The sequence below is a fragment of the Oncorhynchus masou genome, chromosome 25 (assembly GCF_036934945.1).
Source record: "Oncorhynchus masou masou isolate Uvic2021 chromosome 25, UVic_Omas_1.1, whole genome shotgun sequence".
Lineage (NCBI taxonomy): Eukaryota > Metazoa > Chordata > Actinopteri > Salmoniformes > Salmonidae > Oncorhynchus > Oncorhynchus masou.
The window spans coordinates 38,007,484-38,079,572 of NC_088236.1; the positions used below are offsets into that span (position 1 = coordinate 38,007,484).

The 72,089-nt window shown below is 41.6% G+C and overlaps 1 protein-coding gene and 1 pseudogene across 1 annotated transcript in view; one reads left to right on the forward strand and one right to left on the reverse strand.

Moving 5' to 3' along the window:
* LOC135513565 (probable G-protein coupled receptor 21) overlaps nucleotides 1-1,922 on the forward strand; it is a 3,610-nt gene extending 1,688 nt beyond the window's left edge. The window contains exon 1 of the mRNA XM_064936454.1: nucleotides 1-1,922. This exon is cut by the window's left edge and continues 1,688 nt beyond it. Coding sequence (XP_064792526.1) covers nucleotides 1-350 — 350 coding nt within the window. The 3' untranslated portion in view covers nucleotides 351-1,922.
* Nucleotides 1,923-27,171: 25,249 nt separating this feature from the next.
* Nucleotides 27,172-59,020, reverse strand: LOC135513633 (spermatid perinuclear RNA-binding protein-like; annotated as a pseudogene).
* Nucleotides 59,021-72,089: the final 13,069 nt, after the last annotated feature.

Here is a 72,089-nt window from a genome sequence, read left to right on the forward strand (position 1 = left end):
AGAGGGGCGAGCGTGGCGAAGGGTGCCCGGATAAACGCTATGCCATGGTGCTGTTCCGAATCACCAGTGTGTTCTACGTGCTCTGGATGCCCTACATCCTTTACTTCCTGCTGGAGAGCGCCGGACTCTACCGCCACCTGGTGGCCTCATTCCTCACCACATGGCTAGCCATCAGCAACAGCTTCTGCAACTGCCTCATCTATAGTCTCTCCAACAGCGTGTTCCGGAAGGGCCTGGGCCGCCTGTTCAGGCAACTCTGCTCCCCCTGTCAGGGACTGGGATGCTGCATGGAGGGGAAGAAGGGTCCCGCTCTACCCAGGCCGCACCCAGCCCCAGCCTGCCATGTGTAACAATCTCCTACAGACACTGTCTAGTTGGTTAGCTACCCACTGGGCACAGATGTCAGTTCAACATCTATTCCATATTGGTTCAAAGTCATTTCATTTAAATGACGTGGACACAATGTTGATTCAAACTGTTGTGCCCAGTGGGTACAGTAAGCTTTGGCCTTGGCTCCAGCCCCTGGTGAGTGCAGTGTATTACTACTGCATTGCATGTGACAGGTTGTATTTCTACAGTAGTAGTACATAGAGCTCCCTATGGCCAGGTCAGAGGGGTGGTTTGCAGGCAGGAGCTGGAGGGGTCTTCTTCTGGAGTGTTCTCCCAAGCGGGGCTGCTGATTTCTGGCTGGGTGGATCACCACCACGTGTGAAGGAGAAGGTTTGTGGTTGTATATATGGATATCAGAATGGAGCTGAGGAGAAAAAAAGGCACACATTTCTCTGTGGGTTTTGAAGAGGATCAACTCCAATCTTACAGCTTTGGTGCCGAGTTTAGGTGCCTGTGAACCTAATATCTTCCCAATGCAAAAAAAGGACAATATCAGCACATCACGACTTGTACTGTGTAAACCACTGTAGTGCAAAAAGTTATTTCAACATTGATTCAAGACTGTTTAATCGTCTTTGTTCTTACGGGGTAGACATTAGTGATGCAAAAAAGTATTTTAGAAACATAAAAACACTTGAAATATACTGTTTTTCTTCTCTTATATTGCGACAAATAGTTTACATTTTGTAGCCGTCAGATAATGTGATGATGATATTGTGCGCTACAGTAGACTGTAGCATACAGAGAGGATGAGTGGTGTGAAAAGGACTGGGAACAGTTGGTTTCCTAGAAAAAAATACTTGAGGTTTATTCCGTAGCTTGTTTGTATTTTATGCAAGGGATTCTTCTCTTTTGAAGTTGGGTGTTAGAAGTGAGAGCCAAGAATGTCTATGAAGTGTTCGAGTTTCATAGAGGAATGTTGATGTATGAATTAGCCGATTTTTGCAAGATGGCATTCTGGTTTATCATGGACCACCAATTCATTCTGAATTCTCAGCAAGGAGACAAATTGATTTATTTGAGTATTTTATTCTCTGTCCATGTTTCCTGAGGTCGAACATCAGTTGTTAGTTTACCCTCAATGGCTGATGCATTTAGACTGGTCTTGAGGCTACAAAATGCACAATTTACTCATCATAATCTGACAGCAATAACATAAGTAAGATTTTCTTATAGATTGGAATTGCAGCATGTTAAGCATACTACCGAACAAGATGCACAACACAAAGAGAGACACAATCATTACTGTGTGTGTGGTCTTACTGTTGAGCTGTTCTCTCACTCTGTGCCCTTTGGCTCCTGTTAGCTGTAAAGATGAGCTGAGTGGCAGAGCAGCACATGTACAGTAGGCTACCAGAGAGCCAGATTGTCTTTCTAGAAGTCAGAGGGGTCATTAAGACAATATGATTTGAAGGGTTTTATACAAAGTAGGTTTATATGGATCTACCGTGGGTCTCGAAAGCTTTTATGGGAAATATACTTGTGAATTGCTAATAGGTTTTTATGTGAACTAGGTTTATGTGCAAATATATGCAAATATATGTAGGATAGGAGACAAAGACCTTGGACAGTGTACACTTCACTGAAACATCAATACAATAACATTTTCAGAGGTGATTGTGCTGTATGTGCAGTAGTCTTCTTATATGACTATACGTACACAGTCACAGACAATCAGTCCCTCACACACACAGTAGAGCAATTAAGGAGAATACGAGATGGGTCTGCACTGCAGCACTCTGCATTCTTATTCCCAAGGACAGCATCACGGCATCTTTGTACTATAGTGTGTACACAGGTCTTGTATACAACATTTGTATGTTTTTTTGTTGTTTGAAAGATCTGTTCAAGAATATTGGTTAACTGTGGTGACTGTTGATATCCCAGGATAATATAGATTGTTTATTTTTTTATTTTCTTTACAATATTATTTTTCAGAAATTGTCTATGCATGATGGTATTTCAGCCAGTGAGAGGTGGGTGAGATGATCAATACTCATTTTTAGGAGGGTGCCACTGAAAGCAGTTATTTTTTCGGCTATACACAATTTCTCGATTACATTATAACCACTGATGATGGTGTGTAAATAGCATATTATATTTCCTTTAGGTCATATTCTAGTTTTCAGAAATTCCATCTTTCTGGGAAAGACCTTAGTAGTTCAAGAGAACAGATATATTTTTGTATGGGTCTCTATGTCAGAAACTTTTTAAAGAGTGTGAATTTATTCAGATTTAGGGATATTTTGAGAGGTTTTTCTTCACACTGTTTTTCCTCCGAGGGGCTGCTTGTAAAGGGCTTGTTTCCCTCACCAGTCTCCACATGCTGCTGTCTGTCTGTGCAATATAAGTTTCTGTCCCCTCCCAACTCTTCTCAAGACAATGAAAACATACCAGCAGTGCTATTACAAAAGGGCTTTCGTCGTTATCTGACACAAGCCCGTTGGTCAACTGAATTATGTACATGTGGTATTTGATATCTACCGGTATCTGATTGAAGAGTAGTTGTCCTTTATTTGGCCCACATGACTGTTCTAGAATGTGAGAGGGAAGTGTGTGTTCTGTTGCACTCACATGACTATAAACCAGAGCCTTGGTTTTATTTGGAGATAACATGAAAGCCCTTCAATGGGAGAGTGCAGTACTCAATGTACTTTATCTTTGATGTAGACAGTTTGATGTAGCACGGGGGGGGGGGGCGTCTGGTCACCGTGTAATCTGCCATGCGAGAAGACGTTACCAGCATGTTGCAAGTCTCTTTGCATTGCTGAAGATACTGTATGTATGAAATTGCAATGGTTAATGTTGAGGATGACCTTGTATATTGATTTCCAAATGACTCCTCCTAAATTGTGCATTATGGTATACTATATGTCCTCCTCTCAAATTGTGTTGAGCACATTCCTTAATGCACCACAATCAGCACATGATATAGTTCAAGATCCCACTCACGTGGGCTCCTTTAGGCATTGATGTTGTAAAACAAAACATGTTGTGTCAAAGAGCATGTTTTTTCCTGTGGGAAAATGGTTGCTGTTGTCAGAATCGGACCAGAATCAAAAGCTACAGCGGTGATCTCAGGGGACGTGGTGTTTCACAGAGACCAGACCCGCAGTGCCAAATCTGGACCAGTATTTGGGAGGAGGGGTCGGGTGGGGGTTGAGGATTGGGGGGGTTGTAACGTATTTAGATTGGAACAGCGAGACTCTCCCTTGGCGTCGCTCCCCCTCAGTCCAACATTGACCAACACCACCATCTCAACTGTCTTTCGCATTCTGACAAGTGATTCATGATGATTCATTCTGAGGAGTACAGAGGCAAGATAACTTCATGAAACATACAACGTTTCCTGGGGTTGTGTTTTTAATGAACATGTAACTGAACCACTAGTTCATTATACATTCATTGAAAAGAGACTTTCGCTTAGCTGCCACCATTAGAACCACCACAACTGATGTTAAATTGTACATTTTAACTAAAATATAAGGTGGGGAAAATACTGGTTTCCGAACATGAAAAGTAATCTCAGCTCTTCAACAAATATTCTGTACCTCACGTGATGATAAGTACTGTATGTATTTGCTGACAATTGCTGGTGACCACTCTGATTCTGATTGTATCCTGCAACCAATGATTAAATGTGAAGTTACCTACTGTACTGGAGTGTATACAATTCTTTTTTATAGCATTAGTCAAACGCTTTTCTTAAATCTACACCCTACAACCCTCAAATTCAAATCTTAACCTCAAAACCAGTTCCACTGCTTTTTCCCCATGCTTCCTCTCTAATCAGTGACTGATTTATACATGGGAAACCAGGTGGGTGCAATTAATTATCACATAGAACAGAAAACCAGCAGTAGTCCGGACCACCAGGGTAGGAGTTGAATAGCCCTGCCCTATAACGTCACTGGATCAAGTTTGACCAAATTCTCCTCCATGGTCTTAGTCTCACTGTCACACAGGCACAACATCAGATGGATAATATATACTCCCTGAAGAGTATTTACTCCAAACAACTCTTTGTTCATTTCTGAGTAGGGGAGCATTTCAGTTTGAGTGATGCTTTAAAGCTGCAATTTGTAACTTTTTGAGCAACCTGACCAAATGCACATATAAATGTGTGTTATAGATCTGTCATTCTTATTGAAAGCAAGTCTAAGATGCGGTACATCTGTTCTATGTTCGTAATTTCTATGGTTCCCGTTCTTAAGTTGAGTTTTTTAGTCTTTTACATTTGGTTTTGTACACCAACTTCAAACAGCTGAAAATGCAATATTTAGGGTTATGGAAAATATATTTCACAGCGGTTTAGATGATTCTCTACACTACACTTGGTTGTGCTGTCACATACACTGAAATTAAGCAAACTATTAGAATTCTAGCAACCAGGAAATGGCAGATCGATTTCTGCGTAGTGCATATTCAACCTTAGTGTGGGAATTATCTTGGCTTGGGTTCTACTGGGGTTGTGTGGCGGTGTAGTACAGGAAGTGAGATAGAGTCACTAAGTATAGCTATCCCTGGAACCAGAGTGATGTGAAGGAGGGGGAAATGCTTTTTTCATGCCGTTAGTTATTCTTGGCTATTACCCGGAAATTAAACTGGTGCCAGAGCTGGAGCAATCTATATTGATCCTGACCTGACATGGCAGGGCCTCTTCCCTCTCTTTATCAGGCTCACCTGACCACACACACATACACGCACGCACACACACAGCTACCTGGAGTATTTCTCTCTTCCACGCACGCAGTGTGTTGATATAGAGGTACAGTGGCACACTAATCATTGTGAGGTAACTATGTTGGAGTGTCTGTCAGCCCCTGATAACCCAGGCTAGAAATAGAGGGAACATAAACATTGATGATTATCCAACCTGATCCATGCCTGAGCCACGACCCATTGAAGGGACGGGCTGTGGTCGGTGGGAACCTCCAATATGGAAAATGTGAATTCCTTCAGCTTCCTTCTGTAGTACAGGCAGTTCTTTGTTTATTACCCTTTCTTCCTGGCATTCTTTTCTTGCTTTCTTTCTTGTTGATTTTACCCTTTATCTAATCTAAAAGGGAACTGAGGTTCTGGCAGCTGAGAGAGAGGAGAGAGAGAACGAGAGACTATTTGTACATCATTACAACACTGTATATAGACAATGACATTTGAAAAGTCTTTATTATTTTTGGAACTTCTGTGACTAATATTTACTGTTCACTTTTTATTGTTTATTTCAATTTTGTTTATCCATTTCACTTGCTTCGGCAATGTCAACATATGTTTCCCATGCTAATAAAGCCCCTTGAATTGAAGAGAGAGAGAGAGAGAGAGAGAGAGAGAGAGAGAGCGAGAGAGAGAGAATCTAAGGTAAGTCTGTCATTTATGCACACCAACAGGGATTTCAACCTCAATAGCCAACAGGGATTTTGTCTCTGATGTGAACCTGCTGCAGTCAGGCAGTACAGTGCATTCTTCTGGAGGCTGCATGACTACATGCGAACTACAGTTACAATAGCCCTCCTACCGCAGGCTGACCCATATACACCGTTTCTTATTCATGTGGAATGACAGGGCAAACTCACATGACATTCTGAAGACGCTTGATATGGCAAACAAGCATGTTAGGTGCAACGTAGGGGGTTGATTATTGAGTGAAGGTGTCCTTTTGAGATTAAATGAAAAGGAATAAGAAAGTAGAATCGCATTATTACCACCCGCTGTAGACGTCTGACTGCAGACATTTTTCACGCTCATTCAATATGTAAAAACGGTGCGCACAAATTCTCAAATTACGTTCAAAGGTGCTAAGTACTCTCGGCCAGCAAACACTGTCGGTGTGTGTCTCAGCCCAGTCTGTCAGGGAACCCTGCCAACCAAGACGGTTTTACCTCCCAAATGCAAACAGTCACAGAAAAAAAAAAATTCAAGTGAAGGAATCCCTCCTTAAGCCGAAAAGTAAATATGACGTGAAGTCTGAGTGTAAGATAAGAAATGAGCTGAGAGGTGTTGAACTTCAGACTTAACACTCTGGATCCTCTCTCCTCTCGCTTTGATCAACCCAGAGTTGCTGCACAAGATGGAGACAGCGCCAACTATTATTCAAAGAGGCATTGCTGGTCAGAACATCACAAATGAATAATTGAAAGAGCAGCGTATTCTATGTGACACTATTGTAGATGGTAGAATGCGTGGGTGTGGGAGCCAGAAGACAGGCCCTGTAATATACTGTAGTCTTTGCATCAGCTCATCTCCCTCCCACATCACATGTCATGATGGATTCATGCTGTGGGAGCCTATAGAAATGTGAAATGGCATCATGCTATGGAATGCCATTACGCAAGATATTATCCTTTACTGTAGACCAGACTATAACATTTGGCAGGCAATGGTGCTTGGTGCTGTAACTCAATGGAGTAGAGTGGGATGAGAACAGGGATTTATCATAGTAAACCTGTAGACATCCAGGAAGAGGAACTCACTCTCAGTGAACAGTAACCTGTGTACACGGGTACAAAACATGAAGGACACCTGCTATTTCCACAACATATACTAACCTGGTGACTCCAGTTCAATGCTGTGATCCCTTATTGATGTCACTTGTTAAATCCACATCAAATCAGTGTAGATGAAGGGGAGGAGACAGGTTAAATCATGATTTAAGGTTAAATTAGGATTTTTAAGCCTTGAGACAATTGACACATTGATTGTGCATGTGTCCCATTCAGTGGGTGAATGGGCAAGACAAAAGATTTAAGTGCCTTTAAACGGGGCATGGTAGTTGGTGACAGATAGAAGGGTTTGTATCAAGAACTGCAACACTGCTGGGTTTTTCACGCTCAACAGTTTCCCATGTGTATCAAGAATGATCCACCACCCAAAGAATGTCCAGTCAACTTGACACAACTGTGGGAAGCATTGGAGATATCATGGGCCAGTGTTCCTGTGGAACGCTTTTGACACCTTGAAGAGTCTATGCCCTGACGAACTGAGGCTGTTCTGAGGGCAAAAGGGGGGGTGAAACTCAATATTTGGGAGGTGTTCCTAATGTTTGGTATACTCAGTGTATAGTAGGGAAGTGTTGATTTCCAATGTGGATTGGAACATATTTCATGCATGTGTGCCCGCATATAAATACATAGTCAACGCATTCGGAAAGTATTCAGACGCCTGACCTTTTGCCACATTTTGTTATGTTACAGCCTGTTTCTAAAATGTAATTAAGTTACTTTTTCCTCTTGTCAATCTACACACAATACCCCAAAGCAAAAAAAAAAAAAAAAAAAAAAATCGAAATACCTTATTTACATAAGTAGTATTCAGACCCTTTGCTATAAGACTCGAAATTGAGTTCAAGTGCATCCTGTTTCCAATGATCATCCTTGAGATTTTTCTACAACTTGATTGGAGTCCAACTGTTCTTGCTTTATCATGATGGGGTATTGTGTGTAGATTGATGAGGGAAAACATATTTAATACATTTTATAATAAGGCTAATGCTTATTTTCCACCATAATTTGCAAATAAATTCATTAAAAATCCTACAATGTGATTTGCTGGATTTTGTTTTCTCATTTTGTCTGTCATAAGTTGAAGTGAACCTATGATGAAAATTACAGGCTTCTCTCATCTTTTTAAGTGGGAGAACTTGCACAATTGGTGGCTGACTAAATACTTTTTTGCCCCACTGTACATGCAGTTTCTCTTCTCTTCTGTCATTACTTGTTGCCCTAGAATAGTGTTTCCAACTCCAATCCTTGAATACTCCCAACAATACACATTTAAATGCATGCCCTGGACAAGCACACCTGATTCAACTCATCAACTAATCAATCCTTCGATGAGTTGAATCAGGTGTGTTTGTCCGGGGCTACAACAAAATGTGTGCTGCTCTAGCTCCGGATGAACAGTTCTTGTAATGACATTGTTTCCAGAGGCAGTTTGGAACTCAGTAGTGAGTGTTGTTGCAAACAAGGAGAGAAGTTTTTCTCGCTAGCCGCTTCAGCACTCGGGCGGTCCTGTTCTGTGAGCTTGTGTGGCGTAAGGTTGTTGCTACTACACTTTTCCACTTCACAATAACAGCATTTACAGTTGACCCGTAGCATCTCTATCAGGGCAGAAATTTGACAAACTGACTTGTTGGAAAAGTGTTTTTTATGCACCAATGGTAACAAGATATTCTGTTACCTAATTTAAATAAGTACCGCCTTGTAACCAACATCGTGGAAGGAGTTTGCAGAGGGGAGTGCTTTATATAGCTAGACAGCTATTCTACTGGTGCCAACATTTTACTGTAAGGTGTCGGCAAATATCATTCAAAGCTTACACTATTCATCTATGGCAAAGATACTTATATGTTTCCCTTTTCATCTGCGTTTGGTGTTAGCTAGTTACTGGCTAGCTAGGTCTTCGGCCAGCATGGAACAAAAGGGGGGAAGGTTCATTCAAAACTCCAAAGCACTTGTCAAGTCAACACATCCATTAGTGGTGCTGTGAACCACATCATAAGAGACATGCCAAATGGTAGATGCATATAGAAATGTTTTTTTTATCACAAACCAGGTCTCCATCCAACCTTTTTTATGCGAGTAAAGTGCATGTCGGATAAAACATGTCATAACAGGTCCAATGGAAAGAGAACACCCTTAGGTGATCAGAGCAAAAATCCTCATTAAATGTTCCGTTGTACGTGTGCGTTATTGCTTATATATGCGCACATGCCAAGGGAAAGAACCAAGTATCCTGGTAGGTTGCAACCAGTTCAGAATGAGTCGGACGTCATCAGATCATTTCCAGGTCAATGAGATCATTTCCAGGTCAGTAAGAATTTATGTCCACCTCAAGACATATGTTAAGGGGACCTGTAGTAGTTTTACTACACATCAATGTGTCTTACGCCATTGTAGAGGTGATAGGACTGAAGGAGTCTATTTCATAGCTATGTTATCCACGGAGGAGCTAACCTCACGACGGAAGTACTCTCTAAGCACTGAAACAGTCATTGTGATTATAGTTCATGACTTCTAATAACTTTCCTCCTGAATGGAGGGTTCTATGTTCTTGTTCTATGGAGGGTTGCGTTTAGTGGACATATTCCCCACAAAGTGGAGTGGGCGTTCACAACGACGTGATGTGCCATTTCTGTTCAAGGTGTAGGCAGATGGACTTTTCGGATTTTAAGTGGGCTTGGCTTCAACAGAGCTTTTTTTTAAACCTTTTTCTTTGCAACCTTTGTATCAGAGTCTATAGACAAGGCCTGTGGGCTTGTTTCTTGATCGAGCGGGCCCTGTATAGGGTTTTAAGTGAGAGCAGGAGAAAAATTGATTTTTGATTTTTAATGTCCTTGCTAAGGGTGTTAATTCCTGTGGACCTGGTGTCCAGCAATTCCCTGCCTAGTCTTTGTGAATTATCTTTGACCCTTTTCTCAAATTATTATCGCTTTAGTTCTTCACGTAGTGGAACTTCTAGAGAACATTGGTCTACGGTTTGATCGTCCTTTAACCCTTTGTTACCCTTGTGGTCTGACACTGTGTGGGTTGGGTGCAGGAACGTAGCGAACAGGTCGATTGTAGCGGTAGCCGTTTCGATGGCGAAGTACTTCACAGTTATTTCGACAGCGGTGGTCATTGGATTCGTGGTTTCATGGTAGAAATCGTTGTTGTGCGTCATCTCGCAACGCTCCAATACCTGATAATGCACTTGGTCAAACTTCAAAACCGAGTTGTCAGGGCGCTTAGCGTTGCAAACTTTTGATGCCTCAAAAGCTGTGCTTGCAAGCTCTCTGAGTTGTAAGATAGGCAAGCCAACGCAGGTAATGAAGGTGGGATACATGTTCAACAGTAACATTTGTTTGAATGGTAACAGCTCTTCCATGCCTGTTTCAGTGAGTAGACCAAAGTAAGTTGAACGAAGCCTATGATAGTAAGCTTGTGGGTGTTCATTCTGAGCTTGTTTGACATTGAGTTATCGGAGTCGCAGAACCACTAAATTCTCATTTCAAATCTGTGGCAAGTTTAGCATAGTCGTTTAGCACATGTTGCTGTTGTAGATGAATGAACCACGTCACGTGTCTATTCGACGTTCGCTTCAACAGGTAAACCCTGTCAGAACCCGTAGCGTTCGGGTAGCCATCCAATGCGTCCTCTATGTGAGCTAGGGATGTCTCAGGATCGTTTGGCTGACCTGGTATGGGGTCAAAGGTGGGGACATTTTTGATGAGTTTGTCAAGGAATTCCGCACCAAGTAGGCGGAGAGGATTGGCTTCATCCTGTGGGGGAATTGGGGCCGAAAGGCCAAGAGCAGAAGCCAAGCTTTGGCTTTGTTGGCGCGGAGTTCCTCAGTCCTCAATGCCGAATGGCCAAGAGGAGAAAACTGAGAGACACATGAGGGAGGCAGTCTGAAACCTTCTATCATCTTCACTCCTTTGAGTACTGGCTCCGGTTGCTTGGTTGGGTAGTCGCTCTGCAGCATGTGACCTTTCTGGAATTCCACCAGATTGTACCTACCGGTGGTATTCTGCTGCATTGTAGAGTCCACTTCTGATTTTGGACATGTGAGTATCACACTTGCTCCTTTCGGTCTCATACTTATGTCATGGTTTGCAGATAGTGGTCTTGAGTACGGGAGCAAGAGATTCAATGATGAGATTTCCTCCCTTTGCTTAGAAATTAATATCACTTGAGTTCTCTCATCATTCATTTGGTAAGCAACTTCAATGAGTTCTGCTGATTTGTCATCCAACTTAGTCATTGTGTTCATTACCTGATCGTCTTTGGTCTGCAGCACTAGGAGTAGAACATTGCTACTTTGAGTAACGTTCAACAAAACTGATTGCATGTTATCAAATTGCACGCTCCTGTTTGTAGATTACTTGACAGGTTTATCTAGTTTGGAGTGGACGACTTCGTATTTAGTTTTGGCTAAATTGAATTGTTCCTGTAGTAAACAATTTTGCTGAAGAGCTTGTGCTCGTTCATCGTCATAAGTATGTGCAATTACTGTTAATTGTTCAGATTCCAAACGCAGTTCCTCGGCTAAAAAAATGTTTTCATTTCCTGCTTTTGTCAATAGTTGCTCGATTCTCTCCACCTATTCCTTCATGTCAGCCATGTCTTTCATGTGCTTCTGCAAAGCACTGCAGTACTGGACCGATGCCAATCTTTGATGGCGATACATAAGGGCTAAAGTGGAGAGAACTGTTACAAAGCATGCGTTCAATGTTTGATTTTGGAGAGCGTTGTTCACAATTTCTGCTGTTTTTCCGTTAATGGCATAATTAGGATTGGTATAGCTGCTGAGGTCAGAGATCAGTCCTTTTATGGGTGAGAGTTCACTAATTAGCTGGGGAGTGGGGACCACTCATTATTTGAAAAATGTTCCTATTTTCCTAATGAACCATCAGTACTGTATCAGTAATGTAAGAGTTGGACGTGAATGAATTTGCAAAAACAAATTGAATTGATTAATCAATGATAATGATTAATCATACCTGTATAGGATATTTGGGAATTAAACTTTAACTATCCTGAAAGCGTAGCTGTATCAAGGTTAATGTGGAAAAGTTTAAATTGTCTCATTTGTAGAAACCAATCAATTTGGATATTATTTAAAATATCCATTTGAAAAAGGTAAGTCTGGCAATTTTAACACTTAGTTAATTTGTATGAGACAACGATATCCAATCCGTTGAGATTGGCTGGATATCATAAGTAACCACTTGATATAAACGTGATACACGTTGGGGTGTCACAAATAAAACATAAATAAATCCTGGAAATTCTTCACCCCCAGGGGTCACTGATCACAGGAAGCTAAAATCAAATGGAAGTACAAAGGGTGGGACTTACGTCACCTAATAGGAAGAATTTCAACATTACACAGGAAAAACACTAAATGGTTGCTCTCCCTTTGTTAGCTGTAGCATCTCGTGCAAGCTAATCCTACTTTGTATACTTTCAAGCATAGCATAGGATCCCTTTAAACAAAGGAATGGTTTTGTTAATAACGTCTTAGATTCAAACCTTTTTCTGAGTTATTTTCGCAATGTTTTAACCAGAATGAGCGGTGAACAAAGAAATACACAGTCTACTCAAGCTAATGAAACCGCGAGGGACAGAGAATTATCGCTTTGTCAAGCTAATATCTCCTCAAATTTCAATCGGCTGGCTCTGTGTCCTCGCTCGAGAAGAGAAATTAATAATAACCGTGTCTACCCGGTTGTGAAATTCGGGAGACAGAAATAGCACATTTGGCCCAACGCGTCTATTTCTCACATTTCTATAATTAGCTGAATTGTTATCCAAGTACTATAAATTGAATCACTAACTTTACCAACTCATAAGACAACCTGATGTCATCAGATACGCGACACCTAAACAAGTTCTATGGGCAAACACACACAACCAATAATTCCTGTCTACAACTCCCCTGTTGTATAGCATTATCTGGGTGCATAATGCAATCTGCTTTTCAATTTTATATAGGCTGAATCCAAATAAATGTCTCATTCTATCTTCGATGCCTCACACATGGCACCATAGGTCGTGTCATTGACTATCATTCAATGTGAAGACTGTATCTTATCAAATCAATTCTCTGTGTAATTTAATTACACAATTAAACTAATCATATAACTTTAATTAACTAGGAAGTTGGGGCACCACGGGAATATGTTGTTTATAGAGTTTCAATTCCTGAATATAACTCTTCAGATATTTTCATATCTTATCGAGTACATTCTTGTGTTAATGTATTATTATTACCAGTTTCATTACTGCAAACCCTTGGATATCTGCACAAACCCTAGCCTAAATCATGAATCAGCGATATACAAATTGGATACATATTTTTTTTTTACGAACAAACTTAATCAATCACATAATTACATAATCACACACACAATTAGTTCATACATGAGGTATTACATGATTCAAAGAAAAAGTCCCTAGTGGACAAACCAATATGACGACTTGGTAGACAAAGGAAAAGGGGTAGGGACCGCTCAAGAGTGGGAAACTCATAGCTGATAACTACACTCATAGAAATTGCTAATACTTTACATGAACAACCGCTCATTCGAAAATAAATTGCAATTGACATATTTACGATTGTATATCTTGTTGTCTCTCTCTGTGGTCGCCGGTCAATCATGTTGTCGCATAGAATAGATGTTTCGGCGGTTGTCCGTGTTCTTCGTCCTAGGCTATGTACATTTCCAGCTGCAGACTGAAAAGGCTTCTTCTAAGATGTGCTCCTTCTGTGACAAAGTTTTAGAGCTTAACCATTTCTAGCTGTGTAACCAACGCAACACGCTGTATGGTCTCCGTGGCCTTTAGAGTTGTAGTTCTTAACCATGTAGCGTCAGCTGCGTGTTTTCTAGTCTAATGTGCATTTTGTAGGAAGTGGGTTTTATACTCAGTGGAAGAAGGGGGCGTTCCATGACGCCAACCAAGTCTATGCTCACGTGGGCGTCGCCATTGACTAGATAAAACTTTACATCTTAACAAGTATCTTATTTAGAAGGCCAACATCACATTACATCTTCTCACAACTAGTTTCATATTTACTCATTCATTTTATCCAGCATCTAGATGTAAATCTGATAATTGAAAAGTGTACACAAACAGAGATACAGTAATGTGGGTCTCCTGTCATTCATGAGGTCACCAAATGAAACAACTTTGACAGGATTGCTCTTTAAATACCCACGGACCATTCCCACATTCTCAAAAATAGAAATATTGTGTAATTATTCAAACTTTTGATTGTCCAAGTGTCTCTCTGTGTTCCACATGTTTACATTCCACATTCGTACATTCCAATCTCGAACACTTAGAGGCAGCGTATTTTACGACAGTCATAGAACGGCCAACTTCCCGCTCTCCCCCTCTACGAGAGAGAGCACGCTGTAGAGTGGATCCGCTGTAGCCTGATCCTTCAGATCATCACAGGAGAGTTATGACACCATACAGCCACACAATATTTTATGACTGAAACCCCACCCACCCCGCAGATATAACAGCGGGGTCTGTGGGTTATGAGTCAACCCACGCATCACTATGACCCACAATGTGGTCTAATCTAAACCTGGCAAATAACCTTTTCTGAGCCCAACACCAGTAAAGGTTAAAACAAGCCTGAATACCTGACATACTACCTCCACACATAATGAGATTCTACAGATCAATAGTTCCATATCTCTTAAATCAAATTAAATCACATTTTATTTGTCACATAGTCTAAACCTGTTGTTTACAAAGTAACAGTGATATGCATAGTTAAAGAAAAAATTACAACACAAGGAATAAATACACAATGAGTAACAACAACTTGGATATACAAGGGTAAGAAAAAGTGAACCCTTTGGAATTATCTGTGCTTCTGCATAAATTGGTCATATAATTTGATCTGATCTTCATCTAATTCACAACAATAGACAAACACAGTCTGCTTAAACTAATAACGCACAAAAATTACATGAGTTCATATCTTTATTGAACACAACGTGTAAACGTGTGCAGGGTGGAAAAAGAATGTGAACCCTTGGATTTAATAACTGGTCGACCCTCCTTTGGCAGCAATAACCTCAATCAAATGTGTTCTGTAGTTGCGGATCAGACCTGCATAATGTTCAGGAGGAATTTTGGACCATTCCTCTTTACAAAACTGTTTCAGTTCAGCAATATTCTTGGGATGTCTGGTGTGAACTGCTCTCTTGAGGTAATGCCACAGCATCTCATTTGGGTTGAGGTCAGGACTCTGACTGGGCCACTCCAGAAGGTGTATTTTCTTCTGTTGAAGCCATTCTGTTGTTGATTTACTTCTGTGTTTTGGGTCGTTGTTCTGTTGCATCAACCAACTTCTGTTGAGCTTCAATTGGTGGACAGATAGCCTAACATTCTCCTGCAAAATGTCCTGATAAACTGAGGAATTAATTTTTCCGTTGATGATAACAAGCTGTCCAGGCCAGGGGCAGCCCCAAACCATGATGCTCCCTTCACGATACTTTACAGTTGGGATGAGGTTTTGATGTCGGTGTGCTGGGCCTTTTTGTCTCCACACATAGTGCTGTGTGTTTCTTCCAAACAACTCAACTTTAGTCTGTCCACATATTCATTTTCCAGTAGCGCTGTGGAACATCCAGATGCTCTTTTGCGAACTTCAGATGTGCAGCAATGTTTTTTTGGGATAGCAGTGTCTTCTTCCATGGTGTCCTCCCATGAACACCATTCTTGTTTAGTGTTTCACGTAACGTAGACTCGTCAACAGAGATGTTAGCAAGTTCCAGAGATTTCTGTAAGTCTTTAGCTGACACTCTAGGATTATTCTTAACCTCACTGAGCATTCTGCTCTGTGCTCTTGCAGTCATCTTTGCAGGACAGCGACTCCTAGGGAGACTAGCAACAGTGCTGAACTTTCTGCATTTATAGACAAATTGTCTTACTGTGGACTGATGAACATCAAGGCTTTTAGAGATACTTTTGTAACCATTTCCAGCTTTATGCAAGTCAAAAATTCTTAATCATGGGTATTCTTAGATCTCTTTTGTTCGAGGGATGTTTCACAGTGGGAAATGTTTCTTGTGAATGGCAAACTCAAATTTTATGAGGCAGGGCAGCTCTAACCAACATATCTAATCTCGTCTCATTGATTGAAATCCAGGTTAGCTGAATCCTGACTCCAATTAGCTTTTGGAGTCATTAGCCTAGGGGTTCACATACTTTTTCCAACCTACACTGTGAATGTGTAAATTATGTATTCAATATAGACAAGAACCTTTCAATAATTTGTGTTATTAGTTTAAGCAGACTGTGTTTTTCTGTTGTTGTGACTTAGATGAAGATCAGATGTAATTTTATGACCAATTTATGTAAAAAATCAGATAATTCCAAAGGGTTAACCTACTTTTTCTTGCCACTGTATACACAGGGTACCAGTACCAAATCAATGTGTAGGGGTACGAGGTAATTGGGGAAGAAATGTACATATACAGTTGAGGTCGGAAGTTGATTTCAGGTTGTCAGCTTCCTCCGACACATTGGTGCGGCTGGCATTTGGGTTAAGAGAGCAGTGTGTCTTGGTGGGATCCTGTTTCGGGAGACGCATGGCTCTCGACCTTTGCTTCTCCCGAGTCCGCATGGGAGTTGCAGCGATAGGAAAATACTGTAACTACCAATTGGATATCACAAAATTGGGAGAAAAAAGGGGTAAAAAGTACCCCCCAAAAATGATGAGTAAAAATAAGAACAGGAAATGCAGGAGAGAACTAAACACACACCCCTAAAGAGCCAAAGTGTTGAGAGTTAGCGTGGTGGATGTATCCATGTGTAACTGTGTTGTTGTCTGTGTCACACTGCTTTGCTTTATCTTGGCCAGGTCGCAGTTGCAAATGAGAACTTGTTCTCAACTAGCCTACCTGGTTAAATAAATGTGAAATAAAAAAATAAAAAATAAAACATTTCATGACTACAGATATGAGTGCCACTGGGCGATAGCCATTTAGACAGGTTACCTAGGCATTCTTGTGCACAGGGACTATGGTGGTCTGCTTGAATCATGTAGACACTACAGACTGGGTCAGGGAGAGGTTGAAAATGTCAGTGAAGACACTTGCCAGCTGGTCAGAGAATACTCTGAGTACGCGTCATGGTAATCCGTCTGGACTTCCGACATGTAAATGTGAGTCATCACCTGGATTCGGTCTTATGTCGAAAAATGTGATATTGTGATAAAAGTAGAGACTCAGAGCTACAAAATCGTACATCATTGGGAAAGTAATTCTGCCTGTAATCCATGGCTTCTGGTTGGGATATGTACGTACGGTGACTGTGGGGATGATGTTGCCAATGCACTTTAATGAAGCCGGTGACTGACGTGGTAAACTCCTGAAGGCGATCACATGAATGCCAAAACATATTCCAGACACTGCTGGTGAAACAGTCCAGTAGTTTAGCATCCGCTTCATCGGACCACTTCCGTATTGGGTGCGTCACTGATACTTCATGTTTGAGTTTTTGCTTGTAAGCAGGAATCAGGAGGCTAGAGTTATGGTCAGATTTGCCAAATGGAGGGTGAAGGAGAGCTTTGTATGTGTCTCTGTGTGTGAGGTAAAGGTGATCAAAAGTTTTTTCACCTCTAGTTTATCCACTCTCCGATGTTGTCTCATCAGGTATCCCGCACGCCGGCCTCTATAACGCCGCCTCTACCCTTTTTGAGTACTAGGGATTTGGGCCTGGTCCGGGATGAGCAGTTTGTTCTTTGCCCACCGACTCGTTGAAGTAGAAATCCTCATCCATATCAAGGTTACTGATCACTATTCTGATATCCAGGAGCATTTTTTGGTAATAGGAAATTATGGCAGAAACATTATGTACAAAAAAAGTTAAGATCAGTGGGAAAAAACCCCACACAAAATAGCGTAATTGGTCAGGAGCCCTTAAAACGGCTGCTATTCCCTCCAGCACCATTCTATATCATGACTCCAAGTCCCATTATAGTAAATGCAGAATGCCGTCAAGCCTGAGTTATCAAGAGCAAGTGATAACCCAAACAACATGCCCATTCTCATAAAAGTAGATAGCTATCTAACTTGCAAATTCATGTTAGTTATCAATATCTTTTGTCTGAGTTTAAATGAATTGGCTAGTTAGCTAACGTTAGCTAGGAGGGATCTAAACGTGTATTTGACCAATAAAATTTAATTTGATCGTTTTATCTAGCAAGTTTGAGTTGAAACCATATCGTAACCACATCCTATCAAATCTTATTGTCAGGTGCAATGTTAGCTATAGAAATCTTCCTTTCTAGGACATTACACCCTAGGGAGAGGCTATATATTTAGCTAGTTACATCACAGTATCGTAGCTAGCTAGCTGCTCACCACACACCAGTCACAGCCATCATGTTGTATGTTTTTTGTATGTAATCCATTCCTTGCCATCTTGAGCAATATTATGAAAGCATTAGATGTTTGTACAAACTTTATGGAAGTCCATTTTCACTCCTATGCCGAGCAAGTGTGCATGCATTCCAGACTTGACAACAAGTCCACAACACATGGCAGCTGGGTGCGGACCACACCTTGTTGTCTTGGGGCTATTGGACAAAAGTGGCCTGGTAAATAATCCATACCCAACCCATCCATACACGTCGTGACACACTCACTTACAAATCTCGTTTGGGACGAGACTGACATTATGACCAAAATTATCCTATTTACAGTATTTGGTCAATTTTGACACTATAATTAATGTTTCTGACTCAAATCGATGCCTTATAGGCCGTTTATAACCAGAGAAGTTGGTTCTAGGAGGCAGTTCCCCTTGAAAGGTGCAAAATGCAAAAATTGCTCTGCCATTTCCTGGTTGCTAAAATCCTGGTTCGCCTAATTTCAGTTTATGTGAAAAAACAAGCAATACAAGCACAAAGTGTAGAGAATCATTGTACCATCTAATCCACTGTGAAATATATTGTCAATAACCAAACATATTGTATTTTCAGCTGGTGTATAAAACCGAATGAAAATGACGCAAAAACTAAACATCCGAACGGGAAGCATAGAAATGCACATAGAACAGATCTACCGCTTCTTAGACTTGCTTTCAATGAGAATGACTGACTAATAACACATATTTCTATGTGAATTTGGTTGGGTCACCCAAAAAGTTACATATTGCAGCTTTAAGTGTTCTTAAATGTGGCCACCAATAAAAGTTTAGGATGAGTCAACAACATTATTTGGGTATGTGTTAACAGAATATGAAAAGTGAGATTTTCACTGGACAGTTACTTTAAAAGGACTTCTTATAAACTCATCACAGTGCAAGTGATTTATAGAGCAAAACAAAGCAGCCCATTCACTCACTGCTGACTCTATGTTACCACAGTAACATTATCAGAGTAAGATTTAAATAGACTTTGTATGCTATCCATTGAAAAGGGGATGATAGGATAATGCATTGTACTGTGTATCGTACAACATTTTTTTTATCACAGAGGCATAAAAAACTGTTTAACTATTTAAATGTTTAACTGTTGATAAGAACTGGATAAAAACAGAGCCATCTAGTGGATATGATGTATTACTGTGGCATGAACCCACTGTAGCCTACTACATATATTCAGGATACAATGAGGTGAATCTTATTCTTTGTTTTTTTACTAGATACCATAAAAAAACTGAAAACATTTTATCACACATTTCCAGTATGCACTACTGTGCAGTACGTGCCTTGGTATGCAGCCCACCTCCAGTTAAATATGCACATTGTGATTTATTTCATTAATTCTCGCAGCCAACAAGAATGAATTAGGCAGAATGCAAAGTTATATGTTGACAATCCTTAAAAAACACAAGATACTACATCCGCCCACTGCTCTCTGACTGCAACCAATACTAAACCAAATTCTTTGTACTGTTACCCTTACCCTAGCCCAGGGGTGACAAGGGGAGGATACTGGCCTGAAAACTACCTACCTACTATCCTGCCAGAGAAACCTAAACCGATACCTCCACTGACGACCCCGATCATGTATTGAGGGTGAAGGCCAATAGAGGGGGCTGCTGCCACACACAACATCTAAGCATTGTTTTGGAACAGTGCCTTTCCCAGGTGTGCAGGTTTTGGGTCCAGCACAGCACCATAACATTTTCCTGCCTACCAGAAACTCCTTGCTCCAGCCAGCAGCTATGCCACAACCCATAGACGTTAGTTTCATCACCGCAATGAGTCTGGATCTGAGTACCTCCCCAACGATTTCTAGAACACCAACACATTCTAATCGTTCTGATTGGTCCCAGAAACCGATAGGGTTGGCCAGAGCCATGAGACACGTGGATAAAGCAGCGTTTTGAAAATGTGTAATTGGCTTTGATACTCTGATTGGTTAGAGATGATCCAATCAATGATGACTTTGTTTAGTACAACACCACATTTTAAAGTCAATACAAATGACTACAATTAAGTATGTAGCGAACATAGAGCAGCAGAAGAATTCAGTTTGTCGTCAAGCCCGTGACAAGTTGACATTAGTTGAATCGAGTGTGTTGCTGTGCTAATTAATTGAGATTGAATGCACATGTTTTAGGTAATCTCTGAGGTCATGTTTGTAATTACAAATCTGCTGATGGAGCCCGGAGAGTTCTCATGAGAGCTGTTACGTGGATTGGAGACCACTGCTGGTCTGGACTGGAATCAAAAATGGACAAGTCTTGTTAATCCCTCTGCCTCTCGACAGTAGAATTAATGTGTGGGCCTGTACAGACTATGGGCTACTTTCTCAGACAGAGATGAATCTATTGAGAACAATTTGATCCAGGACCAGGGTTAATCTGGGTCCAGGATGCATTGGGATTAATTGACTGTGGTCGGCCACTTTGGCAGAAAAAAAAGGCCAACCAAAAGGCAGTTGCCTACGTGATCATAGAGTTGTAAGGGGATGGAGATGCTGACTGTGCCACAACCCATAAGGATTGTTGCCAAACCATCCCTTTGGGGCCCATTCAGTAATCTGCTCTCAATGGTTTGGAGCAGAGCGTATATTTACAAAACACTGTTAAAGGCTTTGGCTTGGGAGTGCTATGATGCAACTCTTTCACATGCTCAAAACAGAACAGAACCTGGCCCTTCAGGATCCTGTTAAACTTAGGGCCACTGGCTAACAGGAGGACTGCAATGAAGCCCCCGAGAAACTGATGGCCGAGCATCTTCTTCATTGACCTGTAATTCCAGAAATAATTATTTAAACTGGTAAACACTCTAAATAGGCCTATTCAATAATGACTTCCATACAGTAACTAATCTCCACTAGAGCCATATACAGTATACAGTTAGGATCACCACTGTCAGAATAATAATAGAGATAATGATTTATTTCAGCATTTATTTCTGTCATCACATTCTCAGTGGGTCAGAAGTTTACATACTCAATTAGTATTTGGTAGCATTGCCTTTAAATTGCTTAACTTGGGTCAAATGTTTCGGGTAGCCTTCCACAAGCTTCCCACAATAAGTTGGGTGAATTTTGGCCCAAATCTCCTGACAGAGCTGGTGTAACTGAGTCAGGTTTGTAGGCCTCCTTGCTTGCACATGCTTTTTCAGTTCGGCCCATACGTTTTCTAAAGATTTGAGGTCAGGGCTTTGTGATGGCCACTCCAATACCTTGACTTTGTTGTCCTTAAGCCATTTTGCCACAACTTGGAAATTTGCTTGGGGTCATTGTCCATTTGGAAGGCCGATTTGCGACCAAGCTTTAAGTTCCTGACTGATGTCTTGAGATGTTGCATCAATATATCCACGTAATTGTCTCTCCTCATGATGTCATCTAGTTGGTGAAGTACACTAGTCCCTCCTGCAGCAAAGCACCCCCACAACATGATGCTGCCACCCCCGCGCTTCACGGTTGGGATGGTATTCTTCGGCTTGCAAGCCTCCCCCTTTTTCCAAACATAACGATGGTCATTATGGCCAAAAAGTTATATTTTTGTTTCATCAGACCAGAGGATACTTCTCCAAAAAGTACGATCTTTGTCCCCATGTGCCGTTGCAAACCGTAGTCTGGCTTTCTTATGGCGGTTTTGGAACAGTGGCTTCTTCCTTGCTGAGCGGCCTTTCAGGTTATGTTGATATAGGACTTGTTTTACTGTGGATATAGATACTTTGTACCTGTTTCCTCCAGCATCTTCACAAGTTCCTTTGCTGTTGTTCTGGGATTGATTTGCACTTTTCGCACCAAAGTACGTTCCTCTCTATGAGACAGAAGGCGTCTCCTTCCTGAGCGGTATGACGGCTGTGTGGTTCCATGGTGTTTATACTTGCTTACTGTTATTTGTATAGATGAACGTGGTACCTTCAGGCGTTTGGAAATTACTCCCAAGGATGAACCAGACTTGTGGAGGTCTCCAATTTTTTTTCTGAGGTCTTGGCTGATTTCTTTTGATTTTCCCATGATGTCATGCAAAGAGGCACTTAGTTTGAAGGTAGGCCTTGAAATACATACACAGGTACACCTCCAAGTGACTCAGATGATGTCAATTATCCTATCAGAAGCTTCTAAAGCCATGACATTTTCTGTAATTTTCCAAGCTGTTTAAAAGGCACAGTCAACTTAGTGTATGTAAACTTCTGACCCACTGGAATTGTGATACAGTGAATTATAAGTGAAATAATCTGTATGTAAACAATTGTTGGAAAAATGACTTGTTTCATGCACAAAGTAGATGTCCTCACTGACTTGCCAAAACTATAGTTTGTTAACAAGAAATTTGTGGAGTGGTTGACAAACTAGTTTTAATGACTCCAAACTTCCGACTACAACTGTACATATGAAATGAGTAAAACAGTATGTAAGCATTATTCAAGTGACCAATGTTCAATGACTCTATTTACATAGGGCAACATTCTCTAAGGTTCAGGCCACTCTCAGTCTGATGGCCTGGAGATGGAAGCTGTTTTTCAACTGTTTTGAAGCAGCTGTACTATCTCCACCTTTTGTTAGTTTGTTTTATTTTCTCCCTTTTTCTCCCCAATTTTGGGATATTCAATTAGTAGTTATAGTCTTGTCCCATCACTGCAACTCCCGTACGGACTCGGGAGAGGCAAAGCCATGCGTCCTCCGAATCACAAAAGTACAAAAGTGCGAAAAGTGCAACAGCAAAGGACCTTGTGAAGATGCTGGAGGAAACAGGTACAAAGTATCTATATCCACAGTAAAAACGCGTCCTATATCAACATAACCTGAAAGGCCGCTCAGCAAGGAAGAAGCCACTGCTCCAAAACCGCCATAAGAAAGCCAGACTACTGTTTGCAACTGCACATGGGGACAAAGATTGTACTTTTCGGAGAAACGTCCTGTGGTCTGATGAAACAAAAATAGTTTGGCGATAATGTTTGGCGATAATGACCATCGTTATGTTTGAAGGAAAAAGGGGGATGCTTGCAAGCCGAAGAACACCATCCCAACCGTGAAGCACGGGCATGGCAGCATCATGTTGTGGGGGTGCTTTGATGCAGGAGGGACCGGTGCACTTCACAAAATAGATGGCAGGAAAATTATTTGGATATATTGAAGCAACATCTCAAGACATCAGTCAGGAAATTAAAGCTTGGTCGCAAATGGGTCTTCCAAATGGACAATGACCCCAAGCATACTTCCAAAGTTGTGGCAAAATGACGTAAGGACAACAAAGTCAAGGTATTGGAATGGCCATCACAAAGCCCTGACTTCAATCCCATAGAACATTTGTGGGCAGAACTGAAAAGCATGTGCGAGCAAAGAGGCCTACAAACCTGACTCAGTTACAGCAGCTCTGTCAGGAGGAATGGGCCAAAATTCACCCAACTTATTGTGGGAAGCTTGTGGAAGGCTACCCAAAACGTTTGACCTAAGTTAAGCAATTTAAAGGCAATGCTACCAAATACTAATTGAGTGTTTGTAAACTTCTGACCCACTGGGAATGTGATCAAAGAAATAAAAGCTTAAATCATTAATTCTCTCTACTATTATTCTGACGGGGCGGCAGAGTAGCCTTGTGGTTAGAGCGTTGGACTAGTAGCCAAAAAAAGTTGCAAGCTCAAATCCCCCATCTGTCGTTCTGCCCCTGAACAGGCAGTTAACGCACTGTTCCTAGGCCATCATTGAAAATAAGAATTTGTTCTTAACTGACTTGCCTAGTTAAATAAAGGTAAAATAAAAAAATAAACATTTCACGTTCTTAAAATAAAGTGGTGATCCTAACTGACCCAAGACAGGGAATGTCAGGAATTGTGAAAAACTGAGTTTAAATGTATTTGGCTAACGTGTATGTAAACTTCCGACTTCATATGTATATTCTGTATTTTAGTCATTGAACACTGGTCACTTTAATAATGTTTACATACTGTATTCTAGTGATGGCTCATCCTATATAACTACTGCTGTACACACCTATACTCCTATTCACTGTCCATGCTGTCTTTACACACCATTATATGTATATATATTTACATACTTCAGTGGAGGCTGCTGAGGGGAGGACAGCTCATAATATTGGCTGGAATGGAGTTTAATGGAGTGAATGGAATGATATCAAACAAACATAAATCATGTTTTTTTTTCATACCATTCACTTTAAATATAGTGCATTCGGAAAGTATTCAGACCCCTTGATTTGTTAAACATTGTTACGTTACATCCTTATCCTAAAATTGATGAAATGTTTTATTATCAATCTATCTACAAACAATATCCCATAATAACAAAGCAAAAAATATATTTTTAAGACATTTGCTAAAGTTTCTAAAAAAGGAAATAACACTTTTACATAGGTATTCAGACCATTTACTCGTTTACTCAGTTGAAGCACGTTTGGCAGCAATTACAGCAAGTCTTCTTGGGTATGATGTTACAAGCTTGGCACATCTGTGTTTGGGGGGTTTCTCCCAATCTTCTCTGCAGAACCTCTCAAGCTCTGTCAGGTTGGATGGGGAGCGTTGTGGCACAGCTATTTTCAGCTCTTTCCAGACATGTTCGATAGGGTTCAAGCCAAGCTCTGGCTGGGCCACTCAAGGACTTGTTCGTAGGGATGGTGCCTGGGTTCCTCCAGACGTGACACTTGGCATTCAGGCCAAAAAGTTCCGTCACGGTTTTATCAGAGCAGAGATTCTTGTTTCTCATGGTCTGAGAGTTCTTAAGCTGCCTTTTGGCAAACTCCAAGCGGGCTGTCATATGCCTTTTACTGAGGAGTGGCTTCCATCTGGCCACTCTGGAAGCTTCTCCCATCTCCACAGAGGAACTTTGAAAGGGTGACCATTGGATTGTTGGTCACCTCCCTGACCAAGGCCCTTCTCCCCATTTGCTCAGTTTGGCCAGGCAGCCAGCTCTAGGAAGTCTCAGTGTTTCAAAACCTCTTCCATTTAAGAATGATGGAGGCCACTGTTTTCTTGGGGACCTTCAATGCTGCTGACATTTTTTGGTACCCTTCCCCAGAACTGTGCCTCGAAACTATCCTGTCTAGGAGCTCTACAGACAATTTCTTCAATCTCATGGCTTGGTTTTTGCTCTGAAATGCACTGTCAACTGTGGGACTTTATATAGACAGGTGTGTGCCTTTCCAAATCATGTCCAATCAATTGAATTTACCACAGGTGGACTCCAATCAAGTATAAACATCAAGGAAGATAAATGGAAACAATATGCACCTGAGCTCAATTTCGAGTCTCATAGCAAAGGGTCTGAATACTTACGTAAATAAGGTATCTGTTTTTTTATAAATTCATAAATTCTAAAAAACTGTTTTTGCTTCATCATTATGGAGTATTGTGTGTAGATTGATGAGGGGGAAAAATGATTTAATACATTTTTGATTAAGGCTGTAACGTAAGAAAATGTGGAAAAAGTAAAGGGGTCTGAATACTTTCACGAATGCACTGTACATACATATTTAGATTCCGGTTTCTGACATTTCTTAATTGTGTGTATTAATATTATTGCTAGGCATTACCGCACTGTTGGAGCAAGAAACACAAGCATTTCGCTGCACCTGCAATAACATCTGCAAATCTGTGTACGCGACCAATAAACTTTGATTTGAATATGAGAAAAGTTGAAAAGTACATTCATGTCTTGCACACTGTTACAGGATTGTGTGTGTGTGTGTTGGAAACAGAGAGAGCTATGAATTTCTGGGTTGTAGACATAATTCCAGATGTCAATGTGCTGCCCTGAGTGGAGTACTGCTATTAACTGCTGTTAAGAGATTTTGAAAACATTACATTGGACTAGGATGAGTCTCCTCTCTGCTTACACCGTTACATTTGGAATTAAATACAAAAGACTTGTTTCTACTGTACAGTACGTACAAATGATACATGCAAATTAACTTCTATATATACACTGCTGTGTATATTGTATACAACGGTGCTTGATATAAATGCATTTACATTGTGGTAAAATATGCATAAATTGACAAGTATTATAAATAAATACAAATCGTATCCTTATTGGGTTAAACATACTCAAACACACACACCCATAATTACACAAATATTGTATATACAGTGGGGAGAACAAGTATTTGATACACTGCCGATTTTGCAGGTTTTCCTAGTTACAAAGCATATAGAGGTCTGTAAATGTTATCATAGGTACACTTCAACTGTGAGAGACGGAATCTAAAACAAAAATCCAGAAAATCACATTGTATGATTTTTAAGTAATAATAATAATAAGTAAGTGCCATTCAGAGGTTAATTGGGCAAGACAAAAGGTGCCAGGCACACTAGTTTGTGTCAAGAACTGCAAACCTGCTGAGGTTTTCACGCTGAACAGTTTCTCGTGTGTATCAAGATTGGTCCACCACCCAAAGAACATCCAGCTAATTTGACAACAGTGGGAAGCATTGGAGTCAATATGGGCATCCATGTGGAATGCTTTATACAACTTGTAGAGTCCCTGCCCTGACGAACTGAGGCTGTTCTGAGGGCTAAAGGGGAGGGTGCAACGCAATATTAGGAAGGTGTTCTTAATGTTTGGTATACTCAGTGTATATCACATGAATATTGCAGTGTTGTGCCAATCCATTTCCACTATTTCCAAGTAGATTTGAAGCTAAAGTCAAACAAAAACGCTAAAGTTGTTTGTGATGAGATTTGAAAAATAATTGCAACCTTTGGGTTACTAGACGTTCATACTGGACACATACAAATGTTATACACAAAGTACATAAAAGCCCACATTGCAAAAATTCTGAAGTATCCCTTTAATAAGGTAATGAGAGCCTGGTCAGACAGGAAACTGGAAGCTAAGTCAAAACTTAGTCGTCCCCTGATGGCTCTAGAGAGCAGAGGTCAAATGACATCCCATGCTGGCTGTTGAGATCAGAAGAAATCCTGGGGACCCAGGTGAATTATAATAGGAGTGGCAATAGGCCGTGGCTGGTAAAAGGCACTGTCAATGTACAGGCCGCCTAAAGAGAGAGGGAGAAAGAAGTGGAGGGAGCAGAGAAACTGTGGTTACAGCCGTGGCCTATAGGAGGCAGTGTTACATAAACAAAAAGGCAGATTTTGATAATGATGCGGTTTGATTATGGAAAAATCGTGTGTTTGATTAGGTGAAGAGTGGTAGAGGATTGTGGTGGATATGAATAAGTGTTGACTTGGGTCTAGCTGTGAATTTCAGAATGGTATGCAAGTCAAGTACTGGTACTCAACTGATGAATAATATATGACACATATTGTATAATTTCTAAACATATATCTCAAAATAAGTCTCAAACAAATCAAGTAACCAATTAAACTTAAGTATTTAGTTCTTAATCTATAACACACATTTGTGGACAATCAATATCCGATGAACAAGATTACTGTCACTATGCATTCAACCATTTTTGTACCTATAAAAATATATACATCATACAAAACTCAAATAAATCATATATATTTCTAAAGCTTCCCTGTCTGAGTTGTACACATGGGGGTGAACACCAATCCTAAAATGGGAAGTAGTGGCAGAAAACAGGAGAGGCTGGGGATCTCATGACAGGGAACATTACTGAAGGCATCCTCGAGAGAAAACCAACAAAGACAATAAACAAATTGTAGTCTATCCATTCAAATGAAACTTAGAACATACAGTACCAGTCAAAAGCATACTCATCTACTCATTCAATGGTTTTTCTTTATTTTCAACATTGTAGAATAATAGAAATAATCAAACCTATCAAATAACACATATGGGATCATGTACAGTTGAAGTCGGAAGTTTACATACACCTTAGCCAACTACATTTAAACTCAGTTTTTAAAAATTCCTGACATTTAATCCGAGTAAATATTCCCTGTTTTAGGTCAGTTAGGATCAACACTTTATTTTAAGAATGTAAAATGACAGACAAATAGTAGAGAGGATCATATATTTCAGCTTTTATTTCTTTCATCACATTCCCAGTGGGTCAGAAGTTTACATACACTCAATTAGTATTAGGTAGCATTGCCTTTAAATTGCTTAACTAGGGTCAAAAGTTTCAGGTAGCCTTCCACAAGCTTCCCACAATAAGTTGGGTGAATTCTGGCCCATTCCTCCTGACAGAGCTGGTGTAACTGAGTTAGGATTGTCGGCCTCCTTGCTCGCACACGCTTTTTCAGTTCTGCCCACAAATTGTCTATAGGTTTGAGGTCAAGGCTTTGTGATGGCCACTCCAATACCTTGACTTTGTTGTCCTTAAGGTCATTGTCCGTTTGGAAGACCCATTTGTGACCAAGCATTTCACTTCCTGACTGATGTCTTGAGATGTTGCTTCAATATATCCACATAATTTTCCTCTCATGGTGCCATCTATTTTGTGAAGTCACCAGTCCCTCCTGCAGCAAAGTACCCCCACAACATGATGCTGCCACCCCCGTGCTTCATGGTTGGGATGGTGTTCCCCCCCTTTTTCCTCCAAACATAATGATGGTCATTATGGCCAAAAAGTTATATTTTTGTTTCATCAGACCAGAGGACATTTCTCCAAAACGTATGATCTTTGTCCCCATGTGCAGTTGAAACCGTAATCTGTTTTTTCTTATGGCGGTTTTGGAGCAGTGGCTTCTTCCTTGCTAAGCGGCCTTTCAGGTTATGTCGATATAGGACTCATTTTACTGTGGATATAGATACTTTTGTACCGGTTTCCTCCAGCATCTTCACAAGGTCCTTTGTCGATGTTCTGGGATTGATATTCAATTTTCGCACCAAAGTACGTTCATCTCTAAGAGACAGAAGGCGTCTCCTTCCTGAGCGGTATGACGGCTGCGTGGTCCCATGGTGTTTATACTTGCGCACTGTTGTTTGTACAGATGAACTGTAATGAACGTGGTACCTTCAGGCGTTTGGAAATTGCACCCAAGGATGAACCAGACTTGTGGAGGTCTACAAATCAGATTTCTTTTGATTTTCCCATGATGTCATGCAAAGAGGCACTGAGTTTGAAGGTAGGCCTTGAAATACATCCACAGGTACACCTCCAATTGACTCAAATGATGTCAATTAGCCTATCAGAAGCTTCTAAAGCCATGACATTTTCTGGAATTTTCCAAGCTGTTTAAAGGCACAGTCAACTTAGTGTATGTAAACTTCTGACCCACTGGAATTGTGATACAGTGAATAAGTAAAATAATCTGTCTGTAAACAACTGTTGGAAAAATGACTTGTGTCATACCCAAAACTATAGGTTTGTTAACAAGAAATTTGTGGAGTGTATGCAAGAACCCTGAGTGAATGTAAACTTCTGACTTCAACTGTAGTAACCAGAAAGGTTGCATGAACTGTGTACAATAATGGTGTTTAATATGATTTTTGAATGACTACCCCATTGCTGTACCCCACATGCACAATTTTCTGTAAAGTCCCTCATTTGGGGCGGCAGGTAGCCAAGTGGTTAGAGAGTTGGGCCAGTAACCAAAAGGTTGCTAGATCAAATCGCCGAGTTGACAGAGAGGAAGGAAACTGCTGAGGGATTTCACCATGATACCAATGGTGATTTTAAAACAGTTATTACAGAGTTAAATGGGTGTGATAGGATAAAACTAAGGATGGATCAACAATACTAACCCAAATGACAGAGTAAAAAGGAAGCCTGTACAGAACAATATTGCAAAGAATGGGGCAAAGAAATTAACTTTTTGTCCTTTTATTTATTTATTTTATTTCACCTTTATTTAACCAGGTAGGCTAGTTGAGAATATACAACTGCGACCTGGCCAAGAAAGCAAAGCAGTGTGACACAGACAACAACACAGGGCCTGGGTTTACCTACACATCATCCGAGGAACAGAGGAGTAGGATGGTGGTACGGCTAAAGGCTATCAAAACTGGTCGTCTCGAGCGTTGGGGACAAAGAATAAAAGGAGCAGATTTCTGGGCGTGGTAGAATAGATTCAGGGCATAATGTGCAGACAGGGTTATGGTGGGGTGCAGGTACAGGGGAGGTAAGCCCAGGCACTGAGTGATGATAAGAGAGGTTGCATCTCTGGACATGCTGGTTATAATGGGTGAGGTCACCGCATGTGTGGGAGGTGGGACAAAGGAGGTATCAGAGGTATGAGTGGAACTAGGGGCTCCAATGTAAACTAAAACAATGATAACTAACCTAAACAACAGTATACAAGGCATATTGACATTTGAGAAAGACATAAAGCGATGCACAAAGCAATCACAGGTGTTGATTTGGAGAGCTAGCCAAGACAACAACGGGTAAGACAACAACAGCTAATCAGCTAAAACAACAACAGGTAAAATGGCAATGAATGGTGTTACGAATCCAAAGTCTACCTACGGGTAGTGTATGCCCATGGGCGACTTGTCTTGGTTTCCCCTTTTCCCACCAGCAATCAAACACAGACACCATAACCAAAACAATACTCACAGGTGAGGACAAAGTGCTATGGAGTTGCTCAAACAAAAGAGAGGTTAATACACAACGAGAGAGTGAAACACAGAGACCTACAGACATGGCATTTACAGAAAGGTTGAGCTCTAGAGCAAACAACTGACAGGGTTTTTAAACCAAGGGAAAGGAATTGTGATAGGAGGTGTGTCTTCTGATTGATGATTGATTGGTGACTGATTGGGGAGTGATGATTTTCACCTGTGAGGGGAGAAGGAGAGCAAACACAGGATACACACACACACACACACACACAGGATACCTGCATCCGTAACAAATGGGGAGAGGGTCGGTTAACTACACACAGAGCCTGAGTTCGCGGCTGGGGTCGGCAGATAATGGATGATGGAGTATTAGTCGGCTGACCAGTCATGGTGGTGCGGCGGGGCACTGTATCGACAAAGGATCCAAGCCAGATGGCGAAAGAGGTATTCTAGTTGTAGTTTGCTAGCAGGGAGATGCGCCTGGCTCACGGATAACTGGAGCTAGCTTCGGGGCAGGGGCGTTAGCCACTATAGCCACTTGGTAGCAGTGGTGATCCGGTGCCAAGGTCCAGAGCTTATGGCAAGGATCCGGTGGAGTAGTGGATTCTAGCCGTGTTTGGGTGGAGTCCGGGTGAACAAATGAGTAGGCCGGGAGGTGGGGCATGGCCTGGCTCAGGGCTAGCTTCAGTAGTGGGTCACTCAGTGGCAGCTATCTAGCTGTGAAGATCAGGAGAAATGGTCCAGGGATTACGGCAGGAATCTGGCATTGTAGTGGAGAAACAGTCCGATACTGGTAGGCTGGCAAGTATTATCCAGGCTAAAAAAGGGCTGGTCTCTGTGCAGAAGGTAAAGGCTGCTAGCCGTTGCTGACAATGACGAAATAGTTGTAGCTAATTAGTTGGTTAGCCAATGTTCCGTATCACATTGGGTGAGGAAGGTTACCGGAAGCTATAATTGATTTAAAATGGAAAAGAGATTGAAAATAAAATTGAAATATATACAAAAAGGACAAAAATACAAAAGTACACGAGAGGGCGAAAAAGACACGTCTGCACTGCTACGCCATCTTGGAGAGAATCCTGAATACAAAGCATTATGTTTAGGGCAAATCCAACTGAGCACATCACTGAGTACCACTCTTCATATTTTCAAGCATGGTGGTGGCTGCATCCTCTTATGGGTATGCTTGTCATTGGCAAGGACTAGGGAGTTTGAACACTGAATGTTCCTGAGAAGCCTAGTTACAGTTGACTTAAAATCGGCTTGAAAATGGCTGTCTAGCAATGATAAATGACCAACTTGACAGAGCTTGAAGAATCCAGGTTTGCAAAGCTCAGACTTAGAGACCCAGAAAGACTCACAGCTGTAATCGCTGCCAAAAGGTGATATGTATTGACACAGGGGGTTGAATACACATTTTGTATTGATTGTTGATTAAAAAAAATGCCAATTACATACATTTAATCCCACTTTGTAATGCAACAAAATGTGAAAAAAAGTCAAGTGGTGTGAATACTTTCTGAAGGCACTCACATTTGACTGTTCGGCATCTGAGCACCCTCGCTAAGAATCAGGAAAGCAGAAAATGGCAAGGTGAGTTGGAAAAGTTAGCACATGTGGGGCCTCCCGAGTGGCACAGCGGTCTAAGGCACTACAACGCAGTGCTTGAGGCATCACTACAGACCCAGGTTCGATCCCAGGCTCTCACACAACTGGCTGTGACCGGGAGTCCCATAGGGCGGCCCACAATTGGCCCAGCATCGTCCGGGTTAGGGGAGAGTTTGGCCGGGGGGGAATACTTTGCTCATCGCGCTCTAGTGACTCCTGGTGGTGGGTCAGGTACCTGCAGGCTGACTTTGGTCGTCAGTTAAACAGTGTTTCCTCCAACACATTGGTGCAACTGGCATCCGGGTTAAGCGGACGGGTGGCTGGGGGCAGTATTGAGTAGTTTGGATGAATAAGGTGCCCAGAGTAAACTGCCTACTCCTCAGTCCCAGTTGCAAATATATGCATATTATTAGTATTTTTGGATAGAAAACACTCTGAAGTTTCTAAAAATGTTTGAATGATGTCTCAGATTATAGCATGGATTGCTTTTTCCGTAAAGCTTTTTTGAAATCTGACACAGCGGTTGCATTAAGGAGAAGTGTATCTAAAGTTCCATGCATAAGACTTGTATTTTCATCAACATTTTAATGAGTATTTCTGTAAATTGATGTGGCTCTCTGCAAAATCACCGGATGTTTTGGATGTACTAAACATAACACGCCAATGTATACTGAGATTTTTTAATATAAATATGAACTTTATCGAACAAAACATATGTATTGTGTAACATGAAGTCCTATGAGTGTTATCTGATGAAGATCATCAAAGGTTAATGATTCATTTTATCTCTATTTCTGATTTTTGTGACTCCTCTCTTTGGCTGGAAAAATGGCTGTGTTTTTTTGTGACTTGGCTCTGACCTAACATAATTGTTTGTGGTGTTTTTGCCGTAAAGCCTATTTGAAATCGGACACTGTGGTGGGATTAACAAGAAGTTTATCTTTAAAATGGTGTGAAATACTTCTATGTTTTATGTATGGGATTTCTGTTGTTCTGAATTTGGCGTCCTGCACTTTCACTGGCTGTTGTCATATAGATCCCGTTAGCTGGATCTCAGCCCCAAGAAGTTATTTAGAATCGTGGTTTGGCGGGCATATTTCGGAGGAAGGATGACTCGACCTTCGCCTCCCCCGAGCCCATTGGGGAGTTGCAGCGATAAGAAAAGTTTGCGATTGGAAAATTGGGGAGAAAGATTAGGATAAAATACAAAAAATATACTTTAAGAAACACATGCATGTGTGACACTGTCTAGTAGCTGCTGGCCCTGGCTCTGGTATGAACAATGTGCTTACCATAGGCAGGGAGGGAAGCTGCAGTACCATAACCATATGGAGCTCCATAGCCTGGAAAGAAAGGTCAGGGAACTTTAGCTACAGGAGCAGTGCTTACATAGCGACAACCTAACGAACACACACATTTACAAACACCAAGCCCAAGGTCTTACCTATTGGGAGGTAGCCATGGGTGGGGGGAGCGCTGATGTAGGGTGCTTTATGCATCACTGGCCTTGTTCTAGGCCTGGAATGGGCATGGGCTGGGATAGTCACAGTTGATGACACAGTTCTCTTCACCTGCAAACAAACACACACATTCTTTACGGTTATAGCGTCACCTTCGCATACATTTCCATACTTTTGGATGTATGCTGCACAACTAATAATGATAGGCTCATTTGAATTCTATGCATGGGCTGAAAGTGATCTTTGTCCACCCACCAGTGTGGTGGGTCTCCTCTTCTTGTTGCGAGGGTCTTTGGAGTCAGAGAATAGTCTCTTCAGAGCAGCCAGGGCAGCGCAAGCCTTCGCCGCTTTCTTATTGGGCCCTGAGCCTCGGAACTTCTGTTTATCAACCTCCACCTACAGTACAGTACAGACACTCAATCATTCAAAACTACACTAGGGCCACTTGCCCTGACCTACTGGGCTCTAGTTTAGTTTCTCTTGGTCAGGTCAAAATATTTAAATAAAAGTCAAGCAGGTGCTAGGCTGCTGGGTGTGTGTGCAAGTCTGTGTGTGTGTGTGTGTGTGTGTGTGTGTGTGTGTAGCAGTGCCACAGAGTTATATTTTACAACGAATGCTGCAGAAGAAGCAAAATCCTTCGTAGGCGACTTTTGTCCACACCCACACGGCTGGCGCGCCCCAAATGTCTGGTGCACCGCGCCCGCACACACAGCTGGCTGGCTGTCTTGGTCTATAAAACATCTGTGCTGCATGTGATGGAACAAGTCCCAGGAAGCATGCACTTTTGTTGCCTTCCTTGTTAGAATAAAATAGACTACTTGAAAAAAGTCATACCTAATCAACTAGCCTTCTAATTCATGTATTGATAAATTAAAAATGTGCACATGTTCAATAGCCCAGAAGAAACAAATAAACCGGAAGAAAAATGATTTTAACCTGGTAATAATAAAATGTTCTTTCAATTTTCTCCAGAATCTAAATTACATTAATAATAAAACTAGGTCTAAAATATTTCCTTAATTTTAATTCAAGCAGCATATGAAATTGCCTTTATTAGAGATACTGCACAGCGGCTTGTTCTGGCCAATCCCCTCAAACTTATCAGCAGAACACAGAATCTCTCCATCGATTGGAGGAGTATTAGGCTATTGGCACCAATACGTCAAGTCTGACTGAAGCCTATTCATTTTTCTTTTATTTAACCTTTATTTAACTAGGCAAGTCCGATAAGAACAAATTCTTATTTACAATGACGGTCTAGCCCGGCTAAACCCTCCCCTAACCCGGAGGACGCTGGGCCAATAGGCTAACAGCTAAAAAATGTGACTGACTTGACCTAGGAAAGTGTCCAGACGAACGTGTGCTGGATTACTAGTAGACTAGATGTGAATGTTCTGAAGGATTCATTCTAATCAATCACCAGAATCATTTACGAGCCCCCATCAACAGCCAATGGGCCAACAGCAGGACAATAATTCTTGTTTTGTCTGAGATCAAATCAAATCTTATTAGTCACATGCTCTGAATACTTACAGTGAAATGCTTACTTACAAGGCCATAACCAACAATGCAGTTTAAAAAATATGAATAAGAAATAAAAGGAACAAGTAATTAAAGAGCAGCAGTAAAATAACAATAGCGTGACTATATACAGGAGGTACCAGCACAGAGTGAATGTGCAGGGGAACCAGTTAGTCGAGGTAATTGAGGTAATATGTACTTGTAGGTAGAGTTATTAAAGTGACTATGCATAGATAACAACAGAGAGTAGCAGCAGTGTAAGGGGGGGGGGGGGGGGGGCAATGCAAATAGTCTGGGTAGCCATTTGATTAGATGTTCAGGAGCCTTATGGCTTGGGGGTAGAAAATGTTTAGAAGCCTCTTGGACCTAGACTTGGCACTCCGGAACCGCTTGCCGTGCGGTAGCAGAAAGAACAGTCTATGACTAGGGTGGCTGGAGTCTTTGACAATTTTTAGGGCCTTCCTCTGACACCGCCTGGTATATAGAGGTCCTGGATGGCAGACATGAGTGCTACAGGTCGGTAGTCATTTTGGCAAGTTACCTTAGTGTTCTTGGGCACAGGGGCCTATGCTGGTCAGCGTGAAACATGTTGGTATTACAGAGGGGTTGAAAATGTCAGTGAAGACACTTCCAAACAAAGGTTTCTGTACCAAATACAGTGGGGCAAAAAAGTATTTAGGTCAGCCACCAATTGTGCAAGCTCTCCCACTTAAAAAGATGAGAGGCCTGTAATTTTCATCATAGGTACACTTCAACTATGACAGACAAAATGAGAAAACAAAATCCAGAAAATCACATTGTAGGATTTTTAATGAATTTATTTGCAAATTATGGTGGAAAATTAGTATTTGGTCACCTACAAACAAGCAAGATTTCTGGCTCTCACAGACCTGTAACTTCTTCTTTAAGAGGCTCCTCTGTCCTCCACTCGTTACCTGTATTAATGGCACCTGTTTGAACTTGTTAGTATAAAAGACACCTGTCCACAACCTCAAACAGTCACATTCCAAACTCCACTATGGCCAAGACCAAAGAGCTGTCAAAGGACACCAGAAACAAAATTGTAGACCTGCGCCAGGAAGACTGAATCTGCAATAGGTAAGCAGCTTGATTTGAAGAAATCAACTGTGGGAGCAATTATTAGGAAATGGAAGACATACAAAACCACTGATAATCTCCCTCTATCTGGGGCTCTACGCAAGATCTCACCCCGTGGGGTCAAAATTATCACAAGAACGGTGAGCAAAAATCCCAGAACCACACGGGGGGACCTAGTGAATGACCTGCAGAGAGCTGGGACCAAATTAACAAAGCCTACCATCAGTAACACACTACGCCGCCAGATACTCAAATCCTGCAGTGCCAGACATGTCCCCCTGCTTAAGCCAGTACATGTCCAGGCCCGTCTGAAGTATGCTAGATAGCATTTGCATGATCCAGAAGAAAATTGGGAGAATGTCATATGGTCAGATGAAACCAAAATATAACTTTTTGGTAAAAACTCAATTTGTCATGTTTGGAGGACAAAGAATTCTGAGTTGCATCCAAACAACACCATACCTACTGTGAAGCATGGGGGTGGAAACATCATGCTTTGGGACTGTTTTTCTGCAAAGGGACCAGGACGACTGATCCTTGTAAAGGAAAGAATGAATGGGGCCATGTATCGTGAGATTTTGAGTGAAAACCTCCTTCCATCAGCAAGGGCATTGAAGATGAAACGTGGCTGGGTCTTTCAGCATGACAATGATCCCAAACACACCGCCCGGGCAACGAAGGAGTGGCCTAGCCAGTCTCCAGATCTCAACGCCATAGAAAATCTTTGGAGGGAGTTGAAAGTCTGTTGCCCAGCAACAGCCCCAAAACATCACTGCTCTAGATCTGCATGGAGGAATGGGCCAAAATACCAGTAACAGTGTGTGAAAACCTTGAAGACTTACAGAAAACGTTTGACCTCTGTCATTGCCAACAAAGGGTATATAACAAAGTATTGAGATTTTGTTAATGACCAAATAATTATTTTCCACCATAATTTGCAAATAAATTCATTAAAAATCCTACAATGTGATTTTCTGTATTTTTCTTCCTCATTTTGTCTGTCATAGTTGAAGTGTACCTAAGATGACAATTACAGGTATCCTTCATGTTTTTAAGTGGGAGAACTTGCACAATTGGTGGCTGACTAAATACTTTTTTGCCCCACTATATATAAATGATGTTGCTCTTGCTGCGGGTGATTCACTGATCCACCTCTACGCAGACGGCACCATTCCGTATACTTCTGGCCCTTCCTTGGACACTGTGCTATCTAACCTCCAAATGAGCTTCAATGCCATACAACACTCCTTCCGTGGCCTCCAACTGCTCTTTAACGCTAGTAAAACCAAATGTGTGCTTTTCAACCGTTCGCTGCCTGCACCCGCACGCCCGACTAGCATCACCACCCTGGATGGTTCCAACCTAGAATATGTGGACATCTACAAGTACCTAGGTGTCTGGCTAGACTGTAAACTCTCCTTCCAGACTCCTATCAAACATCTCCAATCTAAAATCAAATCTAGTCGGCTTTCTATTCTGCAACAAAGCCTCCTTCACTCACGCCGCCAAACTTACCCTAGTAAAACTGACTATCCTACCAATCCTCGACTTCGGCGAGGTCATCTACATAATAGCTTCCAATACTCTACTAAGCAAACTGGATGCAGTTTATCACAGTGTCATCTGTTTTGTTACTAAAGCCCCATATACCACCCACCACTGCGACCTGTATGCTCTAGTCGGCTGGCCCTCGCTACATATTCGTCGCCAGACCCACTGGCTCCAGGTCATCTACAAGTCCATGTTAGGTAAAGCTCCGCCTTATCTCAGTTCACTCGTCACGTTGGCAACACCCACCTGTAGCACGCGCTCCAGCAGGTGTATTTCACTGATCATCCCTAAAGCCAACACCTCATTTGGCCGCCTTTCGTTCCAGTTCCCTGCTGCCTGTGACTGGAACGAATTGCAAAAATTGCTGAAGTTGGAGACTTTTATCTCCCTCACCAACTTTAAACATCTGCTATCTGAGCAGCTAACCGATCGCTGCAGCTGTACATAGTCCATCGGTAAATAGCCCACCCAATTTACCTACCTCATCCCCATACTGTTTTTATTTATTTACTTTTCTGCTCTTTTGCACACCAGTATCTCTACCTGCACATGACCATCTGATCATTTATCACTCCAGTGTTAATCTGCAAAATTATTATTTGCCTACCTCCTCATGCCTTTTGCACACAATGTATATAGACTTTTTTTCCCTACTGTGTTATTGACTTGTTTATTGTTTACTCCATGTGTAACTCTGTGTTGTTGTCTGTTCACACTGCTATGTTTTATCTTGGCCAGGTTGCAGTTGTAAATGAGAACTTGTTCTCAACTAGCCTACCTGGTTAAATAAAGGTGAAAAAAAAAAAAAAAAAATGCTTTTCTGCAAAGGGGACAGGACGACTGTACCGTATTGAGGGGAGGATGGATGGGGCCATGTATCGCGAGATCTTGGCCAACAACCTCCTTCCCTCAGTAAGAGCATTGAAGATGGGTCGTGGCTGGGTCTTCCAGCATGACAACGACCCGAAACACACTGCCAGGGCAACTAAGGAGTGGCTCCATAAGAAGCTTCTCAAGGTCCTGGATTGGCCGAGCCAGTCTCCAGACCTGAACCCAATATAAAATCTTTGGTGTGAGCTGAAAGTCCATATTGCCCAGTGACAGCCCCGAAAACTGAAGGATCTGGAGAAGGTCTGTATGGAGGTGTGGGCCAAAATACCTGCTGCAGTGTGTGCAAACCTGGTCAAGAACTTCATGAAATGTATGATCTCTGTAATTGCAAACAAAGGTTTCTGTACCAAATATTAAGTTCTGCTTTTCTGATGTATCAAATACTTATGTCCTGCAATAAAATGCAAATGAATTACTTAAAAATCATACAATGTAATTTTCTTGATTTTTGTTTTAGATTCCATCTCTCACAGTTTAAGTGTACCTATGATAACAATTACAGACCTCTACATGCTTTGTAAGTAGGAAAACCTGCAAAATCGGCAGTGTTTCAAATACTTGTTCTCCCCAAGGTATATATACATATATATAACATACACAAAGATATTCGGCCCATATGAACTTATTTAATTTATGCCAAAAAACAACCATACATGATTTAAAGAAAATCAGCAAACACATTTTTTTCACATTCTCTAATAAGACTCAAACACAAACATGCAATAGGCTACAGCTCATTTCACAGCTGCTTCCCAACAAAATACAGGGAAACTCAAGGATTTGTAGCCTACAGTGCGAGTGCGCTGAGGGCTCTGTACGCAGAGTTGGGCCCTCCCTGAAGCATTTTGAGCAACAAAAAGCAGCTTAAGCGTGTAAGTGTATAAAGACTTGCCTCCATGATGAAGCGTTTGTCGCAGCTGCCGCCGGTCTCTGATAGGAGTTCGTACTTCAGGCCTCTGCGTTTCTCATTCAGCTCCATCACTGGGTTCTTGCCCCCTGCCGTAAGGAGAGGGCCTGGGGTGCGGGACTAGGGATAATAATAGAATGAAATCACTACCTCTCTAGAATTGCAAGAGAAGGGGTTCGGTCGGTGAATCACACAAAACATATCCATTATGGATGTACACCAGTTTAACAACTATCGCATATACTGTAGGCAATCACAATGAAAGCCACCGGACACAATCTGGACCTGAAAATAAAGCTTTCAAATTCTGTTAAGATTTATAATAGGTTTCCAAGTTAGTGTGACAGTTGTGTGGTAACATCATGTGGTCAGTGTGATGGTTGTGTGGTTACCTCGTGTGCGTCTGTGGAGGAGGTGACAGAGTTTCTGCTGGAGCTGGTGGACATCCTGTCATTTCTTTCACTTCTATGGTTGCGTCCCTCACCGTCAGACCTCTCGTCAGCACTCAGGGAGTCCAGGTCCACATCGAAGTCAGCTGGGTAACCTAGTGCCTGTAGGACCTGGAGAACAGGAGCAAGAGGAACAAAGATAGTAAAATAATATATAAGATCAAGAGGAGGAGCACTTCCTTGGACACTGTGTGTTGTCATGGTAGAGTGCACCCAATAGTTGTGTCATATCTACAATGTATCAATGTAATAATAGTGTCTGTGTCACAGTTCTACAATACATGTACAGATTATTCTACATCATCTTTCTTAAAAATCCACTCTTCTCCATCAATCCAATACAATGCTTCTCTCATGTTACTGGCCTCTGCCTCTCCTAACTGCTAGTCTTCATCATCCCGTAAAATGCATCCCTCCATGTATTCTTCCCATGCCATTTACTGAAATAGGTTTGTTGGGTACCTTAAGTGCTACTTGTAGTTTGGCCATCTTCTTGGAGGCGCCGGAAGCCTCGTAGACAGTGCCGTGGATGTCCACAGACATGGTGAAGACTGGAGCGTGGACTGGGCCGGACTGGGACAATAGCTTGTATTGCAGCCCCGGGTGGACCTGGTTCAGTCTTATCACGGCGTTCATGGAGTGGTTGGGGTCCATCCTGTTACTGTCCAGAACTAGGAGGAAACATGGAGACCATACAGGGTTTCAATTACATAAATGAAAAGTATATGAGATAGATTGTGATTTTGAACAGTACTTTATAAACTCTGCAACAACAACAAAAAAGTCCCTCTTTTCAGGACCGTCTTTCAAAGATAATTTGTAAAAATCAAAATAACTTCACAGATCTTCATTGTAAAGGGTTTAAAACACTGTTTCCCATGCTTGTTCAATGAACCATAAACAATTAATGAACATGCACCTGTGGAACGGTCGTTAAGACACTTAGACGGTAGGCAATTAAGATCACAGTTATGAAACTTAGGACACTGAAGAAGCCTTTCTACTGACTCTGAAAAACGTGAACGTGTCTTAGGCATGCTGCTAGGAGGCATGATGACTACTGATGTGGCCAGGGCAATAAATTGCAATGGCCATACTGTGAGACACCTAAGACGGCGCTACAGGGAGACAGAACGGACAGCTGATCATCCTCGCAGTGGCAGACCAAATGTAACAACACCTGCACAGGATGGGTACATCCGAACATCACATCTGCGGGACAGGTACAGGAAGGCAACTACTGCCCGAGTTACACCAGGTATGCACAATCCCTCCATCAGTGCTCAGACTGTCCGCAATAGGCTGAGGGAGGCTGGACTGAGGGCTTTTAGGACTGTCCTCACCAGACATCACCGGCAACAAACCCACCTATGGGCACAAACCCACCGTCCCTGGACCAGACAGGACTGGCAAAAAAGTGCTCTTCACTGACGAGTCGCAGTTTTGTCTCATCAGGGGTGATGGTCAGATTCAAATTTATTAAGGAATGAGCGTTACACCGAGGCCTGTACAGGATCGATTTGGAGGTGGAGGGTCCGTCATGGTCCAGACACAGCATGTCTGGGACCTGTTGGATCTTAGGGTGAGGGCTAGAGCCATTCCCCACAGAAATGTCCAGGAACTTGCAGGTGCCTTGGTGGCAGAGTAGGGTAACATCTCACAGCAAGAAATGGAAAATATGGTGCAGTCCATGAGGAGGAGATGCACTGCAGTACTTAATGCAGCTGGTGGCCACACCAGATACTGACTGTTACTTTAGATTTTGACCCCCCCCTTTGTTCAGTAACATTTCTGTTAGTCACGTCTGTGGAACTTGTTCAGTTTATGTCTCAGTTGTTGAGTCTTGTTATGTTCATACAAATATTTACACATGTTAAGTTTGCTGAAAATAAACACAGTTGACAGTGAGAGGACATTTCTTTTTTTGCTGAGTTTAGGTCTAGTTCTATACAGTGGATTCTGAACTAGGTTAGCATGGCAGGTGTCAAGGCATATCTAATCTAAATGCCCAGGCAGACAAGGAGTGAGATTGAGGAAGGGAGCAGGTGTGTCAGATAGTGGGAGAACGTGGTGGTGCTAATACAAGGACAGCGTCCTATAGTGTAGGTAAGTGTCCTGTGAGAGGTGGCGAGGTGTAGAAAGAGAATTGTGTGAGAGACTGCCTGGAGGGGGATTAATCCCCAGTCCATTTCAACCCTCTATCTGTCAGTCACATGCTTTGAACTGTGGAAGATCAAAGTCCTGTGGGATTGGAGTCACAGTGAGGGGAAATGTAATTACTGTGACACAGACAGCCTTTACTAGCCATGAGGGGTAGATGAGAGATGGTATGGGATGAATACCCCACTCAGAATGCTATTTTTGAGTATTGACATTCTGGAATGTACCCGCATTCTATTATAGAGTTCTTATATGGGCAATTGGCATAGGCTGATCTACAGAAAGTCTACGCATCTACAATACATAGTAGTTTTCTAGGCTGAACGGAGAGGAAAGGGATTTCCTTACACTCAGGAAGGATTTAGCCAGAGCAGCAGTGAATCTGACCTCTCATCAGGTTGTGTTTCATCCTCTTGAAGAGCTGTCTGTCGTAAGTGCATCTGTCTTCATGCTGTCTTTTACTACAGGTTCCTGTGTAATACAAATGATGGTTTCACCTTCAGGAGAGCAGAGACAACCTGAGATCTCGAGCACACACACACACACACACACACCTTTGTCTAACCCGGAGAGTCTTCATATTCAGGACCTAATAAAGCTGTCCAAAGGCTAGGAGGCGTAGCGCATGCTGAAACAGACAGACACAGTATGAAACCAGACAGAATGAGGGCACAAAACAAGAGTAAAAAACAACCACAAGCCCAAGCCCTATAGAAATGAGTGATGCTAGAAATACCTACTAGAACATAATCAATGGGTGAATTAAATACAGAACTATCGATCAATAGCATATATTTAATATTATACTGCGAGATTCTGCTATTTAAGTCTATATGAAGGAAGTTAGCAGTACTTTCACAAGCCAATGCTAGCATGCGCTAGCGCAATGACTGCAATGACTGGAATTATACAGGCATTGCTATGCCAAAATCTAGCAGTACCCCATTAATTTATTTGATTAGTATTTTACTATTTTACTAGAATCCCCAATTAGCTCTTCCTAGTGTCCAAATAGGAAACAAAACAAACAAAATACATAATACTACATTTAATAATGTTATACAAAAAATGTAAAAATGCCTCTTAATACTGTGCATTTCCCAGCCTCTGTTCTGGACCTGGGGAATGTGAAGAGACCTCTGGCTGCATGTCTTGTGAGGTACCGATGAGTATCTGACTGCTCGGTATCTGGCTACAGAGGAGTGTGTATGGCCCAGTCCATCACTGGAGCCAAGCTTTCTGCCATCAAGGACCTATATACTAAGCGGTGTCAGAGGAAGGCCCAAAAAACTGTCAAAGACTCCAGTCACCCAAGTCATAGACTGTTCTCTCTGCTACCGTACGGCAAGCGGTACCGTAGCACCAAGTCTAGGACTAAAAGGCTCCTTAAAAGCTTCTACCCCCAAACCATAAGACTGATGAACAATTCATAAAATGACCAACCGGACTATTTACATTGACAACCCCCGCTGTGCTTTTACACTGCTGCTACTCCCCGTTTATTATCTATGCATAGTCACTTTACCGCTACCTACATGTACAAATTACCTCGACTAATCTGTACCACAGCACATTGACTCGGTACCGGTACCCCGTGTATAGCCTCTTTGTGTTACTTTAAAAAAAGAAAATTACTTCAGTTTATTTAGTAAATATTTTCTTAACTCTATTTCTTGAACTGCATTGTTGGTTAAGGGCTTGTAACTAAGCCTTTCACGGTAAGGTCTACACTTGTATTTGGCGCATGTGACAAATCGAATTTGATTTGATCTCTTTCCATTTTAACAACCATAGAGTCTACATGTTTTGACCATAACAGCTTGCTATCTAGGCTTTTACCCCCAGCAGTTTTAACTTTCTCAATCACCACATTATTCAGTAAGAGATCTTGGAAAGAGTTGTTACATTGGGAACATATACACAATTGCAACAACCACGACTTACTGTACAGTGCATATGAACAGAACAGATTTCCTCCTACCTGGAGCGAGAAACCGAGAGATCCTCCTCACCTTTCTCTACCCTCCCAATAGTATTATATTGCATTCTGCTCAGGGACAGGGGCAGTCTAGAAGTGTTTTATGTAAGCAGCACTAAGCAGTGCTGGTGCGCTGGGAATGCTTTCCCACGCTCGTTAGTGGGCTAATTAGGCCTCCATCATGAGTGTCCTCAGCTCCAAGGGGCTGTAGAGGTCGAGTCGGGGGTGCTGTAGCAGCACTGATCTAACTATAGACCATGACTGGGCCTCTGGAGTGGCCTTGGGGCCACTTTAAATAAACCTCATCATCCAATCAAAGTGAGGGAGAAGGTACTATAACGAGGAGAGCAGTGTAATTTCTTTCCTGATGTATACAAGTCTGACTTTACAGCACTGTAGGTTTGTAATATACAGTTGAAGTTGGGCGTGTACATACACCTTAGCCAAATACATTTAAACTCAGTTTTTCACAATTCCTGACATTTAATCCTAGTAAAAATTCACTGTCTACGGTAAGTTATATCACCACTTTATTTTAAGAATGTGAAATGTCAGAATAAGAGTAGAGAGAATAATTTATTTCAGCTTTTATTTCATTCCTAGTGGGTCAGAAGTTTACATACACTCAATTAGTATTTGGTAGCATTGCCTTTAAATTGTTTAACTTGGGTCAAATGTTTTGGGTAGCCTTCTACAAGCGTCCCACAATAAATTGGGTGAATTTTGGCCCATTCCTCAGAGCTGTTGGAACAGAGTCAGGTTTGTAGGCCTCCTTGCTCGCACACGCTTTTTCAGTTCTGCCCACAAATTTCTATGGGATTGAGGTCAGAGCTTTGTGATGGCCACGCCAATACCTTGACTTTGTTGTCCTTAAGCCATTTTGACACAACTTTGGAAGTATTCTTGGGGTCATTGTCCATTTTGAAGACCCATCTGTGACCAAGCTTTAACTACCTGACTGAGGTCTTGAGATGTTGCTTCAATAAATCCACATAATTTTCCATCCTTATGATACCAACTATTTTGGGAAGTGCACCAGACCCTCCTGCAGCAAAGCACCCCCACAACATGATGCTGCCACCCCCGTGCTTCACGGTTGGGATGGTGTTCTTTGGCTTGCAACCCCTTTTTTCCTCCAAATATAACAATGGTCATTATGGCCAAAAAGTTATATTTTTGTTTCATCAGACCAGAGAACATTTCTCCAAAAAGTACAATCTTTGTCCCCATGTGCAGTTGCAAACTGTAGTCTGGCTTTTTTATGGCGGTTTTGGACCAGTGGCTTCTTGCTGAGCGGCCTTCCAGATTATGTAGATATAGGACTCGTTTTTACTGTGGATATAGATACTTTTCTACCTGTTTCCTACAGCATCTTCACAAGGTCCTTTGCTGCTGTTCTGGGATTGATTGGCACTTTTCGCACCAAAGTACGTTCATCTCTAGGAGACAAAACGAGTCTCATTCCTGATCGGTATGACAGCTGTGTGGTCCCTTGGTGTTTATACTTTGTATGTACAGATGAACGTACAGACAAACATGGTACCTTCAGGCATTTGGAAATTGCTCCCAAGGATGAACCAGACTTGTGGAGGTCTACAATTGTTTTTCTGAGGTCTTGGTTGATTTCTTTGGATTTCCCCGTGCTTCTACACCTGCATTGCTTGCTGTTTGGGGTTTTAGGCTGGGTTTCTGTACAGCACTTTGAGATATCAGCTGATGTACGAAGGGCTATATAAATAAATTTGATTTGATTTGATGTCAAGCAAAGAGGCACTTAGTTTGAAGGTAGGCCTTGAAATACATCCACAGGTACACCTCCAAGTGACTCAAATGATGTCAATTAGCCTATCAGAAGCTTCTAAAGCCATGACATTTTCTGGAATTTTCCAGGGCTCTTTAAAGGCACAGTCAACTTAATGTATGTAAACCTCTGACCCACTGGAATTGTGATAGTGAATTATAAGTGAAATAATCTGTCTGTAAAAAATTGTTGGAAAAATTACTTGTGTCATACACAAAGTAGATATCCTAACTGACTTGCCAAAACTATAGTTTGTTAAAAAAAAGACATTTGTGGAGTGGTTGAAAAAATGAGTTTTAATGACTTCTACCTAAGTGTATGTAAACTTCTGACTTCAACTGTATTGTAGGTATGTAACTGATGTATTTAAGTGCCTCACCTGTGCATTGTGAGTGATAGCCTGGGCCTGTTGGCCTGTGATCACTGACAAGGTGTCTGTTGGCTCCTTCTCACAGGGGTCATGAACTCCCGGCCCATCTGGAACAGCAGTAAAAATCCACATACATTATATGGGCTTACAGGGCTAACTCAGCCCATCCACCCCCAGTGAATGGGCACAGTAAGCCCCATTGAGGTCAGCAGACCACTTTCCCAGGGGATACCTGGATAGAAAACCTCATAGTCCCTGTGACTGACCTGGGAGGAGGATCCCTGAGGCGATGCACTCCATGACCCTGCGCAGGGCCTCTCCGGGCCCCAGAGGTCGGTTACAGGTTGCTATGGCCTTCTCACAGATCAGCTCTAGGGGCTGGGGGGGAAGAGAGTATTTAGTATTTTATTAGGATCCCCATTAGCTACTTCTAAAGCTGCATCCACACTTCCCGGGGCCCACACAAAACATTAAATAACCTTAATAGTCAAGTAAATCACAAAAGGACAGAACTACATACATTTACAATACAAATACACGCTTTCGTACATGTATGCCTTAGCATCCCATGCATTATGTACTCATTACAACAACAATACTGCATTTTCCAATATTTTATAACCCATTGCTCCCTTTTGTTCTACTTTACTGCTTAGACAATTGCTTTGTCTAAGCAGGTCCTGATATCTGAATCTCACAGCACCAGTTCTGTGAACACCAGGAGAGAATCTCACAACATCAAGAACAATCTGTGATTTTTCCGTTTGACGTCAACACTATGCACAATCATGTTATTTATAGACAATGGTGAACACAAGCACAACACACAAAAGAGAAATTGCGATAATCACGAGGAGTTTCACGGAAGTCACTAACTCCTGCTCAGTTACACCGTGAACAGAGCCACATTTCACGCAGCAACCTTGAATCGTATGGAGTTGCACCAACGTATCACTCCTGCTACGTTCCACTAAGGCAAACACAGCAACCATGAACAGAATAGCGTCTCACGCACTCAGGTAAATTCCTGACGTGAATAAAGCTACCTTGAGAGGGACAACACCACACACAGAGGATATCTTAACTCAACAGCATCAAATATACAGTGCATTCCTAAAGTATTCAAACCCCTTGAATTCTTCCACATTTTGTTACGCAAGACTTATTCTAAAATGGATTAAATCGTTTTTTTCCTCAATCTACACACAATACCCGATTATGACAAAGCTTTGCAAATGTATTAAAAATAAAAAGCTGAAATAGCACATACATAAGTATTCAAACATCTGCTCTCTGAGCAGCTAACCGATCGCTGCAGCTGTACATAATCTATCGGTAAATAGCCCACCCAATTTTACCTACCTCATTTATATTTATATTATACTGTTTATATTTATTTACTTTTCTGCTCTTTCGCACACCAGTATCTCTACCTGTACATGACCATCTGATCATTTATCACTCCAGTGTTAATCTGCAAAATTGTAATTATTTGCCTACCTCCTCATGCCTTTTGCACACAATGTATACAGACTTTTTTTTTCTACTGTGTTATTGACTTGTTAATTGTTTACTCCATGTGTAACGCTGTGTTGTCTGTTCACACTGCTATGCTTTATCTTGGCCAGGTCGCAGTTGTAAAGGAGAACTTGTTCTCAACTAGCCTACCTGGTTAAATAAAGGTGAAATAAATAAAAAAATATATAAAAAAATTCAGACCGTTCACTCAGTACTTTGTTGAAGCACCTTTGGCAGCAATTACAGCCTAGCGTCAATGACGCTACAAGCTTGGCACATCTGTATTTGGGGAGTTACTGTTATTCTTCTCTGCGGATCCTCTCATGCTCCGTCAGGTTGGATGGGGAGCGTCGCTGCAAATCTATTTTCAGGTTTCTCCAGAGATGTTAGATTGGGTTCAAGTCCGGGCTCTGGTTGAGCCACTCAAGGACATTCAGAGACTTGTCCCGAAGCCACTCCTGCGTGTCTTGGCTGTGTTTTCAGGGTCGCTGTCCTGTTGGAAGGCGAATCGTCACCCCAGTCTGATGTCTTGAGCACTCTGGACCAGGTTTTCATCAAGGATCTCTCTGTACTTTACTCTGTTCATCTTTCTCTTGATCCGGACTAGTTTTCCATCCCTGCCACTGAAAAATATCCCCACAGCATGATGCTGCCACCATGCTTCACCGTAGGGAGAGTCCTTTGGGTGTCTTTTGACAAACTCCAAGCAGGCCGTCGTGTTCTTGGTCACCTCCCTGACCAAGGCCCTTCTCCCCCAATTGCTCAGTTTGGCCGGGCGGACAGTTCTAGGAATAATTTAAGAATGATGGAGGCCACTGTGTTTTTCGGGACCTTCAATGAGTCAGACGTTTTTTGGTACCCTTTCCGAGATATGTGCCTCTCCACAATCCTGTTTTGGAGCCCTATAGGAAATTCCGTCGACCTCGTGGCTTGGTTTTTACTCTGCCAGTGGGACTTGATAGAGACAGGTGTGTGCCTTTCCAAATCATGTCCAATCAATTGAATTTATCACAGGTGGCCTATCACAAATTGTTGAAACATCTCAAGGACATCAAGGATGATCAATGGAAACAGGATGCACCTGAGCTCAATCTCGAGTCTCATAGCAAATTGTCTGAATACAAATGTAAATAAGGTATTTGTTTTTTATATAAAATGTAAAATATAAAATGTTTTTATTTAATCCATTTTAAAATCAGGCTGTAACATAACAAAATGTGGGGAAGGGGTCTGAATACCTTCCGAATGCACTGTACATGATGTGCATACACAAACATACACCTGTTCCTCCTCTCCCTGGACCACTTACCCATCCTTTGAGAGGCTCCCACACAGTTAGTCTGTTGCACATGTCTCTGAAAATACGCATGACGATGACACACGACTTCAGATCGGTCACTCTGGCCTACAATGTGAACAGACAATGTGAACAAACTCCTAATTAGAGTCCAGTGATGATAAAACACATGTACAGTCCACCATCAGGATTGCTCAATTCTTCAGTCATACAAAGGATATTAAGCCATTTAATGTTCCCCAAATATCCCTCTAGGGAGCAAACAGTTCTGAATGAGGCATGTGAAATCAGAACAGATGTCCCACCTGGAACCATTTGGTGTGTCTGAGCGTGGCCAGGGCAGCCTGGCACCACCGCCTGTCTAGCACCTCATCAAGCCCCTCCACCTCTACACCTTCCTCTGGAAAGAGGGACAGGATGAGGACACAGATTGCATTGCCCAGGGGGCCTTCAGACAGACTGCAGCACAAACACAGGCTGCATCTGAAATGATACCCTCTTCCCTATGCAGGTGGTGGTCAAAAGGAGTGCACTTTAGGGAATAGGGTGCCTATTTAGGACGTACCCATAGACACACAGGCAAGTAGGGTGGCTGGCTATAATTACCTTCCTACTGGTCTGATAATATTTTAAAGATGGGGAGAATTGAAGGTGATAATGTCTGGAGATTAGTTCTGTGACTACTGTCTTGAGGATCTCAAGGACGTTTAGAGAAGTAGTGGGAAAGCATTGGTATTGTGAAGTTGAAAAAATGTAATTGAGTCATAATTCAATTTGTTTGTCAGGCATCGTAGTAGGACCCCATGCTGGTATTTTCTGTCTTGCAGGTCAATCAGAGGTTTATGGTTACTAAATCACACAGGCTTACTGTGGGATCAAACCTGCCCTGTCATGGCTGGAACTGAGCCATGGGAGAAAATTAAAAACAACAGTAGAACAAACATCAGAGTGAGGACGCCACCATGGAAAGAACGTGAAGACTCAGTTTCCCGGGAGCAGCTAGGGGGTGAATGTTTTCTCATCCCAGAGCAGACCACACTAAAGAACTCTGGGCTTAGTAAAAGAGATATCCTCTTCATCCCCTGCAAATAATTAAATGTGGAAAATTGGCAATGGAACCAACATTAAATTACAATATCTGCTGTATATAGGCTTACAGCTAGAACCACAACCAATTATGGCCATTTCAAAGTTACAAAAAGATAATCCCGCTCCGCACAATCGAATGCCTTTTTTTGGCATGAATTATAATCGCGAGTACCGCTTATTTTAGAATCGGTAATTGTATTATGTGATGAATAAATGACTCCAACCGTTGGGACAGGTTTTTCACTCAAATATTTATATTACCATCGACTAATCAAATTGGATAGTCATATCCACTTATTTTTAGGTTTTAAATGTTAGTTCCTGGCTTGGTTTATTGAGCGAGTTTGGAAATAAAATTGATTTTATGATTTCTTCAATTGCAAATTCTTGGTCTAAGATTATTCGCTCTTGAATTTAGTGGTCACACTGGCCATTTCAAATGTAAGGTTAGTAGCCATGTGCAGCAGCATACTGTATTCACGGAGGGGATAGTAAGAGCAGTCTATGTGTGGTTTTGCAGATCTTTGCCATAGAGACCATTGTGAAAGCTGGACATTATGGAAGAGTTGGAACACAAACAAGGTGAGAAAATGATGCGAATGGGTTAACCCATGTCACACTTCCTAATGCTAGACTGAGGGCCTTCATGGTCTGCCCCAGGGGAGACCTGGGAAAAATAAAGTACAGTCATCTGCTAAGCATCTTGGCCCAGGGAATGCAAAGACTTAAATAGGACCATGAAGGCACAGAATATACACTACAGTGGCAAGAAATAGTATGTGAACCCTTTGGAATTACCTGGACTTCTGCATACATTTGACATACAATTTGATCTGATCTTCATCTAAGTCACAACAATAGACAGTGTGCTTAAACTAATAACTCAAATTATTGCATTTTTCTTAATGCAATAAACATTCATAGTGTAGGTTGGGAAAAAGTATGTGAACCACTACGCTAATGACTTCTCCAAAAGATAATTGGACTCGGGAGTCAACTAGCCTGGAGTCGAATCAATGAGATTTGGTTAGAGCTGCCCTGCCCCATTAAAAGAAAAATCTCAAAATTTGAGTTTGCTATTCACAAGAAGAATTGCCTGATGAGAACCATGCTTCGAACAAACGAGATCTCAGAAGACCTAAGATTAAGAATTGTTGCCTTGCATAAAGATGGAAAGGGTTATAAAAGTATCTCTAAAAGTCAGTCCACGTTAAGACAAATTGTCTATAAATGGTGAAATTCCAGCACCGTTGCTACTCTCCTTTGGAGTAGCCATCCTGCAAAGACGACTGCAAGAGCCCAGTGCAGAATGCTCAGAAGGGTTAAGAAGAATCCTAGACTGTCAGCAAAAGACTTACAGAAATCTGTGGAAGATGCTAACATCTCTGTTGATGAGTCTACAATATGTAAAACACTAAACAAGAATAATGTTCATGGAGGACACCATGGAAGAGCATCTGGATGTTCTGGATGTTCCAGCAAAATATTCTGTGGACAGATGAAAGTTGTGTTGTTTGGAAAGAACACTATGTCTGGTGAAAAATGTCTGGTGAAAAAAAGGCACAGCACAGCAACATCAAAACCTCATAACTGTAAACTATGGTGGAGGAAGCAACATGGCTTGGGGCCGCTTTGCTGCCTCGCCTCCGGACAGCTTGCTATCAGATGGAAAAATGAATTCAAGACATTTCGCAGGAGAATGTAAGGCTGTCTCTGTCTGCCAATTGAAGCTCAACAGAAGAAAGTACGCCTTCTGGAGTGGCCCAGTTAGTCCTGACCTCAAACCGATTGAGATGCTGTGGCATGGCCTCGAGAGAACAGTTCACACCAGACAACCCAAGAATATTACTGAACTGAAACAGTTTTGTAAAGAGGAATAGTCCAAAATTCCTCCTGACTGTTGTGCAGGTCTGATCCGCAACTACAGAAAACATTTGGTTGAGGTTACTGCTGCCAAAAGAGGGTCAACCTGTTATTAAATCCAAGGGTTCACATACTTTCTTCAAAATGCACAGTGAATGTTTACACAGTGTTCGATAAAGACATGAAAAATTATCATATTTTGTGTGTTATTAGTTGAAACAGACTGTCTTTTGTCCCAAACATTCTATGGAGAGAACCGTTTCAGGGCAATGTGTCTTCCTCAGGGTTGAGGATGCTGTGGTAAGAAATAGATTATATGGACAGAACAAACTTCAGTATAGTCAGTGTTCTACTCATGTTGTTCCCCAGAACTAGAGGTTGCTTGAGAGCTTGTGCTGAAGTGACATATTGTGTTGATTACACAATTAACATGAAACCGTGTGGAATATTTAGAGGCTGAGGGCAAAATCTTTCTCTCCTAGCATTCATCTGCTCATTTTTGTAACTTTTACCCCAAATTTCGTGATATCAAATTGTTAGTTACAGTCTTGTCCCATCGCTGCAACTCCCCTATGGACTTGGGAGAGGCAAAGGCCGAGAGCAATGCGTCCTCCGAAACACGACCCTGTCAAGCCACACTGCTCCTTGACACACTGCACGCATATCTCCAAATGTGTTGGAGGAAACACCGCCCAGCTGGCAACCGAGGTCAGCTTGCAGGCATCCGGCCAGCCACAAGGAGTCGCTAGAGTGCGATGGAACAAGGAAATCCAGGCCGGCCAAACCCTCCCCTAACCCAGACGACGCTGGGCCAATTGTGCGCCGCCTCATGGGTCTCCCTGTGACACATGGGTCTCCCTGTGACACAGCCTTGGATTAAAACCCGGGTCACTGCGATATAGTGCCTTAGACCGCTGCGCCACTCGGGAAGCCCTAGTGTTTCACAACTAACACTCAATGCAACATTTATGCTGCGAGGACCTTTTGTACAGAATGCTTAAAATATTTTCTTTCAGGTCTCCCCTAGTAGGGTTGACACACTACAATAGGTTTTACATAATTGCTGCTCTTCCCATCCTTGAAATCATTTTATTTTCATTCTCTTTTTAAAAAGCACAGCATAAGCAGTTTCCCACTAACTGGATGTTGGGCAACGATAGGATAAGCACCCTGACACTCTGTTAGACAAAAATAATGAGAGAACGCTGTACGGAGAAACCGGAGACAGACGGCTATTTTCACAACAGACCACCTCCGGTCAGCTTTCGACCCTCCTTTATCACCCTTGCTCCATTACCTCTTTTCTCCACACCCCATTCTTGTCATCTTTAACCTCTGCTTTGTACATCCCTCATTCCCTCAACCTCTCCTAAATTGTCCTTTTCTCAATGAAAATAACAGTTCAGGTTTTAAAAGTACATGTTGATAGATTTTAAAAGTTATATTTACTCCAGCTGGAACAGCTTTATATTTATTTTAATTTTTCAGATAAAATAATACATTCAAATAATTAAATGTAAAAAAAATCTTATTAGAGGACAGACAGAGGGGTAAATACCTTGGTCTTTGGCAGTGTGTTCATCTCTCATGGCCAGTGAGGACAGGGTGACCTTCAGGGAGAATTTGGGGTCGTTGATGTTGACCACCCAGATGGCGGACTGCGACACGCTGGACCGCACCTCGTACTTGTCCTCCGTCAGCGTCTGCAAGGGCAACCAATGAGGGTTGAGGCAGCTCTGGCATGTACACAATATGTTCAACACATTCCCATTACACACTATTATATTATTAAAATGTAAAATATCAGAACATGTTTGAACGTCATAGGCATAACAAAACTTCCAATTCCATTTTCAATACATCATTTTGTAGTGATTATGTTCACAAGGAGAAATGTGTATTCTCTCATCTAGTAGCTAGTTCCTTCGAAGAATGCATAATGTCTCTCCTTGTGTCAACCTCACTCCACTTCCCTTTGCTGAAAAGCTGAGAGGTGCAAATGGAATCGTCCCTGGATGATAACCTGCACAGCAGACTGGATCTGTAATTAACTGGGTGATAAGGAGGGAGGGAGGAAGCACAGGGAGACCATGTTCAGTAGTCAGCTCTGCACTGCACAACAGAAATCAGTGGTGGATGTAGTCACATCTGCACTGCACTACAGAAATCAGTGGTGGATGTAGTCACGTCTGCACTGCACTACAGAAATCAGTGGTGGATGTAGTCACGTCCGCACTGCACTACAGAAAGCAGTGGTGGATGTAGTCACGTCCGCACTGCACTACAGAAAGCAGTGGTGGATGTAGTCACGTCCGCACTGCACTACAGAAAGCAGTGGTGGATGTAGTCACGTCCGCACTGCACTACAGAAAGCAGTGGTGGATGTAGTCACGTCCGCACTGCACTACAGAAAGCAGTGGTGAATGTAGTCACGTCCGCACTACACTACAGAAATCAGTGGTGGATGTAGTCACGTCCGCACTGCACTACAGAAATCAGTGGTGGATGTAGTCACGTCCGCACTACACTACAGAAATCAGTGGTGGATGTAGTCACGTCTGCACTACACTACAGAAATCAGTGGTGGATGTAGTCACGTCTGCACTACACTACAGAAAGCAGTGGTGGATGTAGTCACGTCTGCACTACACTACAGAAATCAGTGGTGGATGTAGTCACGTCTGCACTACACTACAGAAAGCAGTGGTGGATGTAGTCACGTCTGCACTACACTACAGAAAGCAGTGGTGGATGTAGTCACGTCCGCACTACACTACAGAAAGCAGTGGTGGATGTAGTCACGTCCGCACTACACTACAGAAAGCAGTGGTGGTATGCTCAGGTCTGCACTAGAGATTGACACGGGAACAGGACTCCCGCGGGATTCTGGCAAGAATGGGATTCAAGTTCTAAAGTCAAGTTCAGGACAGGATCAACAGTGGAGCATTTCATAAAAATAACCGTATTTCATCGTCTCCCCTTCCGTCGACTCACACTAGCACACCTCGCTCCAGTCGTAGCTGATCCCTACTTTACCTCAGAAGCTGTTTGTGCACTGCGCAGGCAACTGTCTCGTGAGCATGGAGCAGCATCCAAACGGAGCATTTGCTTTTGGCAACGCATTAGTGGATACTCAGACTGGTCTCAGGGCAGGTCTGCCATGTTTTGACTAGCAGTGACTTTTTCTAGCATGTTAGGAGAACCTACCCAGCATGTTAGGAGAATTAATGTGGCATGTTAGGATAATTAGGTTAAGGTTAGGAAAAGGGTTAGAGTTAGCTAAAATTGGCCCTTGACACACCTAGCTACAACCAGGCCTGCCCTATGAACAGTCTCGGTTTTCACTAATGCAATTCTGCATGCAGAGCAGGGGACAGACAGACAAGCAGCTAACGGGGGAAGTTATTTAGGATGTGTGATTTTTATCAGGACAGGACAGTTCAGGGGTTATAGAAGAACTGTTGCGGGATCAGGACAGGACAGGATGTTGTCTTTTTTACTGGACAAGACAGGACTGGAATTCATTTTCTCTCTCGTGTCAACCTCTAGTCTGCATTACGTTACAGAAAGGAGTGGTATTCAAAACTCACAGTTGAATAATGTGACATCCCATTAATTTCAAAATGTTATGGTTAGTTTGCTAATGTAAAATGTTTGAGTACAAACGGACCTGTAGTTGCAAGGGCAGGTTGGCACTAACAGTGTACAGAAGTAATTTGGTGGGTTTGTCTCTGCACATCAGGACCAGCTCCAAATCCATGTCTCCTTTAACCAGGAGGCCCTTAGCCACAAGACCCACCCGCATCACCCCACACAGGATCGACACACTCTGGGTCCTGGTGAAGACAGAGCAGTGCAGTAATCAGCCACATTATACCATGGTTTCTAAGGACGCCATTAAGAGAGGCCTGAAGAGTTAGAAACTAAAATGTTTTGTTTTTAGACACTTGTCATATGTCAAAGTTACATTTATGTAGTCTACACATTTTCACCAAAACAGAGGAAGAAATAACTACATAACTGCTTTATTAACACCTACCATGTAGAGCAGGGGTGTCAAAGTCAAATGGACGGAGGGCCAAATAAAAAATTTAGCTACAAGCCGAGGGCCGGACTGTTCGAATGTTCATTGAAAAAATTTGAAATGACGCATATAGTCTAGTGAACCTAATTGAACCTACTGAAAACCTAACAAATATATTCCAATATGATCAGATAAATAAAGCAATATTTTCTTATGGCTCTGTCAGTAATCTTTAATTTTCAACAGACACAAAAGACAAATTTCCTTTATATAAAAATCCCCATAACATGAACATTAAATGAAAGAAACCGGTATTCAAGGCACCATCAGTAGCCTATATTTTCTATTTTAGCAAAAGTGGGCTAAATTTACTTCAAAGAAAAAAACAATAATAGCAATTTTCTATCATCCACTCAACTGAAATATTTTTAAAATATAATTGGATTGAAATACAATAAAATAAAGTGCAAAAATCTATTAATCAAAAACAACACTTTGTTTAAGGAGAAGTAACATGCAGTGAAAACAAATATTAAACTTTAACTTTTAAACTTGAACTGAGTAAAAACTCTAAATATGTGATTGCACAGTAATGTTCACTTGTTTGAGGTTGAGGGTGATACTTGGTGGTGTCCCATCTTTTCCACAAGTTCATCAATGTTCGGGGTAAGGCTCTGAGCTGAGGAAATCCTCAGAATTGAGTGGAGGTGTTCAGCAGTAAGTCGACTTCTGTGTGCTGTTTTGTTCAGGTTCATCAAAGAAAAAAGTTGTTCACACAGGTATGTGCTGCCAAACATAGACAACGTTTGAGCAGCCTGGATGCGCAGCTGGGGCATTGTGTCGGGGAGGAAACGGGCGAACTCCGCAGCACCCACTGCCGCATATTTTGCCCTCAGTGCATCATTGCATTGGAGGTCAATCAACTCCATTTGGAGGTTTGGTGGTGAGCTTTCCACGTCAACAGCAAATGGGTTACCGAGCAGTTCCAACCTGCTTTTTTGTGCTTCAAAGTCAGCAAATCGGCGTCGAAAGTCAGCGGCAAGCATACCTATTTTATCAGCCAACTGTGCGCTCGGGAACGCACTGGTAGAGAGCTTCTCTTTCATGGTCTGGCAGCTGGGAAAGTGGCTCAAATTTTCTTTCCGCATCTGCGTCTCCCACAGAGTCAGTTTGGTTTTAAATGCCTTCACTGTACTGTACATATCAGAGATGACATGATCCCGACCCTGCAGCTGCAAGTTCATTGCATTCAGATGACTCGTAATGTCACACAGAAAAGCCACTTCACACAGAAACATTTCGTCTCGGAGTTGTGTTGTGTCTTTCCCTTTGCTGTCCAAGAACAGACAAATCTCCTCACGAAGCTCGAAACATCTTTGAAGCACCTTTCCCTGGCTTAGCCATCGCACCTCTGTGTGATAAGGCAAATCACCATGCTCCGTTTCTAACTCCGTCAGAAATGCCTTGAACTGGCGGTGATTCAAACCTTTGGCTCTGATAAAGTTAACTGTGCGCGTGATGATGCTCATTACATGCTCCATTTTCAAGGCTTTACCGCACAACGCTTCCTGGTGTATGATACAATGATAAGCTGTCAGCTCACCTGTCGCGTTTTCCTCTTGCATCTTTTCCCGTATCTTCGCCACCAGTCCGCTCCTGTGTCCACACATCGCAGGTGCTCCGTCGGTTGTCAAACCCACGAGTTTTTCCCAAGGCAGCTCCATCTCATTTACACATCTTGACACCTCTTCATACAAATCATGCCCCGTAGTTGTGCCATGCATAGGACGTAAAGCCAAAAACTCCTCTGTCACGCTTAGGCTGGAGTCCACTCCGCGGATGAAAATTGACAACTGGGCAATGTCAGAAATGTCGGTGCTCTCATCCACAGCCAAGGAATATGCAATGAAATCTTTTCCCTTTTCACAAGCTGCTCTTTTAGATTGATGGACAACTGGTCTACTCTCTCGGCAATGGTGTTTCTGCTCAGACTCACATTTAAAAAGAGTTGCCTTTTTTCTGGGCAAACTTCGTCACAAACTTTAATCATGCAGTTTTTGATGAAATCCCCCTCCGTAAATGGCCGGGCTGATTTAGCGATCTCTTCTGCCAAAATAAAACTGGCCTTGACAGCAGCCTGGCCTTGTGATTTGGCTTTTTTGAACAGAGCCTGTCGAGATTTGAGGCCTCGTTTTAATTCCTCTGCCTTTTGTAGCCTTTGTTCCATGTCCATATTCTTGTTTTTGTCCGCGTGTTTCGTTTCATAATGTCGTCTCAGATTATACTCTTTCAGTACCGCCACACTTTCTCCACACAGAAGACACACAGGTTTTCCAGCTACCTCCGTGAACATATACTCCGACTCCCACCTTGTTTGAAACCCCCGGTTCTCAGTGTCCACCTTCCGTTTTGCCATTTTTGATGGGTATCTGAAAGTTAATTTTACTGTGATGCTGACGACTGCTGTGCCAATAAATATTGAAATGAAGCAGCCTACTGCTCGGTGCGTCACCGTTGCATTGTGGGAAATGTAGTATTGGTGCGTGTAAAAGATCTGCGGGCTGCCGGCTTGCTGCGGTCTGCGGGCCGGTTCTAATAATAAATCAAGATCATCCCAGGGGCCGTAAAAAACCTTCTCGCGGGCCGGATGTGGCCCGCGGGCCTTGACTCTGACATATGTGCTGTATAGCCTTGGTATTACTCCAAAAAGAAAGATAGTGAGTTATTTATTTGTTATTATGGATAACAAAAATGTCATCATAGATATCTGATATTCTGACCTTGACCCAATATCTAGAATACAAGCTATGCACCTCTATTCATCAGAACATTCCTGTTTAACATTTTCAATTTAGATCCGCGATCACATTATGAGAGTCATTATCTCAACCTAAATGGAGAAGCTAGGTGACTTTATTAGGGATAATTAAAAGTAAGCCACACTGATTACTTTTGAAGCACTTTGAAAACCTCTGCACCAGCAGATGGTTAGCACAGCATGAGACAAAGGGGAAGAGACACAGAGGCTGACACAACCCTCTTTTAAAAAATGTAAGGTTATGTTCTGACTGAAGTTACGAATGTAAAAACCCACATAGTAAATAAGCAGGCCTGATGTTTTTACATCCATTGAGAATGACTATAGTTCCTCAATGTAAGTCTATTTGAAAAATCTTTCCAGCTATCTCCCTTCCCATTACCACTCAGCTGAAAGTGGAAGAAAAAAAATGTAATGCTCTGATCCGGTTGAAACATCACTAAAAAAAGGCCAACATTAGCACAAGAAGGGTTCGTCGGGAGGGTCATGAAATGGGTTTCCATGTCCGAGCGGCCGCACACAAGCCTAAGATCACCATGCACAATGCCAAGCGTTGGTTGGAGTGGTGTAAAGCTTGCCGTCATTGGAAATTCTACTCCAAAATTAATGAAAATCAAATGATGCCGACACCATCCACCTATAAAGTTAAGAACTGGGACGAGTTGCATACAACATCTTAATTCCTCAAGTAAGGGTTTCCCTTAAACTGATGTTTCATTACAAATCCAGCTGCGTTTGTAATCCCCATCAGTGATGCGTTGCCCAGCTTGCCTGACACAGCAGGACACCACAAACATTTGAGGGAACCACAATATTTGAGGGAACCACAACATCATGTAGGCCAGTTGTTGCATTCAAATGAACATGCAAATAGCTGTTAAGTTGCTGTAAAACTGTCCTCAAATTGCCTGTAACTGAGCGGACTGGAGATTCCTTGGATAGATGGTTTAGCCCGTGGAGCCTGAGGCCTCCTGTATCACTCCATCAAGACACTTTACACTGCTTTATCAATCTTGTAGAATAAAAGCAGTTAGCTAACCAAAACAAAGAGCCCTATCCCTTTTGCTTACTGCTAAATTGTGTGTACCATTTAGCCTAATCTTTTTTTTTTTAAGCAGCCCATTTCTGACAGCTGTGTCTCTGTTACATAAATTAGGGCCAATTTCACAGACCTAGATTAAAGCTTCCCCCCTGTACTAAAATTGCACTGAGTTAGGCTAGGCTACATCAAGAGACTGGTGGTTTCAAAAATGGTTTCATGAACATGCATTAGGACCTTAGCTGCAATCTCAAGTCCCGGAATTTGACTAGTCCAGATGATTTGACAGTTGGATTTCAAATAAATATTTTTAGAACAGGGCCCGGTTGCATAAAACAACTTAAGTTAATTTCCCCTTATCTTTAAGTGTGTTGCACAAAACTAATTTCCCTCTTTTATATTAAGTGAAAAGGTTAAGAGCACCCATGGTCCCTTAAGTGCTTCATTCAGTATGGATATCAATGTAAACAGCATTTGTGGAAATGAAACTACACTGTTCGCAAGTTCACAAATAAGCATTGAAATGCAGTAACATGCCGTTCCTAATGTCACCACCATGTGTCGTCAGCATTTTCTCTTGTGTAGATTTACTACAGTGTTTGCAACAGTCAAAGGTAAACAAACACTTTATGGCAACCTCATGTGATGGAAATTGTAATGTTTGTACTTTTCGAATAACCAATTTCTGTGTTCATGTAAGTGACTGAACGAATCCTCACTATCAGTATCTTCAATTTGGCAGTAAGCCCAGAACCTTGTTTTGAGAATAAAAGGATCTCTCCGTTTCAAGGTCTCAGCTTGGAGGGAAGAAGCTTTGTGAGGTATTGGTCAGTCACATGCATGAACCAAACATTAATGATGAAATAACTATGAATAAGCTAAATCATGCAAATAAAACTTGTCTGTCTGTGTAAGCAGAATATAAGAGAACTAACGGAACTGCCCCAGGCGAGCTCACTTCAGACCGGTACCAGTAGTTTGACTGTGACCTCTCCAGCATGCTAATAATAAAAAAAAATTGTCATTTAAGATCGACTTTGAGTGTCCCTGTGTAGAATTACCACGACACACAAAAGCCATATTACACCGTTATTCAATGTAAAATGTATTGGCTATAGATTTCAACTGAAAATGGCATGCGCTGATGACTTTAAACGTTTAAGCAGGCAAATGGTTGCCGCACTGGTTTGAGTCACACGTTCTAATTAAACTAGCTAGCTAACATTAGCTACTTAGCTCATCATGAATGCAAGCACATGGCCTGAATGATAGCTCTGCACCAATTGTCTTGCTTTTTGCAGATTCCGTATTTCAGAAGACTAAATAAGCACACTAGCTACAATAATAGGCCCAGACAGTAACAGTATTGTTTTTGTATCAAGGACGAGTGTTCACTTTGGCGCCAGTCCAGTGTTCACACATAAGTATCACAGATTGCTAGCTAAGCTAACTAACTAGCTGGCTACTAATATTATCTAAGTGAGAATGTGAGGACGGCAGGGCTGCTTGCTTGAAGTGTACTTTGAATATTTACTTCATAAAATTAGGGTTGAATGGTGGGAACCCAATTACAGAGATTTACCGCCCAAAACCACTCCCTTTTCCCGGCATAAATAACTGAGAAACTATTAAGAAACAAATAAATGATTTATACCAACAGCATGACGTGAAATGTAACTTAAAATTGTATGCAATGTCTAAATCTGGATTCTCTATGGCCTTCTTTCTGGTCACTGCATGATGAATCATCAATGCTCAGCCCATCTCAGTATGTAGACCTATCATCTCATGGTAATATTTTTTTTATTGTGACAGGTATACCTACATTTACTGCAGCATAGCCTATGCTACAGTAATATAAAAGACTGTGTCTAATTTACACATCTCTATCTGGCTTTCGGAGGTCACCTAATTTTTTAATTGTAACGTTTATTGTTTTATAGCTGCAGAGTTTAAAAACACCAAGGCACTCTTCATTTAATTAATTCAAATGCCTTTATTTGTATGGCATGTTCAATGGTAACAAAGTTTAAAAACTGACGCGTTTCAGCTGAATGGCCTTCGTCAGGGAGTACAAAGATGTGATAATATAACGTCCTCTTTTGAACAGCTTTTTCGAATCAACCCTGAGTTGAAGAGGGAGTGGTTACAGAATTAATTGGACCACACAGAGTAAGCAACACTAAACACATAAAAAAAAATGAAATAATGTAGCTACGTTATTAAAAATGCATCTCAAGGCTAGAAGCATCAGAACCCTTAAAGAGGTAGTTCTAAAATTGAATATGACTGGGCAAAGTGTTAAGAATAGGAGAGCCATCTATTTTATAGTACACTAGAACAAAGCAAACATAAACCACAACAGTCAAAACATAGCTGTAGATCTCTGCAGTTCATCCAGAGTGATCATGGGCCTCTTGGCTGCATCTCTGATCAGTCTTCTCCTTGTATGAGCTGAAAGTTTAGAGGGACGGCCAGGTCTTGGTAGATTTGCAGTGGTCTGATACTCCTTCCATTTCAATATTATCGCTAGCACAGTGCTCCTTGGGATGTTTAAAGCTTGGGAAATCTTTTTGTATCCAAATCCGGCTTTAAACTTCTTCACAACAGTATCTCGGACCTGTCTGGTGTGTTCCTTGTTCTTCATGATGCTCTCTGCGCTTTTAACGGACCTCTGAGACTATCACAGTGCAGGTGCATTTATACGGAGACTTGATTACACACAGGTGGATTGTATTTATCATCATTAGTCATTTAGGTCAACATTGGATCATTCAGAGATCCTCACTGAACTTCTGGAGAGAGTTTGCTGCACTGAAAGTAAAGGGGCTGAATAATTTTGCACGCCCAATTTTTCAGTTTTTGATTTGTTAAAAAAGTTTGAAATATCCAATAAATGTCGTTCCACTTCATGATTGTGTCCCACTTGTTGTTGATTCTTCACAAAAAAATACAGTTTTATATCTTTATGTTTGAAGCATGAAATGTGGCAAAAGGTCGCAAAGTTCAAGGGGGCCAAGTACTTTCGCAAGGCACTGTAAATAGTAGCCTACAGCAAAGTGTTTAAATCATTTCTAACTTGTTAACAATTTCTGCTAGTTAGTTTTTGCTATCATTTGGGTTTTAGCTCGCTTGAGCCAGCTAACGGAGGAGTGTTAATTCACCTGTTTCATTTGAAAACATTTATCTTACAAAGGAGTTGTTTAATCTAATTGCTTAACTATTTACTTGTACATGGAATTGTATTTGGTTTTTTTTACTCATTTTTTTATAATCTTTACAGGAAAATGCAATGGGCACTATCTGAAGTGTTGAGACATGTCACTGCAGCTAATGTAAAGAACGCAACAAAGATGCAGAATCATCTGGCCAAGTGCATAAAGTTCCCTCAGCTCTCACAACATCTGACAAAAGTCCCTCTACTTCTATCTGATGTTCACGGGCAATGTGTATTGGAAAACATTTCTGAATGTTCTTCGCCCAGCATACACCCCTCCAACCAGACATGCTTTATCTACTCATTTACTGGATGCAGAGTTCAACAGAGTTCAAGTGAAGGTCAAGCAAATCATAGAGAAAGCAGACTGTATTGCAATCATCTTTGATGGGAGGTTGAATGTTCGTGGGCAAGGAATAATTAACTTCATCATCTCCACTCCTCAACCTGTATTCTACAAGTGCACAGACACACCGGTCTCTACATTGCAGATGAGCTGAAGGCAGTCATCAATGACCTTGGACCACAGAAGGTATTTGCACTGGTGACAGACAATGCTGCGAACATGAAGGCTGCTTGGTCTAAAGTGGAGGAGTCCTACCCTCACATCACACCCATTGGCTGTGCTGCTAATGCATTGAATTCTCTCCCCAAGGACAGCATGGCACTGAAAACAATGGATACACTCTACAAGGGAGCCAAGGAAATGGTTAGGTATGCGAAGGGTCAAAGTTATAGCAGCAATCTACTTCACCAAGCAAAGTGAGAAGAATAAGAGCACCACATTGAAGCTGCCCAGCAACACCCATTGGGGTGCTGTTGTCATCATATTTGACAGTCTCCTGGAGGGAAAGGAGTCTCTCCAAGAAATGGCTATATCACAGTCTGCCAATATGGACAACCCCATCAAGAGGATCCTCCTGGATGATGTATTTTGGGAGAGAGTGGTGAGCAGCCTGAAACTCCTGAAACCTATAGCAGTAGCCATTGCACGGATTGAGGGGGACAATGCCATCCTGTCTGATGTTCAGACTGCCCTGCCCACTTAACTGTTTCTCCAAGCAGAGGAAACTGCAGTTCTGAAATATATCACAAAGTGTGAAGGCTACTGCCTGAAGCCCATACACGCCGTAGTGTACATGTTGGATGCCAAGTATGCTGGCAAGAGCATCCTGTCTGGTGCAGAGATCAACAAGGCCTATGGTGTCATCACTACCATGTCTTGCCACCTTGGACTAAATGAGGGCAAGGTCCTTGCCAGTCTGGCAAAGGACACTTCCAGGCAAAGGACACTTCCAAGCAAGGGCTTTGGGATGGAGATGCAATATGGCAGTCGTGCCAACGTATCTCATCAGCCACCTAGTGGAAGGAACTTTGTGGATCTGAAGCTCTTTCCACTTTTGCCTCCATCATCCTTCAAATCCCACCAACATCAGTTTCCTCAGAGTGCAACTGGTCATCTTTTAGGTACACACACACACACATCAAAGCACCCAACAGGCTGACCAACACAAGGGTTGAAACATTGGTGGCCATCCGGGCAAATTTGAGGCTTTTTGAGCCTGACAATGAGCCATCCTCAACAAGGTCAGAAAGTGACAGTGAAGATGAGGCCTCAGAGCCTGATGTTCAAGAGGTGGACATTGAGGAGGTCCAGGGAGAAGACATGGAAGCCTGAGAGGAAGACCACCAAAGCTTTAGTTTCTAGAATATCATTTTACAGAGATGTTGAAAACGTTTTGGGAGACGCAATGGATATTCCCTTTATTTTGTTGTTCAGTAAAATCATCCCATGTGAAGAATCAACTCATTTAATTAAAGTTAAATTCATAACTACATTTTATATATCTATTGGAAGGATTTAATAATTTGCAATTATGTATACTTATGATAAGGTAGAGATACTCTTAATGATCGGGTATGAAAAGCCAACTGACATTTACTCCTGAGGTGCTGACTTGCTGCACCCTCGACAACTACTGTGATTATTATTATTTGACCATGCTGGTCATTTATGAACATTTGAACATCTTGGCCATGTTCTGTTATAATCTCTACCTGGCACAGTTTCCACCTCTGAATATTCCCCAAAATGTGGAACCCTAGTGGTGCCTGTTCAAAAACATGGGGATGAATATTTCAGTGCTGGTAAAACAGTCAATAAAAAAAGCCTCTCTGGCTCTGATGGTCTATTTCAGTCAGGCTGAAAACTGTAAGAGGCTGACTTCAATGAGCCATACAGTTGACTGCTGAAGAATATAGAGTAGCAAAGAAAATAAAAGTGTAGATAGCTGGTATTCATCTCAGGAGGTAGACCTATTTATGCCCACACCTGCTCCAAACCTAGCCTACTGTGACACTAACAACAACTATAGAGGTGCAATTCCACAGTAACGGGATTGCGCTGAAAATGTATGCCAAACAAAAACCACTGATTTCAAAGTTTAACAAACCAAAAACTATGCTCAGGGACTACTTTGAACAATTTACCCAGAACATTTGACGAAAACACATTTACTGGAAGAACTGTGCAGATGCAGTTTGGTAAAATCTCCCTCAGTTGCATGTGTCCATGTTTTCCAAAAACTCTTAAACATCCGCTCCGAATTAAGATTCAAGGATGTCTGCAGAAAGAATGGGGAGTCAGCTATGACATGACACATGGACATTGAACAAATCTCTTTTTGTTATTTAAGTGAAGTGGATTTACACCTGGGAATGAAATTGAAGTAACAGAATTTCCTCATGGGTCCCTGATCTGAACTACACAGACATGCAGAATTATGCATATGAATGTCATTCTCTTCATAGCAATGTATCCTAAATAGGTACACAAAAGGCATAAATACGCAATATCCTCCTTTGCATATTTTTCTACACACTGGCTATTATTTTAATGAGCTCTAACCCCAAACAAGACCAAATTTGGTTGGTTCGGACCAAATCTGAACGAATCATAGACGTCTGTGTTTCACACGTTTGGACATCAAAGTACAGCATAGTAGAGCTCAGTATAGTACAGCACACTACAGTACAGTTCCGTACAGTAAAGGTCAGTAGAACAGTACTCAACTTTAGTGTGCTCTACTGTGTACTGTACTAACCTCTACAACTGCACTTTTAATATTTTTTTACCATGTTGCCTACACTGCCTAGTGGCTTCTTTGCATATTCAAGCCTGTCTCAAAATACAACACTACCCTTTAAGGCTCTCCTGTTGGATGGTTGGCCACTTTTGGTAGTCTATAAAACATTACAATTACAACCAAATACCTATGTCATAAAAAAAATGACATTTACGGTGTCCAGTCAACCTTGGGTAAATAAAAAAAATGTATATGGTTCAAAATAGACTCTTGGACAGTTTTGGGACGACAGATCCAAAATTCATGAAGCCTTATTAAAAAAGCAATAAGGCTGATGCATCAGATCAGACCGTTTAGCTTAGCAATGCGCAAATATTCCAAAATGCAATTAGCGGGAAAACATTGCTCTCAAAAGTGCTTTTGAGAGCAAGTGACAGAGATGAAGACATCCGTTAAAAATGTAAAAGGGAGATCTAAAGATGCATCAACTAGCATGGGCTATTAATATGAATAGGATTATGCCTATGGCTGCTGGACAATGAAAGAAAGTTGATTTGAAAACCAATAGCAATTGAGAAAAATGCTGGTTTCAATGTCGTATTAAGCGTTAATAAAATAATTCCCTCAACATTTCTATGGTCGTATTTTGGCTAGTCTAGGCAACTTTGAAACAAGACGCTTTATAAAATGACAAAGTTAAATCGTTTTACAATGCTGACGGCCTCCGCTCAGATTCAAGTTAGGTGATTCAATTCTGATCGGAGTAATTGTTTAATAATGTGATATTTTTTTAACTTCAGACAGGCTAAGGACCCTGGGACTAAACACCTCTCTACTGGTACCCCCTGTATATAGCCTCGCCATTGTTCTTTTACTGCTGCTCTTTAATTATTTGTTACTTATCACTTATTTTTCTTAACTGCATAGTTGGTTAAGGGCTTGTAAGTAAGCATTTCACTGTAAGGTCTACACCCTTCGTATTCAGCGCATGTGACAAATAACATGTTATTTTATTTGATCTTAAAGCTACAATATGTAACTTTTTGGGCGATCTGACCAAATTCACATAGAAATGTGAGTTATAGATATTTCATTCCATTGAAAGCAAGTCTACAGTCGTGGCCAAAAGTTTTGAGAATGACACAAATATTCACAAAGTCTGCTGCCTCAGTTTGTATGATGCCAATTTGCATATACTCCAGAATGTTATGAAAAGTGATCAGATGAATTGCAATTACTTGCAAAGTTCAATTGTTGTGAAGAAGGCTTCAGGGCGCCCAAGAAAGTCCAGCAAGCGACAGGAACCGTCTCCTAAAGTTGACTCAGCTGCGGGATTGGGGCACCACCAGTACAGAGCTTGCTCAGGAATGGCAGCAGGCAGGTGTGTGTGAATCTGCACATACAGGGTGGCAAAGACTTTTGGAGGATGGCCTGGTGTCAAGAAGGGCAGCAAAGAAGCCACTTCTCTCCAGGAAAAAACATCAGGGACAGACTGATATTCTGCAAAAGGTACAGGGATTGGACTGCTGAGGACTGAGATAGTCATTTTATCTGATGAATGCCCTTTCCGATTGTTTGGGGCATCCGGAAAAAAGCTTGTCCGGAGAAGACAAGGTGAGTGCTTCCATTAGTCCTGTATCATGCCAACCGTAAAGCATCCTGAGACCATTCATGTGTGGGGTTGCTTCTCAGCCAAGGGATTTTGCCTAAGAACACAGCCATGAATAAAGAATGGTACCAACACATCCTCCGAGAGCAACTTCTCACAACCATCCAGGAACAGTTTGGTGACGAACAATGTATTTTCCAGCATGAGTGATTGCTCAGTGGCACGGGGAACAAAACATCGATATTTTGGGTCCTTGGCCAGGAAACTCCCCAGAACTTAATCCCATTGAGAACTTGTGGTCAATCCTCAAGAGGCGGGTGGACAAACAAAACCCCACACATTCAGACAAACTCCAAGCATTGATAATGCAAGAATGGGCTGCCATCAGTCAGGATGTGGCCCAGAAGTTAATTGACAGCATGCCAGGGTGGATTGCAGAGGTCTTGAAAAAGAAGGGTCAACACTGCAAATATTGACACTTTGCATCAACTTCAACAAAAGCCTTTGACACTTATGAAATGCTTGTAATTATACTTCAGTATTCCACATCTGACAAAAATATCTAAAGACACTGAAGCAGCAAACCTTGTGGAAATTAATTGTCATTCTCAAAACTTTTGGCAACGACTGTAAGAAGCGGTACATATGTTCTGTGTGTACTAATTCTACGCTTCCAGTTCTGAAGTTTTGTTTGTGCGTCTAACTTTCGGTTTTGTACTTTTCAGCTTCAAAAACAGCTGGTTATGGATACAATATTTCACAGCCACTTCGATGGTACAATGATTCTCTACACAATTACTTATTGTTTTGTCAAATAAACTGAAATTACGCGAAATATTACAATTTTAGCAAGGAGGAAATGGCGGAGCTATTTCTGCATAGTGCATCTTTAAATCTATATTCTTCTTGCCCAACTATAGAGGACAAGCATTAATGTCGAGCCCTGCCATTGTAGCCAATTCACTTGCAGAAATTTCATTACAGATTTTTTGGGAAATTCTGTTTCGATTTGGTAACAGAATTTCTAGTTTTAGTCGCTTACTAATTCATAAACAAAATTGATATCAGTAAAAACATTAACTAATTGATAGGTCTAACTTTACTTATTACTTCATTATACTCATGCGGGAGAGAAATGTGAAATATCTCAAAGATGTGAGTTTCTGGTAACAGGCACAAGGCAATGTTTCTTAAACTTAGAGAAGACAATTTATCCAAAACTAAATATAAGTGTTAATATTAGTTGGCAAGGGTCTTTACTTCATAGTTTTGATGTGTTCCTAATACCTTAAGACTTTTTCCTGGTAGATGTTTTCTAAGACCTCTTTTCCATCTGTTTGAGCAGAAATCAAAGCCTTTGCTTATTCCTCATTTTTAGTACTGAAAATGGTTGGAAAATGTACATATAGACTCTTAGCTTTCATTTGATATGCTCCTATGACCTTCAAATTGGTGCTCATGGGTCCTTTAATATGGAAATTACCAGAGGCAAATTGATTTATGGCTTTTATATGTAACTCATTTGGGAATTTGGTAAACAAGGTGGCTACTGGCTATTAGCCTACTGTACAACCTAAGCATGATAAATGCACTGTAAACCTCTTACGGGGCAGCAGAAATCTGCCCACCCACGCTCAAATTATTTTTATAGCACATCAAATGGTTGAGAAAGAAAGAAGCCCAGAGGACATTCAATTCTGCACTCTCTCTGGGTAAAGCACTTTTATTTCAGACATGGCTATATGTAGAAGCCTCTGGATTTGTTTCTTTCATCATCAGTGGTCTAAATTAACCTTCTCTATTCCACAGGACTGCGACACAATATGCACTTGATTCAGACAGTCCTCCTCCCTGGTGTTGCATAGAAAAGAGGGGGGTGAAATTGAGTTGAAATGAGAGAAGAGAGATGGATATGTGGGCTGATGGGAACGGGCAGGGTAATACTCAGCTGCTCATGTTTCACATCTTTACTTCGACATCTGTTCTCAGTTGCTGTTGTCATTGGTGTTGTGCAGTTTCTTCAAATCACTGATGAGACAATCCATTGACTGCACCATCTTAAAACATATGGACGAAATAATATTGTGACGTGACGGTCATATTTCTATAAGATCACATCTATACCGGTGACTAACATTTTATGGGATACTGTGTTAGATATGACAGATTCAGACACCCAAGAATAAGCTAATAAGACTCTTCAAAGATTGTGTGTGTGTGCGTGTAAGACGTTATACAAAACAGCAATAATATCCTCAGACGTCTTACCGATCAAGTCTGAGAGGGAGAGAACATCTCAACTATTATAGCTTGATTGGATTTACTCAGTGCCAAAAACCTGAGCTACGGCAGACATGGTTTCAGCTATGACACTTATGAAGCAACTGAATTCCAAAGCAACCCTCTCTGAGCAGAGGAGTCTTGGTCATGGAAAACTGGAACATGTTGATGGGGAATGAATGCTTTCAAAATAATTTTAACCATTTCCACAGAATATTTTACAAAAACACATTTCCTTGAAGATCAGTTCCGATTTCTGTGTGAAATGTGTTAAAAGTAGTCATTGTGCATAGAGTGGTATGGTTTGTTTAACTTTGCAATAATTGTTTTTTGTTTGACATAAATTGTTAAGCAAAAAATCTGAGCGTCAATTGCCCTTACACAAGAGGCATTTGTAACACTGATTACAAAACGTCATACACACTTGATCCTCATTTAAAATCTTTGCTGCCCATGCCCACCAAAGCGATATCTAGTCCTGGCTGGGGCCATGGAGCCTTGGGAAATTAGGCTCCTGTTAACGTTTCCAATAACAGTCCATAGGCAGGGACCAGTACCTGCTAGTCTTTGCACTCTGTTGCTTACTCTGCTGTATTGAGTACTGCACACCAAACCAGTCAACCCGAAACAGCAACACCATGAGGATGGTTTTCCGCTGTTGAGTGTTGAACCAGGAGAGAGCTGATGCACAGCACCTAAAAGAGCCTTTATTTTGCGTTGTCTGCCTTATTTTATTTTCTGACATTCACACCTGTTAAATTAGCTAGTTAGAGAAAGAATATTCCCAATTTAAATTGAAGTCATTATATGTATTTTGATATTAAAAATTACATTAAATTGTAAGGACCCGTAATTGAATATCAAAATACTTGCGTTGACAATGTAAACTGTAACTCTTCTTTCACAAGAGTACAGATACATTAAACAAGCTAAAGTGAATATTAACTATGCAAAAGCTCGAACCAACGTCAAAGTACATGTCGTCCTCTGTTTTTTCATTTGTTTTGTGACAATCTGGGACTCATGAATTGTCACAACATTAACTAGCTGGGTAGCTATAACGTTAACTAGTTATAGTAGCTAACTCAATGGCATGTCTTCCCAGACATTAGATTGATTGATATAACTAGCTAGCTAGCGATATGTCACTAGAAAATAAAACAATCTATATTTTTAAGACTGTACATAGTAGGTATAATACGTTAGGGGAAGCATTATACTTGATAATTTCCCTCAACGTGTTATCAGAAAATGTTCAGAGATTTGCAGCTGTGAGAAGTTTCTAGCCCCACCGCTGACCAACAGTGCAGCAGGCGAGTGTGTATGCATCCTTTCTTGCGCTATCTTGAGAAATTGTCATTGAGGAAATACTTACAGAGTTGCAGTACTTGAATCAAGGTATCCCAAATCTGTCAAGGGTATAATTTCACTGGGTGGACTTCGTGTTTGCACAAACAACTCCGTTTTCCTCTCGGTTTGGGACAACGTAGTCTCAGCACCCACCAGCACTCGCTTATGATTTGATCACAACTGTTAGGGCACGCACAGTGGTAGCAATGAGGGGGCTCGATTAATCTCGCCCGGACGCCCGTGTAGACATATTTGCGCCGGCTGAAAATGATTGCATTCGATTTGGAACAGGGCTGCCTCCAGAATGTGAAACAGGTGCAGCGCTCTGTCTGACGGCGAAGTCGGC